Genomic DNA, 72089 nt, shown 5'->3' on the forward strand with positions numbered 1-72089 from the left:
ATCAGCATGACGAGCTGAGTCGATTTAGCCATGTGCCTCTATCCGTCCGGGGTACCTGTATTCGCGAACTACTCCTTCAGTTTTGAGATATCCATCTGATCCCTCAGTTTTTAAGATATCGATTTGAAATTTTTCTCACGTCTTTTTCTCTCCAATAAGCTGCTTATTTGTCAGAATCTCCGTTATCAGACCACTATAGCATATAGCTGCTATACAAACTGAACGATCAAAATCATGCCCTTGTATGGACAGCTTGTTTATTTGACAATATATCTTTACAAAACCGACCGGACCCCTTACTAAAAGGTCGTACGAACAAGATGAACAAAGAACCTACAACAAACACAACAACAACCAACGGAACAAGGCGACAACAACAGTGAACGAACACGGACAAAGATAACAACACAAGCTTGAGTGCCCTTTCGCTAGAGGCTCGGGCGCTGTTCGAGGAGCATGCCAGGGACGACGATGATGATATGCCCTCGTGCAGCAGCGCTCAGCGGGCGAAATCCACTGCGGCCGGCTCGGAAAAAGCGAACCCCACAGAAACTCTCTCGAGGAGGATCAGATCGCCCCGAACTCCCCCCCTCGGGCAGTGGAGGGACAGCGCAGATACGCGGATGTTTTCAAAGGTATTCGCATGGCTGTGCTGCCTCTGAACTACCCGGTGAAGACGCTGGGGTCGGAGGAGTACACCGTGTTCCAAGACCTACTCATGGAAGAGGTGTTCAGAGGGTCTGGATCTCCTTCCATGGCGTATATTTTAAAGGAGGCATGTTGCAGGTTGACTGCAAGGATGAGAGGTCTGCTGGCTGGCTGAGGCAGATCGCACCCAAGCTGGCAGGCTGGAATGACCCCATCTTCTGCGCAAAGTACATATGAGTTTACTCTCGGGCTCATTAGAAACCAAAATGAGGGCCTCAGTACAACGGTCAGGCGAGTTGTGAGCAGCAAGGCCGAGAATTCAGGGTGGAGGCTCAAACCTCTGCATAGACGACGAATCGTATAAATTCGTCCGGAGGGAGAGCGTCCGTCTGAACTATAGGTTCAGCTCGGTGGTCTTGAGGCCATACAAGTCTAAAACGACCACCGAGGGCGATACAGGAGACAAAATGCTGGTGAAGAAAGGCGCACAAGTGGGGCGCTACCCTCCACGCAAGAGCTTCTGGAAGGGCTCACGGACCTAGTGGGTGGACCCAGAACCTGCGTAGTAGTTAGGAACGATATTGATTTCTTTTGTATTTCAGAGTTCCTAACACAGGATCTGGTCGCTGTACAAGCAAAAAACGACGAAAGAGCGGACTTCGTCATGGCAGCGGCCTACTTTCTGGGGAAGACTCCGACTGCACCTCCAGAGGCAGTCGGCAACCTGGTGGATTATTGCAGAAGAAATAAGCTGCCCCTCGTCCTAGGATGTGACGCCAACGCCCACCATACGGAATGGGGCAGCACGGACTGCAACACACGGGGTGAGTCTCTCATTGAATTTATAGTCAGTAAAAACCTAAGCAAAGCAATCGGGGGGTGCGAACCCACCATTGTAACTAGGGTTAGAAGGGAGGTGCTGAGCATCACTTTTAGTAACGAATCTATGGCAGGGCTGATCTCGCAATGGAGTGTCATCAGAACGCTCAATGTCAGATCAGCTAATCATAAAATTCGCACTGGGGATAGAGGTCAAACAACTCCCTCCCAAGCATATCCCTAAGAACACAGACTGGGCCACTTTAAGGGACTCGCTTGAAACAAATGTTGGTAGAAAGGGGCAGCTGGATAGAAGTGCAACGGCTTCTGGATTGGAGAGCAGACTGTCTGCGTTAAACCAATCCATTATAGAGGCATATTACAGCAGCTGTCCCTTAAAGACAACTACCAAAAGCCGCAGCTGCTCCTGGTGGTCTAATAATCTCTCAGAACTAAGGAACACGATACGCAAACTATTTAACAAGGCTAAGCGTACCGGGAACTGGGAGGACTACAGGTGCAGCCTAACTGATGAGGGATAGCCTAGCGCTAGCATATATCCCAGAACAATGGCGCACTGCAACGGTGATCTTCATGCCCAAGGTAGGAAGGAAAGACTACTCATTGGCGAAGTCCTTCAGGCAATTAGTCTTACTTCCTACCTACTTAAGAGTATGGAAAAGATCATCGACCACGAAATACGATTGAAGGTGCTGAAGGCTTCACCGCTTCATGCGAAGCAACATGCTTACAGAGCAGGCAGATCAACAAATACTGCTATGTATCAGCTAACATTGGAGATCCAGAGTTCGTTAGATGGGGTTGAGGTGATGTTATGCGCCTTCCTTGACATCGAAGGTGCTTTTGAGAATACATCTCACTAAAGCATGTCAAGAGCACTGGAGAAAGGGAGTGTGGCAGCACCAGTATGCAGATGGATCACAGCCGTACTGCTCACTAGGGTAGCTGAAACCTCGGTAAGAGATACTAAAATTCATCTTGGCACAACAAAAGGTTGCCCACAGGGTGGAGTGCTATCCCCCCTACTTTGGAGCCTAGTTGTGGACGATCTCCTTGTGCAATGGAATCCGCTGTCAGGGATACATTGTTATCTTTGCTAGGGGTAAATTCGTAGACACACTCTGCGATATCGTACAGAGGGGGCTGGGGCTGGCAAAAGGATGGTGTAGTGGGGTTGGCCTAAACATCAACCCCTCTAAAACTACAATCATTCCCTTCACTAGACAGAGGTCTCGGTCAGGCCTCAGAACTTTATCCCTTGACGGCAGAGTGTTAGAGATGCCCAGCACGGTCAAGTATGGAATGATTCCTCGCTGGACCTGCTGCTAAGGGAAAGCACTATCAAGTGGTACACCGACGGCCCGAAAACGGCGGAGAGGATTGGTGCAGGGGTCGCTGGGCCAAGCACCAAACTCTCCATTCCCATGGGAAGTTTTCCAAGCCGAGGTCTATGCTATAAGTCGGTGTGTAGAGATAAACCTCCAACGCAACTATCGCAATAAAAATATTGCTATACTCAGCGATAGTCAGGCGGCACTAAAATCGATCTCTGCCTATGAGGTCAGATCCCTACTAGTGCAGGAGTGCATAGAACAGCTGAACAGCCTTTCAAACAACCACCGAGTGCACCTTATTTGGGTGCCAGGCCACAGGGTTATAGCCGGGAATGAACTGGCTGACGAGTTGGCCCGCTCTGCAGCCTCCACAAAAATGCTAGGACTAGAACCATGCGTAGCGGTTGGCCCACATACCATTAAAGAAATGCTCCTTAGGGAGGAAAGGGCAGGCAGGGATAGACATTGGCAACAACTTCTAGGCATGCGCTATGTCAGGTTGCTAATGGGGGGTTACGACCGTAAACGGTTTAAAATCGTAATCAATCTCCCGAGGAACAAATTCCGGCTGCTTGTCACGTTTTACACCGGCCATTGCAGGCTCAAGAAGCAGAGAGTCGATATGACTTAGGGGAGGGCACAATAGACCATAGGTTGCGGTGCATACCTCAAAACTAATCTATCTATCTATCTGTAATGTTGCATAATTGACGTGTATTGAAATTACTTTCAACCGAAGATTATGTGATGTCATTCCGACTATATTAATTAATGTTTTCTTTTTCATTAACAAATATTAGCAAATGATTTAAAATAGGCGATTCTAAGCTGTCTCCCCACCAATTTTAAGCCAAATCAGTTAAACCGTTCTTAGGTTATAAATATTTTAACACTACTCTCTTTTATCTACATATAGACTAGTAAGATTACGAATTGTTTGTATGGGAGTATAGAAAAGTGTTGGTTTTAGGCTTTTTCAGACATTTTTTTTAATTTTTCTCTGCTTAAGAACCATTCTCGTACTTCAAGCCATATTCTAAAAATAAAGAATTAGCGATCGGTTCAGCTATTCTCGAGATTTGCGCTTAGCAACACATTCAGTGCATTTTTGTATTATAGATAGTATATTCGGTCATTCGATGCTATGGCAATGATATACATTAAATACTTTTACATATACAATAAACTATTTAATACAGTGAAAATATTATTTACAAATAAAGGCGATCACGTAATTGCCGGTATAAGAATCCAAGAAGTTTAATTTAGAAATTGATTCATACAAATAGTTGTCAAAGGAAAAAAATAATTAATTTTTCTTTTAACATGCTGGGGCTACATGAGTCGATATGACTTAGGGGAGGGCACAATAGACCAGAGGTCGCGGTGCATACCTCTAATCTAATCTATTCGTCGGATGTCGGATAGGATCTAAACTTTCGCAATATATTTCACGAAGTTGCCGTGCCTTCATGCGCATTCACAAATATTTGCATAAATATCCGTCAATATGCCATTTGTACAAAATTAAACATTTGCGCAAGGGACAAAAAAGCACAGACGCACCATCATCGACTATTAATATTCAAGCAAATTCGCTCTATATTTTCTAAATATTTCATATTAAAACAAAAGCAAATTCATTCAGAAAAGAAAAGTGGCCACGTGGCCCATGCCGAATCACAATATTATGTTTTAGCCAAGCGGCCTTGAAGTCTGCTATGGTCTCATTAAAGATAGTGAAAGAATGTCTTGATCTATTAGAGGATCTAACATCCTACTTCACGATAAACCTGCAATGGGTTCCAGGGCATAATGATATCCCTGGTAACTGCGAAGCAGACGAACTAACCGGAACAGGTACCACTTTACAATTAACTTCTGAAAAAGAGGGAATTTTTATGCCTCTGGCAAAACTTTATCAGCGAATATGCTATAAATCCAGCTGAGTCTCGGTTGAGCCAATCAATAACTTACTTAATTAGCATACTAACGTGGCTGGAATGGAGCGTGAGTCGTACAAACCGACTATTAAAACTCAAAAGGAATGACATAAGAACTCTGATAGGAGTACTAACAGGTCAGCAGACATGCCAGCAGGCTAGGCGTACTTTACAACGATTATTGTAGAAGCTGTCAAGAAGTAGAAGAAGAGGAGACTGTAAAGCATCTATGTGAATGTAAAGCTTTATACAGGAAAAGAAACGCAACTATCGGTCGTGGATTCCTTGGCGACATATCGGAAGTTGCTAATATAAAACTATTTGTACTGATGAGATCCGTCAGAAGCACAGATTGGTTCAGAGAGGAGACAATAGAGGGAGAGAACATTATATATCACAATAAAATTATATCACAATGGGCCTCCTATAGGCCTAGGTGCGTCGTTAGACAGCCACTCTACCTAGCTACCTACCTATTTTAATCACAAAGGATTTTCAAAATTAACTTTTAAAGCTCAATGTAAGAAAATATTTAAATATGTCAATACTTACATGAACATAACTTCTTTTTTTATATACTCAATGAACAAATATTTTTTGACAACGTGTTCGGAAGTCAAAGTTCGAATAATATTTGTGGTGAATTCTAACCAAAATATGTATATACGTTGGCAATTGGTACTGCTAGGCAAACCAATACTCTGAGACATAATACCCGCTCTTTCTTAAAAAACAAAACTATATTAAATCACTTTAAGTAAAGATTAGAAACACACGTAAAAGTCACTAAAAAATCTGATCTCGCAATAACCCACTGATTTCTCAATTTATTTTTGCGGGATTCTTAGTGGTAGTTCGTTGTTTGCTTGTCATCTGTTCAGTAGCACATTGACTTTCAGTGCTGCCAAAGTAAACGACGAGATCATGAGCTCGCTCATAACGCAAAGAGAGGAGTTTTGGATCATTTTATCCTTGATTACGCACCAATGAAAACAAAGTGGTGAGCGAAGGTCACCTTTCGATAAAGAGTTAAGGCATTGCTTTTCATCAACGGTATTTCTTTCCATCGGGAGATAGAGTTTAGATCAATTAAATTAAATATCAAGAAAAAATTGATAGTGTTATAGTTAAGGCTAAATTTGCTAGGCATCCGCATCCAATACACCACACTACGCCTTGAGCACATGTTCACACCACGCTATCCTAAAAAAACTGACACACCCTATTACCACCCACCACATCTGAGAACATCATAGACGATCATACCACACAATGACACACCACACATACAATCAACATGAGGCTTGGAATTTCACTGCTATCATTGTATAAACCTACATTCGATTAGACAACGGTCATGCCCGACACAGCTTTTCCCACGCAATGAGATTATCACCGCACCACCCGTGGACATCCTATATTAATTTGTTAAAATTGAAATTTCAGTTGTTTCAATGAAATTGTCACAATAATTCTGAACGAATATACATATGTCCCCCCAAAATTAAACGGGCATTTTTATTTAATATCTTAAATGCGGGACTGAGATCTTAACCTTCAACTAAATTGCTGTGCCCTGCCCAATAAATTGGGTATTAACTCTTTTTCTGCATTTTCTTTCATATCACATTCTAAAATTCTTGTACGCTTTATGTGCGCGGTGTACGTAAATATATTTGATTAAAAATTTCTATTGCATTGTAGACTTATACATTCATCTTTGCATTTTACATACAAAAATAGATAATCAAATTCAAATTTTCAAAAATATTGTATATATTAATCTGAAACGGAGCGCTATTACGGCCATGAAAATAATTCGAAATGAAACGGAATGCCGAATTGCATAGCAACGAACTGGAACGAACAAGAACATAGAGCGTTCTAGTACATCGTTCCGATGAAAGTCGGGTCTATAACCGGAACGGGCCCGGATTTTTATCCGGCCAAGGACTTTCAACTGCAGAATTCTGCCGCTACAACAACAACAACAACAACAACTTCTAGTACCATTCTAGTATCAATAGCGCGGTCCCTCATCTTCTCGCTAAAGAACCATTTTGGGAGACGAAAAGAGTCCTTGTGTGAACATAGTATTACAATTTTTTACCTGTGCGTAATCAGTTGACTTATCGAATTTTTTGAGAGTTTAGTCTAGTATTGTTATAACAATAAACAAAATTGCACGGGTTAAGAGAAACAAGTATTTTTAAAGTTCGTGTTTGAAATATTCTAAAAGGGTCAAGTTATCAGAAATGTCGATTGTAAATATTCTCAAAAGAGCATCAAGTCGTATTTTGGGGGTTGATAAATCCATTGAAAAAGTTGATGTTTATGAGGACAACGAGGTTTTGTTTTGCAAAAATAATGTTTGCATACACCCACCAATTTCTATACGACAAGAATCCGAATTGATTCACTATCCAGGATATTTGACTGTTACATCGAAAACTTTCGTGGATCAATTTAATAAAGCGAGCCGGTCGACGTTGTTACTCACGTGGATCCCTAACTCCTCACTTTGTGAATCGAAGTCAGAAGAAAAAAAGTTCAATCAAAACTTACATTGCGAAGTATTTGATAGGAATGGAACCCAACCAACATACGATATAGGGGTTCCAAATGGATTTGGAAATGAAAGAATTGTTAAGGACGAACAGAAAAGGGAAATATATGGCTCCAATATTGATATTCAGGAGCTTAAAAATGAGCTACAGCCTCTACTAGGTGAAAATTTAAATTCGATACGTGATATTAATGTTTTACTGAATAGAAGTCTTATTACATCAGTTAATATAACAATTTCCAATCCACATATTGAGAATATCAATGTAAAGGATTCCATAAACAGCGTTGTAACCGATATAAATAAGTTATATCTTAATCGTGAATATTATTTATCCGATGATATTGATCTTTATAATGCGCCTTCGAGTTTATTAACGCTACAACACAGGCCAAAGTCATGTCTCGAATATTCAGTTCCTCGAAAAAAAACAAATTGTCGGCGATTTTCCGTCGACCTGAGTCAAATGCGTTCATTGCGTTTGTTTTTCAATGACAATAATTGTACTTCCGGGCAACTGGTAATTTCGTCAAGAGAGTCCCAGTATAAAATACTTCACTTTCATCATGGTGGTTTGGATCATTTAGCGCAGGTAATATCACTTTTAGTTACGAGAAAATTACCGAAAGTTAACACTATTAAAAGTGTTTAAATACACTAGTTTATAACGCATTTGTACGGGATATTCTGAGATACCATACCTATACTTCGGATTAAGAGTGGATACGGACAGTTACACAAATTTCTCAATTGAAAACGAACAGGTCTAATCAGCTGTGACATTTAGTTATTTAGAGATGAAGGGTAAATGTGACGGCACGAGTACAATTTCCGTGGCGCCGCGATTTGACGATGGATTTGGATTAATTAAGCCAGAAAAAACCGAAAATGTCACTCTTAGTTGTTGTTGTTGTAGCGGCAAAATTCTGTAGAATTCAGATCACTTAGCTGTAATTACCAGTTCAGCGTGTTAAACATTTTCTTATGAAAAAAATATACTGAAGAAATGTAACAGTCACAATTTCTTTTGTGCCGCGATCTGATGGTATGGACGATTATCGGAGATCGTCGAACTAGTTTCCAACAACAACAACTAAGTGACTTGAATATGTGATATGTGCAAAGTGTATTAAATAAATTATTGAAATTAGTGAAAAAATTCACTTTCCGCTCACGAATTTGTAATCTACTCGTAAAATAAGACGATTTAAAAAAAATTTCAGTTTTGAGGCCTCCCTAGTTGGGGGACATAAACCATACATTTACCCAAATTTTTCCAAATTCGTATATCGATATCTCGAAAATGAAGCGAGATATCGAAAAATTTTATTCTTCATTTTCGTTTTTTCTGGCTTAATTAAGCCAAATCCATCGTCAAATCGCGGCACCACGGAGATCGTACTCTCCTCAATGTGCCAGTGGACAGACACTTAACAATTTTTTCTACATTATAAATCAGTATGACAGCATGGTATAAGCCTACAAGTAACCAAAGAATCAGCTGTTTTCCTATGTGTATAAAACAGCCGTGATCACCTGATCGAATCTGCTTTTTTGACAGCATGTAAAAAAAAGGAATGTATGTAGGTAACAACTTGTTTGTAAACATGTATTTGTAATGGAGAATATTAATGAAAACTTTCAAGAATTTTTTCGAAACAAAAGATTATTATATATTTATTGCTTTTCCTCACCACCTCTGAGGTGTTCGGTTCCCCAGGAGGCCTATATTCACCCATATAATATATACAGTTCTAAAACAATCTACTTTTCATAACAATTATAAATCGAAAAGATATATACATAAAATCAGGTACATGAATCAGGTATCAATTACATTAACAATATAATATTAACAACATAAGTTGAAATATTCAACTTGATTTGAACAAAAACGAAAATAAATATAAAAAATGAGGTACAATTCAGGAACAATAACAATAATCAAAACAATCTACTAAGTAATAATATATTCAAAATATTCTAAATCACCGTTACACAATAATATATTTGATAAAATTGGAAACATTTAATAATATTTCAATACAATAAATAATAATTTAAATAATACTATGTAAATTTAATCTTTAGGAATTAAAACAACCGAAAAATATTTGACTATGTAATAAAAACATTCTTAAAGTTATAAATTTTAAAACATAATACGCCAACACACTAGCAGATTTGTGTCATTTGGGCATTTTAGTAGCAGAATATTGGTTGTGTGACTTTAGTAGTAGAATATAAGCAGGCAACCAGTAGTAGAATAGCAATTGTAGTAGTAGAATTTTCGTAGCAACCCGTACCAAGTGGGACATTTTTGCGTGTGTATTAGTGAAAATCTTAGGATTGGTTACTTGTAGATTTATACAATGTATGACAGGCATTCAATGATGTGCCAACATTTGATAGCAATTCAGGCCGATTAACTCTACTAAATACATATATCAGTTTTTCATAAACAAGGCAACTTTTTTGTATAATAGGATGTTTTTTAAAAAAGGCCAATCTCTCCAGTATCCAAACATTTTTTCTATTAAACGGACATCAACGATCCAGTGGTCGGACATATACTTTTTTTTAAGAAAACAAAACAGTATTTAAACAAGTAAGGAAGGGCTAAGTTCGGATGTAACCGAACATTTTATACTCTCGCAAAGTCAAATAGTATACTCGTTTGAGATTTCTTTGTGGATTGGCTGATATTTTCGGTAGAAGGTCAACTATAGGCACTGGGGTCCACATATTTAGTACTTAGGGGCTTAAACAGTTTTGGTTCGATTTAGACAATTTTTGGCCACAAGGTGGCATACTTTAATCGCATTATTCACGCAAAGTTTTATCCCGATACAGTCATTGTTGCCTGATTTGCATAGTGGAAAGTGAAATAATCAGATGGAATTTAAAATGGTGTTATATGGAAAGTAGGCGTGGTTGTAGTCCGATTTCGCCCATTTTTGCACTGTGACATAGAAACATGAAAAGAACGTTATGCACCGAATTTGGTTGAAATCAGTTAAGCAGATCTCAAGATATGGGTTTTCACCTAAAAGTGGGCTGTGCCACGCCCACTGTCTAATTTTGAACGCGGTTCCTATAAAGTCATCTCATAGCATCCCAGAGATAAAATTTAATGACTCTGGCGTGTTTAGTGCTTGATTTATCGCGCTTTTAGTAGTTTTTAACAGTACCGTTATATGGGGAGTGGGCGGAGTTGCCACCCGATTTCAACTATTTTCACACCGTCAATAGAAGTGCTAAAAATATTTGCTTCCAGTGAATTTTGTTATTATAACATTAGCGGTTTAGGAGATATGCACATTAAACCTATTAGAGGCGGGACCACGCCCACTTTTTTAAAAAAAATTTTAACTGCAGATGCCCCTCCCTAATGTGATCCTGTGTACCAAATAACAGTCTTGTATCTTATTGCGGAGCTTAGTTATGGCAAGTTATTTGTTTTTGATTAATGGCGTTTTGTGGGCGTGGCAGTGGTCCGATTACGCCCATCTGCAATACCAACCGTCTCACGGTACCATGAAACATGTCTACCAAGTTTCATAAAGATATCTCAATTTTTACTCAAGTTAGAGCTTGCACGGACGGACGGACAGACGGACGGACAGACGGACGGACGGACAGACAGTCACCCGGATTTCAACTCGTCTCTTCATCCTGATCATTTATATATATATAACCCTATATCCAACTCGATTAGTTTTAGGTGATACAAACAACCGTTAGGTGAACAAAACTATTATACTCTGTAGCAACAGGTTGCGAGAGTATAAAAAGAACGTAAAGTTTTATTGATAATTAATAATCCACCATCACCCACCCACTTTTAGTACGGCCTAGAAACCAGCTATCTGGCATGCTGTTTACTATATCTTTTGATGGCCTTAAGTAAGGGAAGATAACCATCACGCGATATATTGCCATTAGCAGATATACAAATTAATACTGTTATGGTATCCTTTTCTGAAGCAGACGGTATTTTGTAGACGTTTTTGTAACCTTTCGGTGCTATAACTTTTCCCATTTTTTGGACATAACGAAAAGCTAGTCCCATCGGCATTCAACATTCGTGATGGGGTTTCTAAAATGTCCTCGTTTTAAGAATTTTTCAGTAAATTAGGCAGCAGGAAATAATTTTGTAATTAGTTCCCCGCTAACTGCAACTCTGCGCCTTTATAATAGATTCAGCTTCTCTCAATAACAACTCAGGATTACGTTTTTAGAATAGCGTAAACCACTTCTTTCCCGGATTTCCATCTTTAAACTGATGGCAGTCCATCGGAGAACGGAGACAGTGATAACTTTGATTATTTTCTGAACTGCATGCCCAACGAACCGCACTTATCTAACACCTCTCTGCTTATGGTCCTACCCCATTGAAACAGCACGTATCCTGGGCGTACCGTTAGATTACTTCGATGACAACCAACTTGAACCTTACCAACCAAGTGAGGACTAGTTAACCACTACAATAGCAACAACAACATTAATTTATTTTCTGGTTCTTGTTCTGAAAATCGTCGTTTTTTAATAAGAAATCTACATTTGCACAATTTTAATATCCAGGAAACAAGGATGTTTTCTTCTTCCTTTGTCAAATATGATTGGGGACCCCATTTGAAGTAGAACTTATGATAATTAATTACGTTTTTTTTTTAAACAAGATTTTTATTACCATTTTTTTTAGATAATTTATGAGCAAAACTTAATAATATTTACTAACACCCTTTTACGCACAATAACTTATAATACTTACATGCAAAAATCTCTATGTTACTAGCAAAAAATTAACTTTATCACACTTGGCACCAACTATTTTATTTTATAAAAAAAAATTTTGTTGGTCATACCGTTATAAACCGATGGATGCTTCGATTAAATTTTTTCTAAAAATTTTTTCATAGCATCCGAGCAGGGGGAGACATTGGCACCATCTCCAAGGCATACGCTATGTCAAGTTGCTAATAGTTGGTTACGACCCAGCGAGTCCCCGCAATCACATACAGTGGCGTCGCCGATCAACACCACAGTTCGACAACCGCCCATGCGGATAGTACAGCTGCAACAACCACCACCTACACGCACCCCACTCACCCCTAGGATCACGACCGGACACCCGCGACAAACGCGACTCCTACAATTCAACTGCAACAGACTCCAGAGCAAGATCGAGGAGATAGTTGCATTCATGAGCCGGGAGCGCATAACGATAGCTGCGGTCCAAGAAACCAAGTTAAACAGCCGCTCAGATCTTCTGAGTTGTGCAGGTTTCAACGTTATACGTAAGGATCGCGAGCGAGATAATGGTGGAGGCCTAGCCTTCATATTGCTCAAACCGTGCAATATTGTCTAATCGATGTTGATATCGACAGCAGGGACACTACCCTTGAATGTGATTGTATAGCTGTCCGGTCAGGCGATGTCGAGCTCGAAATATTTAATATATACATACCCCCCGTTACATGTTGCCCAACAGGATATCACCCGAACATAGATGCGCTACTTCGTGGTGAAAACCGTTTGGTGCTAGGCGACTTACACGCCCATCACGATCTTTGGCATTCCTGCCTGCCAAACCATCGTAGGGGGATGGAGCTGGCGGAACAGATTGACGATTCGACATTTTGCACAATGAATGACGAAGCCCTCACCAGAATTATGGGCACCTGTAATAGCTCGCCAGATATTACCATCGCTAGCGGTGGTCTGATAAATAGTATAACCTAGCGACCTATGCTAACTCTTGCATCAGACCATCTGCCCATAATTATCTCGATCGAGAAACCTCCTGACTTTATTTCTGTGGACAACCGCACCTTTGTTAACTTTAACAAAGCTAACAGGGTCGGCTTCACAGAATTTACCGAGAGCACCTTCAACGCACTACCCATTTTTACGGACGTCATCGTTGTCGAGCGTCAATTCCGCAAGGTGATCGCCGCTGCTGCTGCTCGCTTCATACCGGCTGGAAGAATCACGGAACTCCGCCCTAATTTCCCAGCCGAAGCAGCTGTACTAGCAAACGAGCGCGACACCTTACGCTATGCCGATCCCTGTGATCCCCGAATAAGGGATCTCAATTTGGAGATTCGGCAAATGGTAAACCATCACAAAGGCCAAATCGTCCAAATCCATTGGCCCTGACGGAATAAGCATGCTGATGCTAAAACATCTAGGCTCGACGGGAGTAAACTATCTCACCAAGGTCCTCAACTTGTTGATGGCCACTCTTCAAATACCCGATGTGTAGAAAGTCGAAAGAGTGGTCCCACTACTGAAACCTGGGAAACCCGCCAACAAAGGGGAGTCTTATCGCCCGCTAAACCAGAAGCCACCTTGCAAGAGGACGATCCTCGTAGCGTTGGACTTGTCGAAAGCCTTCGACACAGTCAACTACACAACGCTACTCGAGGACATCGAACAATCTACGCTCCCTTCAGGGCTGAAGCAGTGGACCATGAACTACCTGAGCGGTCGGCAATCATCCGTACTATTTCGAGGTCACAACTCCAAACTGAGAAGAATTAAACAGGGGGTTCCGCAGGGTGGTGTCCTCTCCCCTTTACTGTTTAATTTCTACATCTCGAGACTTCCTCAACTACCAGAGTGAATTTCCGTGACCTCGTACGCTGATGACTGCACGATATTGACGTCGGGCAATCGAATCGATGGCATGTGCTCAACAGTAAACAGCTATCTCTCTGATCTTTCTCGCTTCTTCTCTGCAAGGAGTCTGACACTCTCCCCCACTAAATCCACAGCGACCATATTCACAAACTGGACGAAGGAGTACTGGATCTAAACATTTCAGTCGATGGCACCAAAATTCCAACAACCCTAAAATTTTAGGCGCTACACTAGACAGTCTTTGCTCCTTCACTCCCCACACGACCGCGATAACTGCCAAAGTACAGAGCCGCAGCAAAATCCTCAAATGCTTGCCAGCAGCTCTTGGGGAAAAGACAAAGAAACGTTGCTGGCAGCATACAAGGCAATCGGCCGGCAGGTCCTAAATTATGCAGCCCCAATATGGTCGCAGACGAGGAAGCTTCAGACCTGTCAGAACACTGCACTCCGGACTGTCACGGGATGCCTCTTGATGTCTCCAATCGAACACCTACACAGTGAGGCCCGTATGCTTCCGGTTAAGGAACATAACGAGCTCCTCTCCAAGCAGTTTCTGCTGGGGTGTTTTCGTAGAAACCACCCCTGTAGTCGCCTGCTTGTAGCGGAGCCGCCTCCTAGGAACATCAAGAGGTCTTTCCTTGATTACGTCGACGACATTAGACAGTACGCCGATCGGACTTCGGACGCAACGAACTTCAGACAGGCACTGACCGCCATTCACAGTGCAGCCATCAACATCTTCACCGACTCCCTCTCAGTGAATGGCGTAATACGAGTCAAACCACCACCCATAGCAGACACAGAGCTCGAGTTCCCTCGCGAAACCAGAGTGACCCTCGCGCAACTTCGTTCTGGAAACTGTAGCAGGTTAAACTCCTACTTATCCAGAATAGACCCCGACATACCAAATGCATGTCCTGCGTGCAATGAGTTTCCGCATGACACTAATCACCTCTTTGCATGCCCAACAAACCCCACTCATCTAACACCCTTCTCCCTATGGTCCGACCCCGTCGAAACAGCTCGTTTCCTGTGCCTCCCGTTAGATGATCTCAACGACAACGACTCTGGAATTTATCACCCAAATGGGGACTAGATAATCGTTACAACAACAACAACAACCCAACGGGTTTTAAAATGTTATCAATCTCTCAAGTAATTAGTTCCGGCTACTTTTTGCGTTCTATACCGCCCAAGCCCCAAGCTCAAGAAGTATCTATACAACATGTGCCTAGCCTTTTGCGCAAACTGCCGGTTCTGCGACATGGAGCCGGAAACCCCAGAACACCTGTTAATAGGCTGAACAGCAGTCAGCAGACGTAGAATTAAGTCCGTTGGATCCATGTTTCCGAATAGGGATCACATCGCCTCATTAGTATATTAAAATTCATCAATGCGCTGGAGCTAAGTGAGTCGCTGTGACTTAGGGGAAAGCACAATTGACCCTAGGTCGCGGTGCATACCTCTTTTTCTAATTTAAGCATCCCAGTTTTAACGGTTTTTTTTTATTTTTAAATGCAAAACTTGTGTAGTGTCCGATCACTGGGTGGTGTCCGGTGACTGGCACACTTACCCTATATACAACCTGAATGAAATAAAATGGCGATAACAAATATTAAATTTTCTATAACGCAGTCAAAAAGCACAGTTACCAATAAAAATACAAATAAAATGTTGACTTTGTATTACAAAATTACGAAATTTATTTAAAGCTGATTTTTTTTTAAATTGTTACGTGTTTGAGTTGCTTAAAAAATATAAAAACCGACAATCGATTAATATCTATGATGATCTCTTTAAGTGAAGTGTTAGTATTGTAACGGATTTCTCGAAAAATCGTCAACCTTGTAACTCTCTATTGAGTTCGATTACTGGATTGCAAAATAAAAGTCCCACTTTAATGCTATACACTTATATTTATTTCTAATTTAAACAAATTAACACTTATTACTCGTTATTCGAGTTTACAACTTATTGCTTATATATCTTTACTAAACAGCACTCTAATTAGAACTGTGTCTGCTGCGCAATTCGGCAGCCTTCATATAGTAGATCTTTAACAAAACTTCGCCACTAGAACATTAACTAAACACTACTCTACTTCAAAAATAAAATCAAAAGCAACATAACAAGCTTGAAAATAAGATGTAATAATAACCTGATTCCTAGAGTTGATAAAATTGAAACAAATACACTTTTCGGTTTAGTTACTATTACTCAATAAAGCTTTATGAAATCCATTGAAAGAATATGACCTATTTTAATTTGTAAACTAGTGTTATTAAAAAACTTGCCAACAGTACCTTTTTTAGCCAGACCAGAGTGAGTCGACGCCTTTCAATAACTATCTATTTGGTTACTTAGATGTAGTGGAACGCTGACATATTATAACAGGATGTCTCCCTATGCTTCCGGTTAAGGAACACAATGCACATCCTCCAAGCAGTTTCCGCTGGGATGTTTTCGTAGCAACCATGTTGTTGTAGCGGCAGAAAACATTCCTGAAGTAATTTCGAGGAATGGTGCCGAGGTGACATTGCGTGGCCGGATAAAAATTCGAGTCTGCTCCGGTTACTTAAACCCGACTGTCGTGGGAAGGAAACCATCCCTGATTGAAGCGAAGGCGTCTCCTAGTGATTAAACTCAATAAAGTTTCTAAATGTCTTACCACTGGTGGGGGACAGAGAAAGACTTTTTTGAGCTGAGAATATTTTCATTCTAATTTTATTTTACTAAATTCTTGGCTTATATATTATTTACAAATCTTACTTATCTAATTAAATGTATGTGTATATGTTTGCAGGCACATCACATGGGGTTATTTTTAAGTATACAACTCAATACTAAACATCCTACCGTCATGTACCTTTTCCCCTGGTACAACCGTCAAGTATTCCGCCGGGAGGATGGTTAAGCAGTGCCCATACGTTTGCCCCACCTCTGTTAGTCTTGAACCCGCCCCGTGCAATGTTTGTCGCCAAACCCTTCCCTTATGATTTTTTACTTTTTTTGTTTTAATGCCTTTGTTTGGTCCGCGTTCTAGTGGTCAGTTAAGTTTTGGAGTTCTCTTCTCCGCTGCTGTCGGGCTCTTTGGTTTTTCATGATTTTGGCGGCTATTTGGCACACCGCCTTCCACTTAGCTTTTGATTCAACCATTTGGTCTAATAAGTTTTCGAGGGTTGGGTCTATATCGAATGCACTCTTGAGGAATCGTCTCTCTTGCTTGTATTGCGGGCAATGGAACAACGTATGCGTCCTTTTTGACTGACTTCCCATCGTCTTTGCCAACTTTCCACCATCTCCGCTCGAGCATTTCCTTTTACGGTTCTGGGTGGTAAGTCCGTTACAGGCTTTTTAGTCTCTTTGGCTAAGAGATCTAATGGGTGTAAACCCGCAATTACAAGGGCAGCTTCTTCAGGCACTGTACGAAAAGCTGAGCATACTCTGAGTGCGCAAATGGCATAAATGGAAAAAAGGCCACGTCGGTAAGATTTTGTTTCGAGTGCTTTTCCCCAAACCTCGAAGCCTTATAGAGTGACGGACTTCAGAACTCCAGCCAGGAGTCTTCTCCTATTTTGCTTCGGTCCACGGGTATTGAGCATCATTCGGGTTAAGGCTCTACATGTTTTTGAAGCTTTTTCGCAGGTGTAGGCTAAGTGTTCTTTAAAGGAAAGTCTTGCATCAAGATCAATTCCTAAGTATTTCAGCGCTGTGTAGTTATACACGCACTTTTTATTCTGAATGTAGCAGTCTCTCGGGTTTTTCTACCAGTAATAAGCACGGCTTCCGTTTTGCTTTCTGCTAGGGTAAGTCCATTAGTTTCAAGCCAATCACTAATTAATAATGCAATAACCAGTGCAACAATATCTTCTATGTGCCTAGCTGTCACCACAACAGCAATGTCATCTGCAAATCCTATGATGTGAACATTTTTGGGTACCTTTAGTTGCAGTACTCCGTCGTACATGATGTTCCAAAGTAACGGTCCGAGTACAGATCCTTGTGGTACACCACCGGTGACTTTATATTCCTTATAGCCGTTGCTTGTGTCGTAGCTCAGAATTCTTTCATTAAAGTAGCTTACGATTATGTTTTAAAGGTATGGAGGCACGGAGAAACTTTTTAGGGCAGTGTCTTTACTAGGATCACCGATTTGCTAGCGTCATCGATTTCCTTGTTTAGGCGTTGGTATATAATTCGCTCAAGGTGTTTTCCAGCGGAGTCCAACATGCAGAGTGGCCGGAAATGGGACGGGTCTGTCAAAGGTTTGTTTGGTTTTGGCAGTAATCTGGGGCTACTTCTATAATCGCTTGATGAAGTTGGAAATGCATTGGTCGCGTTGGGAAGAGTACCGATACTATTCTTTCCAGTATTGAGGGGGAGGTCGGCATTTGCCCACGAGAACGGAGTTTTGCCATTACCACCTTATATGCTAGCCCCCAGACATTGCCTTCAACGTCGTCGCAGAGTTTCAGAAAGCATTCTCGTTTGCTTTTCCTAATGGACTGCTTTAATAGCTTCATCTTGTCCTTGAAAAGGCTTTGGAGGGGTATATGCTCAGAGGTGCCACGTAACCTTTGATATGAACGCCTTGCCTGCTGGTATGCTTTTCGCAGTTTGTCAATTGTGTCATTCCACCGATATACTGGAGGGTGATGATTGCGTTGTGTATGTTTGGACATGTGCACTTGTAATCAATTGCCTAAATGTATACTTAGGTCAACAAGTTATCATATGAATACATCTTAACCTAAGTAAACATGTTTGCATATTTAATTGTTGAATGCATGCGTATTCCATATAAATGTATTCGTGCCTCATATAAATGTATGCGTGTTGCATATAACTGCATATATGTTTATATGTTTGTTTATTTGTGTATGTTAAATATATTTGAACATGCATATTTAAGATTAGTGCACTGTATTTGTTCTTACATTTTTCTTATCTTAAATCAATGCATACATTTATTTATGTATGCTTGCTTATTGCAATATAAATGCATATCATTTTATGTTTGTTAATGTCTATACGAGTATGTACGTTTTGTGCTACCTCAGAATGTCAATGATACGCATGTTCAAATATATTTGAACATATTGCCGAGGGTAAATATTTTAGTGGACTGTACTTTTTTTTATAATAATTGGTATTTCATGTTTTTACTAACAATTAAACTAATAAATATTACTTATGCTGCCACGCACCGAGTAAGTGATGTTTCTTGCCCGATCTGCCTTTCAAATCTTGACATCTCACTTAACGGTTCACGATGACTATGCGCCTTTCTATGTTGTATTAACGATGGTTTACTCGTAACTATTTGTTCACACATGTTGTATTAACGATAGTTTACTCGTAACTATTTGTTCACACTCGTCGCAAAGGTATTCTGTCGGTTTTCCTTCACTCTCATCGAACGGCGGTGTACCCTTGATTTTACGAATCTTTATTTGTGATTTACCATACTCCTTTTCATTGCTTGGTCTAATACGTTTCTTCGTTGATTTGAATCTACCTCGTTTACTATCAGCACCACGTTGAGAACGTCTCTTTTTGGTTGTAGTGCCAAACTTAGAATCATCTGAGTCATCTTCATTTGTTATGCCTCCATCGTCGGTGGCTTTAATTTCCACATCGTCATTTTGCTCTTCATCAGGGGGATCAGGATCTAATGTTGAGTCTATGACAACATAACCAGACTCCCTAATTCCTCCAAAGTGAGGATTCTCCGGGGACATAAAATGCCACTTGATGTCTTCTCTTTCTATAGTTGGTGTAATCGATCGTTTCAAAAATCTAGCTCCTTCCACAAAATGTGTGCCTTCGTTAATTATAAAGGTGCTTGCGTTAGCCTCCTCTTTCGTTTTGTCTGCTATTCTTGAGTTTTCTATTAGTTCTTCTGTTTTCTTCGTTTCTTCTATACTTCTTGTTCCCTCTTTGTTTACTATTGCATCATCTTTTTCGTTCTCATCTTCAAGCGCTTCAAAATGTGAAGCTATTGGAGGAGAAAAACGCCATTGGATTTCCTCTCTTGATTCCATTTCTTTTGTGTCTTTTGAGGAAGTAGTAAAGTTTTCCTTTTGTGTTTCTACTTCAAGATTTTCTTCTTCTATTACATCTGTTGTTTCAACCGATTCGGTTGGTTCTTCCTCAGTTTCAGAAGATAGATAGAAAATTGGAACTTTTTTAAATTGTTTTATTCCAAATCATAGAGGTAAAAAATGTCGAGCTGTTCTTTTATAATGTTTCCTTCAAACAGCATATCACATTGAAGAGAACGGTAAGTAATTTCGGGTTCTTTTTGTAATCTTTTTTTACAATTGATAAGCTTCTGGAAGTATTCTCGAGTTATCTCTTCGTACATGTCCTCAACTTCTTCATTAATGAAGTCTGATTTATTGTGAAAATTTTGAATGTCAAGAAACACAGTTTCCATATGCTTTTTGTGATTATTGCTGTTCTATTCTTTCATACATAGATCATCCATTATTCTTCTGAGGTTTTGAATTTTCCTCATGAAAATAGAAGTTTTTTTTTATCTTAGCCGCGGGTTGAACTTGAAATTTTGAATTCTTTTATCTTTTTCAATTAAAGATAAATCCGTTTGGGCTTGAAGAACTTTTTTTCTATTTCTAACCATGTTGGAGTTTTTTTTTTTTTTGCAACACTTCTTGTATGGGTATGTATCTTTATGTGTAACTGTTTTACTTGTATATTCTCCAAAGAAATCGTTGGAGGTATATTGATTTGGTAGCCTGGTTGACCTTGCCTTGATTCACAGCCGTTAAGTATTTCCTTGGATGACCGTTTATAAGGGCACAGCGTTTAATTTCTTACTAATACGGCTTATGTTATCAGTTTAATATGCAAGAATATACACCCGTCTTACAATTTTTATTTTTTTAATTAGCCTGTATTTTTAACAGGGCTGTGAATTACGGGTTTTTTGTTTTTGCCTGTTTTTATACAGGTCTTTTTTTTTTGCCAAGACTTATAATTTTTGGTTTGTAAGACCAATTTATGTATATTGCCTGTTTGCTTCTCAAAAAAGACTTTTAATTTTTGTATTGCCTGCATTTTCTTAATGACAAGGCATATTTTAGCTGAGCTCTTAATTAATGCTCGAAGGACCAATGTATAAACTCAATGAAGATGATCAATTAAAACTGCGGGAATATACACCCGTCTTATTGTTTTTTTTGTTTAAATTTGCCTGTATTTTTAACAGGCCTTTTTTTCAAGTCAAACAGGACTGTTTATTTTTGTATTGCCTGCATTATTTTTAATGACAATGCTTATTTTGGCTGAGCTCTTTATTAATGCTCGAAAGACCAATGTATAAATTCAATACATGTTTTTATTTTTATTTTTTTTTTTGATGATTATAGTATTGACCACTTAGTATTTGGGTTTGATGTCTGGTATCAGTCTGTGGGTCCACCGTCCCTTGTATGAGGTTTGCCACCGTTGCTGCCACAGTGTAATGCTCTTGGTTCTTTCCTCTCTTTTTGTTACTGTAAAGGGTTCCTATAGCTGGTATAAGCGCGCAAATTCATTTCCCTGGATGTCAATGGGCACCATACTGGCTAATACTTCAGCTGCGTCGCTTGATACGCTTCGGGAAGCACTTATCACGCGTATTGCAGAATGCCTATGCACTGTGATTACTGGTCTAGCATATGATTTTTTGTCTAGCGCCTGGATCCATATTGGAGCTGCATACAGTATAACTGATCTCATTGTCTAAGCTATTAAAAATCGTCGGCTGGAACGCACACATCCTCTATTTGCCATCATTATAGATTTTATTTGCTTTACCCGTCGTGTTTTCCAAGTGCTCTTTAAATTTTAGCCTTGAGTCCAATATTACACCAAGATACTTCAGCTGTGGCTCTGAAGTTATCTGACATTCTCCTATGGTGAGCGATATTTTTTCCTTTAATTTTCCTGGAGCTAATAAGCAGTACCTCTGTTTTCTGCTCAGCCAACTCTAGACTCATGGTTGCGAACCACCGTCGTATACCATTTATGCAATCATTGCATTTGACCTGGAGATCATCTAGATGTTTCGCTACTTCTACCACTATGAGGTCATTCGCATAGGCGAACATCAGGTTTCAAAGAAGGAGGCCAAAACCGAACCTTGCAGTACTCCACTCGAAATAGAGTAGCTCTTGGTACCCTCATCTGTCTCCAATAAGAGCCTTCTGTTCTTAAAATAACTCATAGGGCCTTGATGATATTTTCCCATTTCGCAGAATTGAATGCATTCTTCACATCCAGGGTAATTAGCGCGCAAAATTCTTTGGTACCACCATCTTTCCATCTTTTGTCACTTATTGCACATTTAGCAATATCAACGACTTCACTTAGTGCGTCAATAGTGGACCTCTTTTTTAAAAAGCTGTATTGTCTCTCAGATAATCCGCCGGCTTTTTGGATTGCTAACTCCAAGCGGTTTCTTACTATGCTTTCGTAAACTTTACCAATCGTGTCGAGCATGCACAGAGGTCGATATGATGACGGTTCTTCAGGTGGCTTTTTCGGTTTTGGGAGTAGAACCAAACGCTGCACCTTCCACGGGTCGGGAAACACGCCTTTCAGTATACACGCCTTGTACATTTTAACGAACAAGCTAGGTCTCAAAGTCATGGCTTCCTTTAGGGTTCTATTTGGTATACCATCTATGCCAGGCGCTTTGGAGTTGTTAATTTTTTTCGTGATGGCCAGTAGTTCTTCTTGTGTGACTAATAGAGGGGGCTCTGTGACATTGTCTCGCTTAGCATAGGAAATGGGGTCATGTGCTGGAAATGCGTCGAAGACTTTATTCATAAATGATGCGCTCTTAGGTTGCTGCGACATATTTTTGAATTTCAACATACATATTTTGTACGCGGTTCCCCAGGGGTATATGTTTGCTTCTTCACAAAGCTTTTCGAAACAACCTCTTTTGCTACGTGTGATTGCTGACTTCAGGAGCTTTTTTTGGCGTTTTAATGCTTCTGTGAGGCGATTCCTCCCTGGTTACGCTGGAAGGGACGTCTAGCTGAGTGTCAGAGCTTCCTCAGCGTGGCCATTTCTTCGTTCCAAAAGTATACTGGTTTTTGCTTGTTATTGTATCTCGTCCTGCGCATTGTTGCGTCGCATGCTGCAACTAGTTTCTTCTGCACAGCGGATATCAAGTGGGCGGCGTCGACGCCTGATGCCTTTGCCGTACTCCAGACGATCTTAAAAACGTCGGTATCGAACTCCTTTTGTCTCCAACTTCGTTTTCGAGAGGTATTTCTGCTGAGGGGTTCGTTTTCAAAACTTCAGCAATTATGGCCATATGGTCACTATTTGTGTACATGTCTGACACCTCCCAATTCAATACATGTGTGTCCATATGTATGTAGCACATTGGTTATGCAGCATGATATGAGGTTGTTTTCAAGTGCACATGTGCACTTGTAATCAATTGCCTATATGTATATGTAGCGACTAGCATCACTCCTAATTGTAAAAGATTTATATAAAAAACTATTCTTAATATTGTTCTTAATTGCATTATGTTACATCTCCTTATTCCTTCTTTTCGATTGATCATCCAACATGATAAGACGTGTTCTAACGTAAGTTAAGTTTATATTTAAATAAAAGTTAAGTAATGAGTTGAACGTGGTTTTATTATTTACCCCTCAACTCCTACATATACTTAGGTCAACAAGTTATCATATGAATACATCTTAACCTACGTAAACATGTTTGTATTTTTAATTGTTGAATGCATACGTATTGCATATAAATGCATTTGTGCCTCATATAAATGTATGCGTGTTGCATATAACTGCATACATGCTAATATGTTTGTTTATTTATGTATGTCTGTTAAATATATTTGAACATGCATATTTAAGATTAGTGGACTGTATTAGTGAAGTAATGAGTTGAACGTGGTTTTATTATTTACCCCTCAACTCCTACATGGGTGACCCCGACGTTCCAATAATTCGTCCCCACTACATTGGTGACCCCGATAGTCAAAGCTAAATTCAAAAAAATTTGCACGTGCATTTTCAACGCCACGCGGTTTAAGCTTGCAGCAACCCCAAACACGTCACATCACTCCAGCGCCAACTCGGTATCAAGATGATCAACGTAAAGCAGTCACCATCGGAAGACAATTCTGAAGAGAGGAAACCTCCTCAAACATCATCTAACGTCATTCGACCTATCCAGTTTAATCCTGACAAGCCATCGCTCTGGATAGCCCAAATCGGAGCACAGTTCAGGATTCTGGGTGTGGTAAGAGATTTCGACAAATTCTATCATGCAGTTTCAGTCCTTGATGCGCGACATGCGGCAGAAGTGGAAGATATCATTGTCGATTCACCAATATCAGCACCCTTTACAGCACTTAAAATGGCACTTATTAACCGTTTCTCTAAGTCCAAAGAAGCAAAGTTGCAACAACTTCTCGATGGTGAGGAAATCGGTGATCGCACGCCATCACAATTTCTGCGCCACCTGAAAGCACTGGTTTCAGGTCGTCGACTCCTGTACTTAAGGCAAAATGGTTATCCGCTTTACCAAAGGACACTCATGCTATGTTAGCTCTACAAACAAATGCAACGTTAGAAGATTTAGGCCCTAGTGTGGACAAGCTCCACGAGATCTTACAAAGCATGCACGTTTCAACAATATCGAAAAGCTCCAACAACACTACCGATATAGATATTGTACAACAAATTTCAGACCTAACCAAACAGTTAGCAGCATTGTCAGCCATTATTCACAAACGGGAGTCTAGGTCAAACACACGACAGCATAATAAACCGAGGTCACGTAGTCACTCCCAAGTACGCCGACTGAGTCCTAGCGGTTTTTGTTACTACCATGCGAAATTTGGAAAAAACGTTGTACGATGCAAACAAGGTTGCACATTTTCGGGAAATGCACCAGAGAATCGCTAATGACGGGTAGCGAGTCTCAGAAAATTTCTCACCGTTTTTACATCAGATCTTCTGGTACACAATATTTGGTGGACACAGGTTCCGACTCTTTCTCCAAAAGAGTGGTCGAGAAACGAAATACCAAAAATTGGTCACACGCTACAAGCAGCGAATGGTTCTATTATCCAAGCATACGAAAGGTTATTATCACTTAATTTAGGTCCTCACCGCGATTTTTCGTGGCACCTTATTATCGCTGATGTCACCAAACCAATCATCGGGGCCGACTTTCTTAGTCATTTTGACTTACTAGTCGACCTCAAGCGAAAATGTCTACTAGATGGGCGCACTGGTTTAACATCACCTGCAATAATTGCTCCATTAACGGACAGGAATTCCATTCGAGCAATCAAAACTGATACAATATATCACAAATACTAAGAAAATTTCCAGATATAACAAACCCAGATGCCGTAACTGAAGGGAAGAAACATAGTTCGTTCCACCACATTCGTACTTCAGATGGACCCCCAGTAACCAACAAAGCATGTCGTTTACCACCGGATAAACTACAAGCAGCATGTGAAGAATTTGATAAAATGATCAAACTTGGAATCGCTCGACCTTCTAACAGTCCGTGGTCATCACCATTACACTTAACTACTAAAAGCTCTGGAGGATGGCGACCATGTGGAGACTATCGCAGTCTAAACGCTCGCACAGTTCCAGATAAATATCCTGTCCACTACCTCGAAGACCTCAACGCATCATTGCATGGCATGCACATTTTTATACAATAGATTTGGTCCGAGCATTTAACCAAATCCCGGTCGCACCAGAAGACATCTGTATAACGGCCATTATAACGCCTTTTGGACTATTTGAATTTCCTTTTATGACCTTTGGTCTAAGAAACGCTGCTCAAACGTTTCAAAGGTTTATTGATGATGTAACACGGGATCTCCCATTCTTATTTGTGTATATCCATGATATCCTGGTAGCTTCAGCCGACGAGCACGAACATTTGCAACATCTTGAGATTCTATTGAACCGATTTCAAGATTTCGGACTAGTGATTAATCAAACAAAATCACATTTTGGTCTAACTGAGGTACAATTCTTGGGCCACACAGTCAACAATAATGTTATAATGCCTTTAAAGGATAAGGTTAACGCTATCCTAAGTATTGAATTTCCTACTACTATCAAGAGTTTACGAAGATTTCTTGGTACTATAAATTTTTACAGGAAATTCATCAAGAAAGCGGCCGAAAAAGCTACCACCGTCAATACAGAAACTGTCCACTTACGATCGTGAGTTACATGCAATATTCGAAGCCGTGAAGTATTTTCGGCACATTTTCGAAAGACGCAACGTAATCATCTTTACAGACCATAAGCCACTACAACACGCTTTTCACCAACGTACAGAACGAGCCTCCCCTTGTCAGTTCCGTTGTTTGGATTTCATTTTTCAATTTACTTCGGATATCAGACACATTTCTGGACACCAGAACATCGTTGCAGATACGCGTCGACGCGATTTCTGAATCAGTCACTACACAAAATCTTGCAACAGCACAGCAAAACGACACAGAATTACAAGAATTGCTCAGCAATCCGTCAACATCACTGCTACTGCAGAGAATACAGGTTGACACTAAGGAACCACCCTTGTACTGTGATATAACTAATGGTTTTATACGTCCATACGTCCCAGTACTACTCAGGAAACGCATATTCGATTCTCCACACTCTTTGGCACATCCCGGAATCAAGGCATCGCAAAAGCTAGTAAGCAAAGTATTCGTGTGGCCGTCGATAAATAAAGATTGTCGCACATGGGCAAAAGCCTGCATAGACTGTCAACCTAACAAAATTTAACGACACGTATCAACGCCTATTGCAACTTTTCAGGCACCTTCACAACGATTCGAGCACATACACATCGACTTAGTTTCTCTACCAACATCTAAATGCTTTAATCAATGTTTAACAATAATTGATCGTTTTACGCGCTTTCCGGAAGCAATACCTTTGGAAAACGGTACAGCAGATACAGTAGCTCGAGCACTAGTAAACCACTGGATAGCTCGATACGGAGTACCAAAACGAATTACATCTGACCAAGGACGACAATTTGAGTCAAAACTTTTTAACTCACTGTCACAGATTCTCGGCATCAAACATCTAAGAACTTCTCCATATCATCCGCAGTCAAACGGGTTAGTCGAACGCTTTCATCGCCAATTAAAATCAGCACTTCTTTGTCACCGCGAAACTTGGCTGGACGCACTACCAGTTGTACTACTCGGCCTACGAGCAGCAGGGAAGGAAGACATGGGCACAACGCCAGCCGAACTTGTTTATGGAGAGCCAATACGTTTACCTGGAGAATTCATCGCTCCTTCAAACAAAATAATAACCACCGCCGAACTTTTGGGGAATTTAAAAAATCATTTTAAAAATCTAGCTCCTGTAGAAATGTCACGACATGGAAAGAGATCTATTTTTTTATTATAAGGACCTCAATACCTGTTAACACGTTTTCGTACGAAATGACCATATCGAAATTTCATTCTCATCACCCTATGAAGGACCGTGCAAAGTTATCGCACGCCATGGAAAATATTTCTTCATAGATTACAGAGGCAACGCAACTTCTATTTCAGTAGACAGACTCAAACCTGTCTACGTATCTGACAGTGACGTAAATGAACCAGAATATTGCACAGCAGAAATGGAAGCGCATCATATAACTTTTAAAGTAAGATTTAATGATAAGATCCCTTATATTCCATTTTAACTTTTAAAATCAAACTTCTTCTTAAAAACTTTAAAAAAATTTTTGAGGAGGGGAGTATTGTAGCGATTAGCATCACTCCTAATTGTAAAAGATTTATATAAAAAACTATTCTTAATGTTGTTCTTAATTATTTTAATCTGGTAACACCGAATTCAGCAACTAAATTATTGTACTTATTAGTTTGAACATGGCAATACCGCATTCAGCAACTAAATTATATTATCCCGTTACAATATTAATTGCATTATGTTACATCTCCTTATTCCTTCTTTTCGATTGATCATCCAACGTGATAAGACGTGTTCTAACGTAAGTTAAGTTTATATTTAAATAAAAGTTAAGTAATGAGTTGAACGTGGTTTTGTTATTTACCCCTCAACTCCTACATATACTTAGGTCAACAAGTTATCATATGAATACATCTTAACCTAAGTAAACATGTTTGTATTTTTAATTGTTGAATGCATACGTATTGCATATAAATGCATTCGTGCCTCATATAAATGTATCCGTGTTGCATATAACTGCATACATGCTAATATGTTTTTTTATTTATGTATGTCTGTTAAATATATTTGAACATGCATATTTAAGATTAGTGGACTGTATTTGTTCTTACATTATTCTTAACTTAAAACAATGCAACATTTATTTATGTATGCATGCTTATTGCAATATAAATGTATATAATTTTATGTTTGTTAATGTCTATACGAGTATGTACGAGGGAAAATATTTTAGTGGACTGTACTTTTTTTTATAATAATTGGTATTTCATGTTTTTACTAACACTTAAACTAATAAATATTACTTATGCTGCAACGCACCGAGTAACTGATGTCCCTTGGCAGCAACGCACATGTTCACCTAGGAACGTTTAGGAATCATTCCTTGATTACGTCGACGGCAAAGAATAATACGCAGACCAGACCTCGGACGGAACTAATTTCAGACACGCACTGAACGCCATTCACAGTATAGCTATCAACTTCTTTACTAACTCCACCCTAGTGATTGGCGTACTTGGAGTCAAACCACCAACCATAGCAGATGAAGAGTTCGAGTAGCCCCGAGAATTTAGAGTGAGCATTACGCAACCTCTTTCTGGATATTGTAGCAAGCTGAACTCATACTTATCCCGATATACCAACTATATGTTCTGCGTGCAATTAGCACCCGCATGACTCTAACCACCACTTTCCATGCCAATGAATCCCACTCATCTAACATCTCTCTCCTTGTGGTCAGACCCCGTCGAAACAGCACGTTTCCTGTGCTTTCAGTCAAATGATTTTGATGAGAACTAACTTCGGCCTTGCCATTTAAACTGAGCCGAGATAACCACAACAACAATAAACAGGCCTACGTAACCGGAAAGAACGCCAATTTATATCCATCCATACTATTTACTTTTGAAGACATCCCAGATACGCAGAGAGTTCATAGTCCTCAACTATTGCGAACTAAGGAGCCGAATACGAGAGGTTGCATAATATATGGCATCGATCTCTGATCAATTGGGTTACTAGTTGGCGCAGAGAAATGACGAATCGCAGACGCCTGTCTTGTGTGTTTCTATTGATATCTTAATATGAATTCATTAAGATTGAAAATTGTAATAATTTGTTAGATTCTTTAAAATGGACATATTAATCACGGTTTAAGTTTTCAATGAACTCCGTTTCTTTCTGCTTTTTCTTATTATTGTGCATATTGAATCAATGCTACCTATTACGTTTAAAAGTGTTCTAAAAATGTAAAATTAGAAAATATTGCGCTTTCATTATACTAAAATTGGTAGTATTATCTTGCACTATACGCCCGTTACCTTATGTAATAAGGTAATTCTTTTGGTATTATCCGCTGATGGTTACAGTAACTGGAGGAAAATATATCTGAAAGACTAGCGTGGGCGTCATTACTGGCTAAATAAATTTATCAAATTTATGTATAAATTTTTTTTTTCAAACATAAGTAAACGTGGATAATTCTAAATTCTACGTAACATTAGGCTGGAGTATCTTTGGTGTTTCTCACACTGCAAAACAAAAAACATACTTCATTATTGTTATACTCTCGCAACTTGTTGCTACAGAGCATAATAGTTTTGTTCACCTAACGGTTGTTTGTATCACCTAAAACTCATCGAGTTAGATATAGGGTTATATATATATATAAATGATCAGGATGAAGAGACGAGTTGAAATCCGGGTGACTGTCTGTCCGTCCGTCCGTCCGTGCAAGCTCTAACTTGAGTAAAAATTGAGATATCTTCATGAAACTTGGTACACATGTTTCTTGGTAAATTAGTCAGTGGGCGTGGCACCGTCCACTTTTAGGTGAAAACCCATATCTTGGGATCTGCTTAACCGATTTCAACCAAATGCATAACGTTCTTTTCATATTTCTATGTTATAGTGCGAAAATGGACGAAATCGGACTACAACCACGCCTATTTCCCATATAACACCATTTTCAATTCCATCTGATTCTTTCACTTTCCACTATGCATATCAAGCAACAATGATTATATCTGGGTAAAACTTTGCGTGAATAATACGTTTAAGGTAGGCCACCTTGTGACCAAAAATTGTCTAAATCGAACCAAAACTGTTCAAGCCCCTAAGTACTAAATATGTGGACTCCAGTGCCTATGTTGACCTACTACCGAAAATATCAGTCAATCCACAAAGAAATCTCAAATGAGTATACCATTTGACTTTGCGAGAGTATAAAATGTTCGGTTACATCCGAACTCAGCCCTTCCTTACTCATTATGCATATTTATATTTTTTTTGTACTTAAATGAGCATTTATATTTATTAGAAGACAAATGCTTTCACATTCATTCACTCGGCCAATTATGAGCATGTAGGGGAATTCTCTAAAGCGTTTTATTTTCTCAATGAAAATGTTGCCTCGTTAAATGCCATTATTATATAAATCTTTCATTTTTCACATGACAAAAGAGCAAAATAATACCAATCAACTCATTTGCAATATCTATTATTGAGCGTAACAAAACTGATCGACTCATTATAATTAGTAGAAAAACTTTATTTAAAAAAAAATAACCATCAAAAACAAAAAATAAACATAGCCTGGGCAACTCTCACTCTTACGTTTTGAGAACGGCAGAAAAGGTTGCACTCTTCTCAGGTTAGAGTACCACATTCTGAGAAAAGAACGCTCAACTTTGACAACCCGGGCAGAGGGCAGAATAAAGACGCTATAAATCTTGTAAAACCCTTGCGCAGTGCACACATTGTAATGACACAACAACAAACACAAAAAAAAATTTGTGCAATAGCTATAGCAAAACCCTAGTTAATTTTGATAAGTCAGTGAAGTAAAGCAAAATTAGTGCAGCCCTGTTCCAACTATCATATTACATTTGTATATTTTGTTGACATTTAACCTAACTGCATATTGGTTGAAGTTTTGAAATTCAACCCGTCCAAAATTTCGGTTGAAGTGGTCATCTTATTTGGTATCACGGTTTTTAACTCTGCGCCTGTGGGGTTGACTAGAGTATCAAAAAATTTTAAGCAGATTTAGTTAAACATTTATAAATATATTTAGGAAAAATATTAATAGAAAAATTTATAAATAATTTTAATCAGTTATTATGTACAAATCCATAGAAAGGTGAAAAATTTGTTGAGTTCGTGGAGTAAAATCCCGAAACTGGACGAGACAAGCTACAATCTGGAAATATTAAAATAAAATTAAGGGACCGTGTTTCAAACATAAAGAGTCGATACAATCTACTATTTCTAGGAGTAAACTTTTTGAGTAAAATTAAAGTTTTGAAGCGTTTTGCTGCTCCTCAGTCATTGGTGTTTTATCCCCATCGCACAAATATGGTGTTCATAATATTTAAAAGCAGTTTATGTAACAACCATAAAACTTTGGCTTCCTTGATGTAAGGAAGTTTGAATGGATTTGAATGATCACGAAAGCTTTTTCTTATGCACATCACGTCAGTTTTTGCTCCAACATTTTTGTCATCGTAATATTATATAAATCAAAACTTATTTTCATTTTTAAAAATTATTCAGCTTTTCATGAGCAATAACTAAACTAAATTGTTTTGATTTTTCGTTTAAAAAATTTTTGCTGTTAAATTAGCTGTCGAATCTTCATTTTTTAGGCAGGCAACATCAATCAAACTGCGAATGAAAATATTTGAAAATCGTAATACCAAAAAAAAGTTGATTTGATTTTATTGCTTTAACTTGAATTCAACCGAGTTGAGTTGAAAACTGTAATAGGGGTACACGTTTTGTACAATTTCCTATATTTTTATTAGTTATTAAAGCTTTATGTATTAAAGACTGAAGAAAGTATGTTGAAGCTGCTTTTTCAATCATGATTCAATTATATAAGGTTGTGTTACTTAAGAGCGTACTTACGAAAATATTTTTTAATTCATAATGCAAACGTTTTTTTATGTCTTTCTCAACTCTTGTTTGCATTTTGACAATTTGTCGAATCTTCATTTTTTAGGCAGGCAACATCAATCAAACTGCGAATGAAAATATTTGAAAATCGTAATACCAAAAAAAAGTTGATTTGATTTTATTGCTTTAACTTGAATTCAACCGAGTTGAGTTGAAAACTGTAATAGGGGTACACGTTTTGTACAATTTCCTATATTTTTATTAGTTATTAAAGCTTTATGTATTAAAGACTGAAGAAAGTATGTTGAAGCTGCTTTTTCAATCATGATTCAATTATATAAGGTTGTGTTACTTAAGAGCGTACTTACGAAAATATTTTTTAATTCATAATGCAAACGTTTTTTTTATGTCTTTCTCAACTCTTGTTTGCATTTTGACAATTTGGAGATTTTTATAAACTCTTTGTAAACAGCTGAAAACATTTCTTATAAATTGTTTTTTAAGCTATCAATACAACCTTATATAATTGAATCATGTTCTTTAAACATAAAATTAACGATTTTTTGTTTTTCCGAACTACGTGACTAAGAAAAACGAGTTAAGTTTTGTTATATTATTTTGTTTTATTGTTTATTAAACATTTTTATACTCTCGCAACATATTGCTACAGAGTGTAATAGTTTTGTTCACCTAACGGTTGTTTGTATCACCTAAAACTAATCGAGTTAGATATAGGGTTATATACAATATATAAATGCTCAGGATGAAGAGACGAGTTGAAATCCGGGTGACTGTCTGTCCGTCCGTCCGTGCAAGCTCTAACTTGAGTAAAAATTAAGATATGTTTATGAAACTTGGTACACATGTTTATTGATACCGTAAGACGGTTGGATCGGACCACTGCCACGCCCACAAAACGCCATTAATCAAAAACAAATAAGTGACTATAACAAAGCTCCGCCATAAGATACAAAACTATTATGGTATACAGGATCACATTAGGGAGGGGAATCTGCAGTTAAAATTTTTTTTTTAAAAGTGAGCGTGATCTCGCCCCCTAATAGGCTTAATGTGCATATCTCCTAAGCCGCTAAAGCTATAATAACAAAGTTCACTGAGAACAAATAGTTTTAGCACTTCTATCACAGTGACAATGTGAAAATGGATGAAATCGGGTGACAAGCCCGCCCACTCCCCACATAGCGGTACTGTTAAAAACTACTAAAGGCGCGATAAAACAAGCACTATGCACGCCAGAGACATTAAATTTTATCTCTGGGATGGTATAAGATGAGTTTATAGGAAGCGCGTTCAAAATTAGACAGTAGGTGTGGCACCGCAAACTTTTATATGAAAACCCATATCTTAACCCAATTCGGTGCATAACATTCCTCTCATATTTCTATGTTATAGTGCGAAAATGGGAAATGGAAATCGGATTACAACCACGACTATTTTCCATATAACACCATTTTAAATTCCATCTGACTCTTTCACTTTCCACTATGCAAATCAAGCAACAATGTTTGTATCGGGGTAAAACTTTGCTTGAATAATACGTTTAAAGTCATATACTAAAATAAATAAATGAAATTCCCGATAATAGTATGTTTTTGTGTCAAAAATTGGTTGAATCGAATCAATACTTCCTTTAATATAAAATTTTGCCAACACCTGAAGTAATTTCCCGGGCTTTGATCCTTGCAAGTTGCGAGAGTTTAAAATGTTCGGTTACATCCGAACTTAGAACTTCCTTACTTGTAAATATTCAATTTTGTTCTTAATTAAGTTTTCTACATTTCTGCAATTGAATTTTCTCGAACTTATGCATATTTTATAAGAGATTTTTTACATGTTGTGTAATCTTACAAGATGTAGAGAATTCCTCTCTTATTTCCTGTATGTGTAATTAGTAATTTTCTGTAGGTTCTTCATCAATGGCACGGTTTTCTGCACAACATTGCATTTACACATGGACAACACCAACAGAACTTACCGTATCGTCAATTCATGGTATGCCGCCCAGAGATAAAGAAGCGTGAATTGCATCCGGACGAAGGCAGCGTAAGAAAAATAACTACCAATTTCTTTTATGGAACTTTAATTAATATAAAAGGACAAATCGAAGATGATTTGCTTCTTCGCAAATGTGTTTTTTTTGGCGGTTTGGAGAAAGGCTTACGAAGAACTATATGGCCTTTCTTATTAAAATGTTACTCGTTCTCATCAACATTTGACGACCGGGCTGTTCTTATGGATATTAGAAAGCAAGAATATGAAGAAATAACTCGTAAGCGCTTATATTCGATGTCGCCAGAAGAACAAATTCATTTCTGGAAGTCGGTGCAATGTGTTCTAGAAAAAGATTTAGCAAGAATAGATCGCTCCAATGCATTTTTTTATGGAGACGATAATCCAAACAGAGAAATTATGGAGAACATTTTGTTGAACTATGCATTTCATAATGCAGGAAACAGTTATTCGCAGGTAAATTCAACTTGAAGCTTATTTTTTCTTTGGGTTTTAAAGCAAATCTTTTCATTTCATTATATAGGGAATGAGCGAATTATTAGCTCCAGTATTATGTGAAATACAAAGTGAATCGGAGACGTTTTGGAGCTTTGTAGGGTTACTACAACGTTCTCTGTTTGTCTGTTCACCTACCGACGCAGATATTGACAAAAACTTAAACTATTTGAGGGAACTAATCCGCATTATGCTGCCTCGGCTCTATGAACATTTGCAATGTCATAGCAGTTCAATGGAGCTACTGTTTTGCCACCGATGGCTAATTTTATGTTTCAAACGCGAGTTCACCGAATCAGTAGTTATCCGAATGTGGGAAGCGTGTTGGTCCAATTATCTTACCGATTATTTTCATTTATTTTTGTGTCTGGCAATTATTGCCGTTTATGCCGACGATGTAGTGGCTCAGGATTTGCGGGCAGATGAAATGTTATTTTATTTTAGTTCACTCGCTATGTATATGGATGGAGAATTAATTCTACAAAAAGCCCGTGGTCTGTTATATCAATATCGCCAATTGTCAAAAATACCTTGTACTTTAAGTGGCTTATGCAAAAGATGTGGTCCTGGTATGTGGGATTCCGAACACTGTCCAGCTTTGGAATGTGTCGGTCATTCGCACAATGACAAGTGTCCATTGGATATTGATTGAACTAAATGCTTACAATGCATTCCAAAAATTCTAAGATTCTAATACTAGATATTCTGCTTGCGTTTTTAGTTAGAGATTAGTGTTACCAGGAATTTAACGCCTATGACGTCTGTTTGTTATTATTTATATATTAGGTCAAGTAAAAAGTTCGTTCGGTTTTTATCTAAGAGATGGCGTTATTGTCTATAGTACTAGTGTTACGTGTCGCGTCATGTCATACTATACGGCGCTGAAAACGTGTTTATTCGCGCTAAAAGTTTATTTTTGACAGTTTTTCGATTGCTTGACTTAGTACGTTGTGAGCATTCGTCGAAATGGACACCAGCAAAGAAAAAATTCGCGTTATTTTACAATTTTTCTTTGATCAAGGCCAAAAAACAGCCAAAGCGGCTGAAAAAATTAATTTAGTTTATGGGCCCGATACTGTAAACGAACGTGTAGCACAAAAGTGGTTTGCTAGGTTCCGTTCCGGTAATTTCGATGTCAAAGATGCACCACGCGTCGGGAGGCCTGTCGTCGAAAATTGCGATAAAATTATGGAAATAGTGGAAACAGACCGTCATGTGAGCACTTATTTAATTGCTGAGAGACTAAAGATAAGCTCGATGTTTGGGTGCCACCGAACTAACACAAAAAAACATGATGGACCGAATTTCCATCTGCGAATCGCTGCTGAATCGCAACAAAATCGACCCGTTTCTGAAGCGGATTGTGACTGGCGATGAAAAATGGGTCACTTACGACAACATCGAGTGCAAACGGTCGTGGTCAAAGCTCGGGCAAGCGGCCCATCGGTGGCCAAAACCGGATTGACGGCCATAAAGGTTTTGCTGTGTGTTTGGCGGGATTGGCAAGGAATCATCTACTACGAGCTGCTGCCCTATGGCCAAACGCTCAATTCGGTCCTCTACTGCCAACAACTGGACCGCTTGAAGGCAGCACTCATCCAGAAGAGGCCATCTTTGATCAACAGAGGCCGACTTGTGTTCCATCAGGACAACGCCAGGCCACACACGTCTTTGGTGACGCGCTAGAAGCTCCGGGAGCTTAGATGGGAGGTCCTAATGCACCCACTTTATAGTCCGGACCTGGCACCAAGTGATTACCATTTTTTCCTGTCCATGGCGAACGCGCTTAATGGTGAGAAGTTGGCCTCAAGAGAGGCCTGTGAAAATTGGCTCTCCGAGTTTTTTTGCCAATAGGGACGCAGCCTTCTACGAGAGGGGTATAATGAAGTTGGCATCTCGTTAGCAACAAATTCACGATCAAAACAGCACATACTTGACTTAAATTGGACAATTGTACACAAAGTTATAATCTTGTGAAAAATCAATAAAAACCCGAACGAACTTTTTACTAATATAACATAGCCTTAATTAGTTATACCCTTAACAGGGTCTATTAAGTTTGCGATGAAGTTTGTAACACCCAGGAGAAAACATGGAAATCCTATATTATATGTATGTATATAAATGAGTGTCCGTTTGTCTGTATATATGCAAACAAGTCCCTCGGTTTCTGGGATATGGATCTGAAAATTTGTACTCGAAATTTTCTCCCCGAACTACTATAGCATATAGCTGCTATCTTCGCGAAATTTGGCATGTATTATTGTCTAAGCCAATTTACAATCTCTGAAGAAATCGTTCAGATCGGAGCACTTTACCATATAGCTGCCATACAAACTGAACGATCACTCTCAAGTCCCTGTATGTAAAACTTTTTTTAACAAAGAATTTTCACGAAATTTATCATATATGTACATATATAGCTGCCATACAAACTAATCGATCAGAATCAAGTTCTTGTAAGGAAAACTTGAACCCGTTAAGAGTGCAGCCGAAGTTAATGTTTATCTTACTTTGTTTTAAATTTAAGGAAGCAAATATTTGTTAATTAAGAATATATATTATTTATTAATATTATTATAAAGAAAGGACAGATTTTGAAAAAAAACTCTGTACAAGCAAATAAAATGTACACGGCGTGGAGTATGCAGAGTATTCCAAAATTAACCATAATTGATAAAAAAAATATGCTTTGTCTTGTACTAGGATAGCGTCATATTATATAATCCAACTTGGGAAAATATCAGAATAAGTGAAGAACCTATGGAAGATGATTTTCGTAACTTCCTTAGTAAAGAAATTATATGTAAATTGTATGTTGTGTTATAACTTTTTTTCTTTGACTGTTCACTTGTTTTTATAGTAGATTCATATTATAAAATATGGTTATTATTTACTGTTATTCGATTCCTTCTTATTTAATTCGTTGCAGCGTTTGTGACTATTTCTTCGAATTTAGTTAAAAGTAATTATAAGTGCAAAAGAATATAAGTTGATTCTTCTTTTTTAGAGACGCGTCTAGAATTGAGTATACACCTCAAAGTAAATAAATAATTTAAAATAAAAATAAAAATTTTGTTAATAGTTTGAATCTGTAGTCAGACAAGCCGAGTGGAACAAGTCTTTTAGAGATTGAGCAGGGACAAGAATTGCATGAAAATGGTATGGAGGTAAAAAAAAGTTGCACAGTACTAACCTGTCCTAGAACAATTAGTAATTTCCTCAAAAACCCTTTAAGGTATGGTACTAAGAATGAGAATATGTCAAATTATACATCAAAATCATAGCAAAAACCCCTTTCTATGGTATTATAACCCCACATCTTATGCCTAGACTTATAAGTGCTTCTTTAGCGTTTGCAGATAAGTACCAATTTTGGCAGAAAGATTGGCGAAGCTTGATATTCAGTGACGTAAAAAGTTCAATTTCGGTGGATCTGATGGTCATATGAATTATTTTCACCAAACACAAAATCCTCGGCGCACATGTCTCCGTGGAGTACCCGGCGAAGGTTCTAAAATGATGTAGGATGCCTTTTATTATGAAGAAAAAACTCTAATATGGACACCCATATTCGGAACTTGCTCGATAGTGAATTGGCAGAATTTGCAATTCAACTTTACAAAGACAATCGGACTTTCCACAATGTAACACTTACTAAAAGGTTTTTTTGAGTCCAGAAAAATTCCGCTTTTGGATTTTTCAGTAAAAAGGCCGGATTTAAACTTTATCAAAGATCTGTGGGGAATATTATCGATTGATTTTTTAAACATGGACGCAGTTTTAATACCGCAAAATTATTAAAAATGGCAATACAGCGAGAATGGGCTTCAATCGGTATGCAAAATCTAAAATCTTTGGTTGAATCGATGCCGTCTCGACTCAACCAAGTCAACACTAATAAACGAAAACATATTAATTATTGACATGACATTGATTCATCAAATTATTTGAAAAAAATTAAATATTTCTTTAACATGCACATATGTATGTATATGTAAAAAATTTGTATAAAGGATATATTTACTATGGAAATTAATAATTAAACAAAAGCCAAAACTTTGATAACGCCCTTTGTATTAAAAATTGTATGGCTTAAAGTCGTGCACATATGATTTACCAAGGTACTCTGCTATAATAAATCCATGGAACGTTTGAGGAAGATTATATTCGAAACTACTTCTTGTTGCTAGGTAAGTGCACGCCTTTATAACAATCAAAGATTTAACTGAAAAATGTATACCCTTGACATGACTAGTTTATATCTGCCAGAGTATTGTCCATAGTTACTATAACAATATTTGCACAGTACTAAACCGTCCGCTAGAAGGCGGGGTGACTAAACGTACCTATAACGAACAACTCTGTCTAAGTTAATTAAATTAATTATTGTTTATTTAATCAGCTATGAGCAAAATTGTGTTAAGCGTAAAAAGAAAATTTTATTGCTCAAAATAAGTATATCCATCACCCGAGCTCTCGTTTATTGCAAGAAATATTAAGTAAGCATCATACCTCCTCGCAACAACACAGGTATAATCAAACTTAACTCTCTCACGTGTAATGAGCACATTAAAGGAAATACATCTATTGTAGTATCCAATGTAGTATTTGTGAAAAATAAAATCACGCTAAATGTCTAAATATTACAAAAGGTGAATTTTCCAAGCTAGTCAGTGAAATAAGAAGCGGAGTACTGAAATGGAAGTGTATACGTGGCCAAAAGCAAAACAACTCGCTAACCAATGTCATTTTGTTGGGGATCACTGACTCCAACAAGACTACTGGACAGGAGCGTTTGGAGGATGATCGTGCTGCACTGTCAACGATATTACCTCTAGATCTCTCAGCCAAGATCCCGAACTACAAAATGCGTCGTCTAGGGCGTCCAAATGCTGGTCGCAGCCATCCACTGTTGGTCGAAACAACATCAGTAGGTGAAGCTAGGACCATCTTGAAAACAAAGGTACCAGATAACTCACGCATAGCCTTCAAATCCGACTTTACTCCATCAAAGCTTTCTCATCTCAAGAATCTTCGCTCTAAATTAGATTCACTGGTAGAAGACGGCACGTCTAATAAAGCAATTTAAAATGTACGCGTTCCGCGAGAAAAAAACAACCCGTAACTCTACAGTTCTACTATCAGAATACGAGAGATCTCAGAACCAAATTAAGTTAAATTTAATAGCCTTAGCCAGTAGTTAATCAGATGTCTTCTGCATAACGGAAACATGGCTCCAAACGTCAATAGCTGATGGTGAAGTTGTCGACAGGTCTTACAAGTATTCATTAAAATTAAAGAGATAAGATATGATTGTAAAACATTAAGTGCCAGATGTTATCGAAATTACGTGGCCCAGGTAGAAGACTCTGTCAAGACGCACACCCGTCCTTCTGAAAATTGATGAAGAATAAGAGAAAAAACAACACTGATATATCGGTGGAAGTGCGATGGAACAAATCAATAGCAATCACTGGAGAAGGATTTAGCAACTTATTTGCATCGTTTTCGAGAACACCTATACACCCAATGATGCTGGATATACGCAAGACTCAATGGCCGTACCTGCTGCTTCAACTTATCATGATGACAATTCTGGAGTAAATTGCAACTTATCTGACATAGATGCCAGTTTTGATGACGTTTTCAAACAGCTAGCATCGCTAGATATAAATAAAGGTGCAGGCCCCGATGGACTACCAAATATATTTCTACGCGGTTGGGCGGTAGGACTCTGTGAGCCAATACCTCATATTTTTAGTAAATCGCTATCACAAGGGACATTCCCAACGTGTTGGAAAAAGTTATACGTCTGGACATGGATCTGATGTCAAAAACTACCATCCAATCTGCACCCAATCATCACTAGCGAAGCTCTTTGAAAAAGTATTCCTATCACAACTGGCAGCGTCCTTCAAGGATATTATCATCACGCGTCAGCATGGATTTGTTGGCGGACGACCCATCTATCTATATTAACTACAATACATACTTGAGTCCATGAATGCTGGCACAAAAGTTCATGCAGTATACACAGACTTCAGTAAAGCGTTCGACAAAGTTGATCATGAAACATTACTAATGAAACTCCAAAACTATGGTATAAATGGCACAGCTCTCAAATTGTTCCACTCTTACCTAGTTGACCGACGTCTACAAGTCAAAGTAGACAGTCATCTGTCAAAAGAATATGAAGTGATATCTGGAGTCCCTCAAGGCTCACATCTAGTTCCTTTATTATTCAATATGTTTGTTAATGATATTGGTAAACATTTTAAATCTGAATACTTGCTGTACGCGGATGACCTTAAAATCTTCAGGATAATACGAGAAGAACAAGATAAAATCTGTCTGTAGCAAGACTTGGATTCCCTAAGCACCTGGTGTACTGCCAATAAATTATATTTAAATATCACTTAATGCGCTGCATGCTCACTTGAAGTCATGAACTACAAAATAAATGACCAGAAACTTCAGGATGTCGTCGAACTAAAAGATCTTGGAATAATCATAGACAACAGGTTGACTTTCAATAAGCACACTGAAAAAATCGCCTTACAAGCATACAAAGTGCTTGCACTCATCACTAGAGCAGCAAAAGACTTCAGTAATGCGTCCACCTTGGTTAAACTCTTTACTACATTAATACTCCCCATTTTAGAATATGGGACGGTAATATGGTCACCATTTATTGATATTCAAGTCAATAGACTTGAAAAAATTTAGTATAAGTTCTGCAAGTCACTGTAATTTTTCTTACAGGGCAAACATCAACAGCAGCAATGGAGGAAGTAAAGAAAAAATTGTACAAGCAAATAAAATGTACACGGCGTGGAGTATGCAGAGTATTCCAAAATTAACCATAATTGATAAAAAAAAATATGCTCTCTTTTGTACTAGGATAGCGTCATATTATATAATCCAACTTGGGAAAATATCAGAATAAGTGTAGAGCCTATGGAAGATGACTTTCGTAACTTCCTTAGTAAAGAAATTATATGTGAATTGTATGTTGTGTTATAACTTTTTTTCTTTGACTGTTCATTTGTTTTAATAGTATATTCATATTATAAAATATGGTTATTATTTACTGTTATTCGATTCCTTCTTGTTTAATTCGTTGCAGCGTTTGTCACTATTTCTTCGAATTTAGTTAAAAATAATTATAAGTGCAAGAGAATATAAGTTGATTCTTCTTTTTTAGAGACGCGTCTAGAATTGAGTATTTATAATATACACCTTAAAGTAAATAAATAATTTAAAATAAAATACAAATGTGATTAATAGTTTGAATCTGTAGTCAGACAAGCCGAGTGGAACAAGTCTTTTAGAGATTGAGCAGGGACAAGAATTGCATGAAAATGGTATGGAGGTAAAAGAAAGTTGCACAGTACTAAACTCTCCTAGAACAATTAGTAATTTCCTCAAAAACCCTTTAAGGTATGGTACTAAGAATGAGAATATGTCAAATTATACATCAAAATCATAGCAAAAACCCCTTTCTATGGTATCATAACCCCACATCTTATGCCTAGACTTATAAGCGCTTCTTTAGCGTTTGCAGATAAGTACCAATTTTGGGAGAAAGATTGGCAAGCTTGATATTCAGTGACGTAAAAAGTTCAATTTCGGTGGATCTGATGGTCATATGAATTATTGGCACCAAACACAAAATCCTCGGCGCACATGTCTCCGTGGAGTACCCGGCGAAGGTTCTAAAATGATGTAGGATGCCTTTTATTATGAAGGAAAAACTCTAATATGGACACCCATATTCGGAACTTGCTCGATAGTGAATTGGCAGAATTTGCAATTCAACTTTACGAGGACAATCGGACTTTCCACAATGTAACTCTTACTAAAAGGTTTTTTTGAGTCCAGAAAAATTCCGCTTTTGGGTTGTTCAGTAAAAAGGCCGGATTTAAACGTTATCAAAGATCTGTGGGAAATATTATCGATTGATTTTTTAAACATGGACGCCAGTTTAATACCGCAAAATTATTAAAAATGGCAATACAGCGATAATGGGCTTCAATCGGCATGCAAAATCTAAAATCTTTGGTTGAATCGATGCCGTCTCGACTCAACCAAGTCAAAACTAATAAACGAAAACATATTAATTATTGACATGACATTGATTCATCAAATTATTTGAAAAAAATTAAATATTTCTTTAACATGCACATATGTATGTATATGTAAAAAATTTTTATAAAGGATATATTTACTATGGAAATTAATAATTAAACAAAAGACAAAACTTTGATAACGCCCTTTGTATTAAAAATTGTATGGCTTAAAGTCGTGCATATATGATTTACCAAGGTACTCTGCTATAATAAATCCATGGAACGTTTGCGGAAGATTATATTCGAAACTACTTCTTGTTGCTAGGTAAGTGCACGCCTTTATAACAATCAAAGATTTAACTGAAAAATGTATACCCTTGACATGACTAGTTTATATCTGCCAGAGTATTGTCCATAGTTACTATAACAATATTTGCACAGTACTAAACCGTCCGCTAGAAGGCGGGGTGACTAAACGTACCTATAACGAACAACTCTGTCTAAGTTAATTAAATTAATTATTGTTTATTTAATCAGCTATGAGCAAAATTGTGTTAAGCGTAAAAAGAAAATTTTATTGCTCAAAATAAGTATATCCATCACCCGAGCTCTCGTTTATTGCAAGAAATATTAAGTAAGCATCATGCCTCCTCGCAACAACACAGGTATAATCAAACTTAACTCTCTCACGTGTAATGAGCACATTAAAGGAAATACATCTATTGTAGTATCCAATGTAGTATTTGTGAAAAATAAAATCACGCTAAATGTCTGAATATTACAAAAGGTGAATTTTTAAAGCTAGTCAATGAAATAAGAAGTGGAGTACTGAAATGGAAGTGTATACGTAGCCAAAATTTCAAAGCAAAACAACTTGCTAACCAATCACTGTTCGTCATTGGACAAGAAAATTACTCAAGTCGAGAAATGCTTAAAAAATACAACATCAGAGCCTCTTATGACCGAAGACGTCATAGCTGAGATAAATGAGCGTAAAAGGCGCGAAGCAAATGTCATTTTGTTGGGGATCACTGAGTCCAACAAGGCTACTGGACAGGAGCGTTTGGAGGATGATCGTGCTGCACTGTCAACGATATTACCTCCAGATCTCTCAGCCAAGATCCCGAACTACAAAATGCGTCGTCTAGGGCGTCCAAATGCTGGTCGCAACCGTCCACTGTTGATCGAAACGACATCAGTGGGTGAAGCTAGGACCATATTGAAAACAAAGGTACCAGATAACTCACGCATAGCCTTCAAATCCTACTTAACTCCATCACAGCTTTCTCATCTCAAGAATCTTCGCTCTAAATTAGATTCACTGGTAGAAGACGGCACGTCTAATAAAACAATTTGCAGGCGCCGATGGACTACCAAATATATTTCTACGCGGTTGTGCGGTAGGACTCTGTGAGCCAATACCTCATATTTTTAGTAAATCGCTATCACAAGGGACATTCCCAACGTGTTGGAAAAAGTCATACGTCTGGACATAGATCTGATGTCAAAAACTAATATCCAATCTGCACTCAATCATCACTAGCGAAGCTCTTTGAAAAAGTGGTCCTATCCCAACTGGCAGCGACCTTCAAGGATATTATCATCACGCGTCAGCATGGATTTGTTGGCGGACAACCCACAACAACTAATTTGTTTATCTATATTAACTACAATACATACTTGAGTCCATGAATGCTGGCACAAAAGTTCATGCAGTATACACAGACTTCAGTAAGGCGTTCGACAAAGTTGATCATGAAACATTACTAATGAAACTCCAAAACTATGGTATAAATGGCACAGCTCTCAAATTGTTCCACTCTTACCTAGTTGACCGACGTCTACAAGTCAAAGTAGACAGTCATCTGTCAAAAGAATACGAAGTGATATCTGGAGTCCCTCAAATCTCACATCTAGGTCCTTTATTATTCAATATGTTTGTTAATGATATTGGTAAACATTTTAAATCTGAATACTTGCTGTACGCGGATGACCTTAAAATCTTCAGGATAATACGAGAAGAACAAGATAAAATCTGTCTGTAGCAAGACTTGGATTCCCTAAGCACCTGGTGTTCTGCCAATAAATTATATTTAAATATCACTTAATGCGCTGCACGCTCACTTGAAGCCATGAACTACAAAATAAATGACCAGAAAGTTCAGGAAGTCGTTGAACTTAAAGATCTTGGAATAATCATAGACAACAGGTTGACTTTCAATAAGCACACTGAAAAAATCGCCTTACAAGCATACAAAGTGCTTGCACTCATCACTAGAGCAGCAAAAGACTTCAGTAATGCGTCCACCTTGGTTAAACTCTTTACTACATTAATACTCCCCATTTTAGAATATGGGACGGTAATATGGTCACCATTTATTGATATTCAAGTCAATAGACTTGAAAAAATTTAGTATAAGTTCTGCAAGTCACTGTAATTTTTCTTACAGGGCAAACATCAACAGCAGCAATGGAGGAAGTAAAGAAAAAATTGTACAAGCAAATAAAATGTACACGGCGTGGAGTATGCAGAGTATTCCAAAATTAACCATAATTGATAAAAAAAAATATGCTCTCTTTTGTACTAGGATAGCGTCATATTATATAATCCAACTTGGGAAAATATCAGAATAAGTGTAGAGCCTATGGAAGATGACTTTCGTAACTTCCTTAGTAAAGAAATTATATGTGAATTGTATGTTGTGTTATAACTTTTTTTCTTTGACTGTTCATTTGTTTTAATAGTATATTCATATTATAAAATATGGTTATTATTTACTGTTATTCGATTCCTTCTTGTTTAATTCGTTGCAGCGTTTGTCACTATTTCTTCGAATTTAGTTAAAAATAATTATAAGTGCAAGAGAATATAAGTTGATTCTTCTTTTTTAGAGACGCGTATAGAATTGAGTATTTATAATATACACCTTAAAGTAAATAAATAATTTAAAATAAAATACAAATGTGATTAATAGTTTGAATCTGTAGTCAGACAAGCCGAGTGGAACAAGTCTTTTAGAGATTGAGCAGGGACAAGAATTGCATGAAAATGGTATGGAGGTAAAAGAAAGTTGCACAGTACTAAACTCTCCTAGAACAATTAGTAATTTCCTCAAAAACCCTTTAAGGTATGGTACTAAGAATGAGAATATGTCAAATTATACATCAAAATCATAGCAAAAACCCCTTTCTATGGTATCATAACCCCACATCTTATGCCTAGACTTATAAGCGCTTCTTTAGCGTTTGCAGATAAGTACCAATTTTGGGAGAAAGATTGGCAAGCTTGATATTCAGTGACGTAAAAAGTTCAATTTCGGTGGATCTGATGGTCATATGAATTATTGGCACCAAACACAAAATCCTCGGCGCACATGTCTCCGTGGAGTACCCGGCGAAGGTTCTAAAATGATGTAGGATGCCTTTTATTATGAAGGAAAAACTCTAATATGGACACCCATATTCGGAACTTGCTCGATAGTGAATTGGCAGAATTTGCAATTCAACTTTACGAGGACAATCGGACTTTCCACAATGTAACTCTTACTAAAAGGTTTTTTTGAGTCCAGAAAAATTCCGCTTTTGGGTTGTTCAGTAAAAAGGCCGGATTTAAACGTTATCAAAGATCTGTGGGAAATATTATCGATTGATTTTTTAAACATGGACGCCAGTTTAATACCGCAAAATTATTAAAAATGGCAATACAGCGATAATGGGCTTCAATCGGCATGCAAAATCTAAAATCTTTGGTTGAATCGATGCCGTCTCGACTCAACCAAGTCAAAACTAATAAACGAAAACATATTAATTATTGACATGACATTGATTCATCAAATTATTTGAAAAAAATTAAATATTTCTTTAACATGCACATATGTATGTATATGTAAAAAATTTTTATAAAGGATATATTTACTATGGAAATTAATAATTAAACAAAAGACAAAACTTTGATAACGCCCTTTGTATTAAAAATTGTATGGCTTAAAGTCGTGCATATATGATTTACCAAGGTACTCTGCTATAATAAATCCATGGAACGTTTGCGGAAGATTATATTCGAAACTACTTCTTGTTGCTAGGTAAGTGCACGCCTTTATAACAATCAAAGATTTAACTGAAAAATGTATACCCTTGACATGACTAGTTTATATCTGCCAGAGTATTGTCCATAGTTACTATAACAATATTTGCACAGTACTAAACCGTCCGCTAGAAGGCGGGGTGACTAAACGTACCTATAACGAACAACTCTGTCTAAGTTAATTAAATTAATTATTGTTTATTTAATCAGCTATGAGCAAAATTGTGTTAAGCGTAAAAAGAAAATTTTATTGCTCAAAATAAGTATATCCATCACCCGAGCTCTCGTTTATTGCAAGAAATATTAAGTAAGCATCATGCCTCCTCGCAACAACACAGGTATAATCAAACTTAACTCTCTCACGTGTAATGAGCACATTAAAGGAAATACATCTATTGTAGTATCCAATGTAGTATTTGTGAAAAATAAAATCACGCTAAATGTCTGAATATTACAAAAGGTGAATTTTTAAAGCTAGTCAATGAAATAAGAAGTGGAGTACTGAAATGGAAGTGTATACGTAGCCAAAATTTCAAAGCAAAACAACTTGCTAACCAATCACTGTTCGTCATTGGACAAGAAAATTACTCAAGTCGAGAAATGCTTAAAAAATACAACATCAGAGCCTCTTATGACCGAAGACGTCATAGCTGAGATAAATGAGCGTAAAAGGCGCGAAGCAAATGTCATTTTGTTGGGGATCACTGAGTCCAACAAGGCTACTGGACAGGAGCGTTTGGAGGATGATCGTGCTGCACTGTCAACGATATTACCTCCAGATCTCTCAGCCAAGATCCCGAACTACAAAATGCGTCGTCTAGGGCGTCCAAATGCTGGTCGCAACCGTCCACTGTTGATCGAAACGACATCAGTGGGTGAAGCTAGGACCATATTGAAAACAAAGGTACCAGATAACTCACGCATAGCCTTCAAATCCTACTTAACTCCATCACAGCTTTCTCATCTCAAGAATCTTCGCTCTAAATTAGATTCACTGGTAGAAGACGGCACGTCTAATAAAACAATTTGCAGGCGCCGATGGACTACCAAATATATTTCTACGCGGTTGTGCGGTAGGACTCTGTGAGCCAATACCTCATATTTTTAGTAAATCGCTATCACAAGGGACATTCCCAACGTGTTGGAAAAAGTCATACGTCTGGACATAGATCTGATGTCAAAAACTAATATCCAATCTGCACTCAATCATCACTAGCGAAGCTCTTTGAAAAAGTGGTCCTATCCCAACTGGCAGCGTCCTTCAAGGATATTATCATCACGCGTCAGCATGGATTTGTTGGCGGACAACCCACAACAACTAATTTGTTTATCTATATTAACTACAATACATACTTGAGTCCATGAATGCTGGCACAAAAGTTCATGCAGTATACACAGACTTCAGTAAGGCGTTCGACAAAGTTGATCATGAAACATTACTAATGAAACTCCAAAACTATGGTATAAATGGCACAGCTCTCAAATTGTTCCACTCTTACCTAGTTGACCGACGTCTACAAGTCAAAGTAGACAGTCATCTGTCAAAAGAATACGAAGTGATATCTGGAGTCCCTCAAATCTCACATCTAGGTCCTTTATTATTCAATATGTTTGTTAATGATATTGGTAAACATTTTAAATCTGAATACTTGCTGTACGCGGATGACCTTAAAATCTTCAGGATAATACGAGAAGAACAAGATAAAATCTGTCTGTAGCAAGACTTGGATTCCCTAAGCACCTGGTGTTCTGCCAATAAATTATATTTAAATATCACTTAATGCGCTGCACGCTCACTTGAAGCCATGAACTACAAAATAAATGACCAGAAAGTTCAGGAAGTCGTTGAACTTAAAGATCTTGGAATAATCATAGACAACAGGTTGACTTTCAATAAGCACACTGAAAAAATCGCCTTACAAGCATACAAAGTGCTTGCACTCATCACTAGAGCAGCAAAAGACTTCAGTAATGCGTCCACCTTGGTTAAACTCTTTACTACATTAATACTCCCCATTTTAGAATATGGGACGGTAATATGGTCACCATTTATTGATATTCAAGTCAATAGACTTGAAAAAATTTAGTATAAGTTCTGCAAGTCACTGTAATTTTTCTTACAGGGCAAACATCAACAGCAGCAATGGAGGAAGTAAAGAAAAAATTGTACAAGCAAATAAAATGTACACGGCGTGGAGTATGCAGAGTATTCCAAAATTAACCATAATTGATAAAAAAAAATATGCTCTCTTTTGTACTAGGATAGCGTCATATTATATAATCCAACTTGGGAAAATATCAGAATAAGTGTAGAGCCTATGGAAGATGACTTTCGTAACTTCCTTAGTAAAGAAATTATATGTGAATTGTATGTTGTGTTATAACTTTTTTTCTTTGACTGTTCATTTGTTTTAATAGTATATTCATATTATAAAATATGGTTATTATTTACTGTTATTCGATTCCTTCTTGTTTAATTCGTTGCAGCGTTTGTCACTATTTCTTCGAATTTAGTTAAAAATAATTATAAGTGCAAGAGAATATAAGTTGATTCTTCTTTTTTAGAGACGCGTATAGAATTGAGTATTTATAATATACACCTTAAAGTAAATAAATAATTTAAAATAAAATACAAATGTGATTAATAGTTTGAATCTGTAGTCAGACAAGCCGAGTGGAACAAGTCTTTTAGAGATTGAGCAGGGACAAGAATTGCATGAAAATGGTATGGAGGTAAAAGAAAGTTGCACAGTACTAAACTCTCCTAGAACAATTAGTAATTTCCTCAAAAACCCTTTAAGGTATGGTACTAAGAATGAGAATATGTCAAATTATACATCAAAATCATAGCAAAAACCCCTTTCTATGGTATCATAACCCCACATCTTATGCCTAGACTTATAAGCGCTTCTTTAGCGTTTGCAGATAAGTACCAATTTTGGGAGAAAGATTGGCAAGCTTGATATTCAGTGACGTAAAAAGTTCAATTTCGGTGGATCTGATGGTCATATGAATTATTGGCACCAAACACAAAATCCTCGGCGCACATGTCTCCGTGGAGTACCCGGCGAAGGTTCTAAAATGATGTAGGATGCCTTTTATTATGAAGGAAAAACTCTAATATGGACACCCATATTCGGAACTTGCTCGATAGTGAATTGGCAGAATTTGCAATTCAACTTTACGAGGACAATCGGACTTTCCACAATGTAACTCTTACTAAAAGGTTTTTTTGAGTCCAGAAAAATTCCGCTTTTGGGTTGTTCAGTAAAAAGGCCGGATTTAAACGTTATCAAAGATCTGTGGGAAATATTATCGATTGATTTTTTAAACATGGACGCCAGTTTAATACCGCAAAATTATTAAAAATGGCAATACAGCGATAATGGGCTTCAATCGGCATGCAAAATCTAAAATCTTTGGTTGAATCGATGCCGTCTCGACTCAACCAAGTCAAAACTAATAAACGAAAACATATTAATTATTGACATGACATTGATTCATCAAATTATTTGAAAAAAATTAAATATTTCTTTAACATGCACATATGTATGTATATGTAAAAAATTTTTATAAAGGATATATTTACTATGGAAATTAATAATTAAACAAAAGACAAAACTTTGATAACGCCCTTTGTATTAAAAATTGTATGGCTTAAAGTCGTGCACATATGAGTTACCAAGGTACTCTGCTATAATAAATCCATGGAACGTTTGCGGAAGATTATATTCGAAACTACTTCTTGTTGCTAGGTAAGTGCACGCCTTTATAACAATCAAAGATTTAACTGAAAAATGTATACCCTTGACATGACTAGTTTATATCTGCCAGAGTATTGTCCATAGTTACTATAACAATATTTGCACAGTACTAAACCGTCCGCTAGAAGGCGGGGTGACTAAACGTACCTATAACTCTGTCTAAGTTAATTAAATTAATTATTGTTTATTTAATCAGCTATGAGCAAAATTGTGTTAAGCGTAAAAAGAAAATTTTATTGCTCAAAATAAGTATATCCATCACCCGAGCTCTCGTTTATTGCAAAAAATATTAAGTAAGCATCATGCCTCCTCGCAACAACACAGGTATAATCAAACTTAACTCTCTCACGTGTAATGAGCACATTAAAGGAAATACATCTATTGTAGTATCCAGTGTAGTATTTGTGAAAAATAAAATCACGCTAAATGTCTGAATATTACAAAAGGTGAATTTTTAAAGCTAGTCAATGAAATAAGAAGTGGAGTACTGAAATGGAAGTGTATACGTAGCCAAAATTTCAAAGCAAAACAACTTGCTAACCAATCACTGTTCGTCATTGGACAAGAAAATTACTCAAGTCGAGAAATGCTTAAAAAATACAACATCAGAGCCTCTTATGACCGAAGACGTCATAGCTGAGATAAATGAGCGTAAAAGGCGCGAAGCAAATGTCATTTTGTTGGGGATCACTGAGTCCAACAAGGCTACTGGACAGGAGCGTTTGGAGGATGATCGTGCTGCACTGTCAACGATATTACCTCCAGATCTCTCAGCCAAGATCCCGAACTACAAAATGCGTCGTCTAGGGCGTCCAAATGCTGGTCGCAACCGTCCACTGTTGGTCGAAACGACATCAGTGGGTGAAGCTAGGACCATATTGAAAACAAAGGTACCAGATAACTCACGCATAGCCTTCAAATCCTACTTAACTCCATCACAGCTTTCTCATCTCAAGAATCTTCGCTCTAAATTAGATTCACTGGTAGAAGACGGCACGTCTAATAAAACAATTTGCAGGCGCCGATGGACTACCAAATATATTTCTACGCGGTTGTGCGGTAGGACTCTGTGAGCCAATACCTCATATTTTTAGTAAATCGCTATCACAAGGGACATTCCCAACGTGTTGGAAAAAGTCATACGTCTGGACATAGATCTGATGTCAAAAACTAATATCCAATCTGCACTCAATCATCACTAGCGAAGCTCTTTGAAAAAGTGGTCCTATCCCAACTGGCAGCGTCCTTCAAGGATATTATCATCACGCGTCAGCATGGATTTGTTGGCGGACAACCCACAACAACTAATTTGTTTATCTATATTAACTACAATACATACTTGAGTCCATGAATGCTGGCACAAAAGTTCATGCAGTATACACAGACTTCAGTAAGGCGTTCGACAAAGTTGATCATGAAACATTACTAATGAAACTCCAAAACTATGGTATAAATGGCACAGCTCTCAAATTGTTCCACTCTTACCTAGTTGACCGACGTCTACAAGTCAAAGTAGACAGTCATCTGTCAAAAGAATACGAAGTGATATCTGGAGTCCCTCAAATCTCACATCTAGGTCCTTTATTATTCAATATGTTTGTTAATGATATTGGTAAACATTTTAAATCTGAATACTTGCTGTACGCGGATGACCTTAAAATCTTCAGGATAATACGAGAAGAACAAGATAAAATCTGTCTGTAGCAAGACTTGGATTCCCTAAGCACCTGGTGTTCTGCCAATAAATTATATTTAAATATCACTTAATGCGCTGCACGCTCACTTGAAGCCATGAACTACAAAATAAATGACCAGAAAGTTCAGGAAGTCGTTGAACTTAAAGATCTTGGAATAATCATAGACAACAGGTTGACTTTCAATAAGCACACTGAAAAAATCGCCTTACAAGCATACAAAGTGCTTGCACTCATCACTAGAGCAGCAAAAGACTTCAGTAATGCGTCCACCTTGGTTAAACTCTTTACTACATTAATACTCCCCATTTTAGAATATGGGACGGTAATATGGTCACCATTTATTGATATTCAAGTCAATAGACTTGAAAAAATTTAGTATAAGTTCTGCAAGTCACTGTAATTTTTCTTACAGGGCAAACATCAACAGCAGCAATGGAGGAAGTAAAGAAAAAATTGTACAAGCAAATAAAATGTACACGGCGTGGAGTATGCAGAGTATTCCAAAATTAACCATAATTGATAAAAAAAAATATGTTCTCTTTTGTACTAGGATAGCGTCATATTATATAATCCAACTTGGGAAAATATCAGAATAAGTGTAGAGCCTATGGAAGATGACTTTCGTAACTTCCTTAGTAAAGAAATTATATGTGAATTGTATGTTGTGTTATAACTTTTTTTCTTTGACTGTTCATTTGTTTTAATAGTATATTCATATTATAAAATATGGTTATTATTTACTGTTATTCGATTCCTTCTTGTTTAATTCGTTGCAGCGTTTGTCACTATTTCTTCGAATTTAGTTAAAAATAATTATAAGTGCAAGAGAATATAAGTTGATTCTTCTTTTTTAGAGATGCGTCTAGAATTGAGTATTTATAATATACACCTTAAAGTAAATAAATAATTTAAAATAAAATACAAATGTGATTAATAGTTTGAATCTGTAGTCAGACAAGCCGAGTGGAACAAGTCTTTTAGAGATTGAGCAGGGACAAGAATTGCATGAAAATGGTATGGAGGTAAAAGAAAGTTGCACAGTACTAAACTCTCCTAGAACAATTAGTAATTTCCTCAAAAACCGTTTAAGGTATGGTACTAAGAATGAGAATATGTCAAATTATACATCAAAATCATAGCAAAAACCCCTTTCTATGGTATCATAATCCCACATCTTATGCCTAGACTTATAAGCGCTTCTTTAGCGTTTGCAGATAAGTACCAATTTTGGGAGAAAGATTGGCAAGCTTGATATTCAGTGACGTAAAAAGTTCAATTTCGGTGGATCTGATGGTCATATGAATTATTGGCACCAAACACAAAATCCTCGGCGCACATGTCTCCGTGGAGTACCCGGCGAAGGTTCTAAAATGATGTAGGATGCCTTTTATTATGAAGGAAAAACTCTAATATGGACACCCATATTCGGAACTTGCTCGATAGTGAATTGGCAGAATTTGCAATTCAACTTTACGAGGACAATCGGACTTTCCACAATGTAACTCTTACTAAAAGGTTTTTTTGAGTCCAGAAAAATTCCGCTTTTGGATTTTTCAGTAAAAAGGCCGGATTTAAACGTTATCAAAGATCTGTGGGAAATATTATCGATTGATTTTTTAAACATGGACGCCAGTTTAATACCGCAAAATTATTAAAAATGGCAATACAGCGATAATGGGCTTCAATCGGCATGCAAAATCTAAAATCTTTGGTTGAATCGATGCCGTCTCGACTCAACCAAGTCAAAACTAATAAACGAAAACATATTAATTATTGACATGACATTGATTCATCAAATTATTTGAAAAAAATTAAATATTTCTTTAACATGCACATATGTATGTATATGTAAAAAATTTTTATAAAGGATATATTTACTATGGAAATTAATAATTAAACAAAAGACAAAACTTTGATAACGCCCTTTGTATTAAAAATTGTATGGCTTAAAGTCGTGCACATATGAGTTACCAAGGTACTCTGCTATAATAAATCCATGGAACGTTTGCGGAAGATTATATTCGAAACTACTTCTTGTTGCTAGGTAAGTGCACGCCTTTATAACAATCAAAGATTTAACTGAAAAATGTATACCCTTGACATGACTAGTTTATATCTGCCAGAGTATTGTCCATAGTTACTATAACAATATTTGCACAGTACTAAACCGTCCGCTAGAAGGCGGGGTGACTAAACGTACCTATAACGAACAACTCTGTCTAAGTTAATTAAATTAATTATTGTTTATTTAATCAGCTATGAGCAAAATTGTGTTAAGCGTAAAAAGAAAATTTTATTGCTCAAAATAAGTATATCCATCACCCGAGCTCTCGTTTATTGCAAAAAATATTAAGTAAGCATCATGCCTCCTCGCAACAACACAGGTATAATCAAACTTAACTCTCTCACGTGTAATGAGCACATTAAAGGAAATACATCTATTGTAGTATCCAATGTAGTATTTGTGAAAAATAAAATCACGCTAAATGTCTGAATATTACAAAAGGTGAATTTTTAAAGCTAGTCAATGAAATAAGAAGTGGAGTACTGAAATGGAAGTGTATACGTAGCCAAAATTTCAAAGCAAAACAACTTGCTAACCAATCACTGTTCGTCATTGGACAAGAAAATTACTCAAGTCGAGAAATGCTTAAAAAATACAACATCAGAGCCTCTTATGACCGAAGACGTCATAGCTGAGATAAATGAGCGTAAAAGGCGCGAAGCAAATGTCATTTTGTTGGGGATCACTGAGTCCAACAAGGCTACTGGACAGGAGCGTTTGGAGGATGATCGTGCTGCACTGTCAACGATATTACCTCCAGATCTCTCAGCCAAGATCCCGAACTACAAAATGCGTCGTCTAGGGCGTCCAAATGCTGGTCGCAACCGTCCACTGTTGGTCGAAACGACATCAGTGGGTGAAGCTAGGACCATATTGAAAACAAAGGTACCAGATAACTCACGCATAGCCTTCAAATCCTACTTAACTCCATCACAGCTTTCTCATCTCAAGAATCTTCGCTCTAAATTAAATTCACTGGTAGAAGACGGCACGTCTAATAAAACAATTTGCAGGCGCCGATGGACTACCAAATATATTTCTACGCGGTTGTGCGGTAGGACTCTGTGAGCCAATACCTCATATTTTTAGTAAATCGCTATCACAAGGGACATTCCCAACGTCTTGGAAAAAGTCATACGTCTGGACATAGATCTGATGTCAAAAACTAATATCCAATCTGCACTCAATCATCACTAGCGAAGCTCTTTGAAAAAGTGGTCCTATCCCAACTGGCAGCGTCCTTCAAGGATATTATCATCACGCGTCAGCATGGATTTGTTGGCGGACAACCCACAACAACTAATTTGTTTATCTATATTAACTACAATACATACTTGAGTCCATGAATGCTGGCACAAAAGTTCATGCAGTATACACAGACTTCAGTAAGGCGTTCGACAAAGTTGATCATGAAACATTACTAATGAAACTCCAAAACTATGGTATAAATGGCACAGCTCTCAAATTGTTCCACTCTTACCTAGTTGACCGACGTCTACAAGTCAAAGTAGACAGTCATCTGTCAAAAGAATACGAAGTGATATCTGGAGTCCCTCAAATCTCACATCTAGGTCCTTTATTATTCAATATGTTTGTTAATGATATTGGTAAACATTTTAAATCTGAATACTTGCTGTACGCGGATGACCTTAAAATCTTCAGGATAATACGAGAAGAACAAGATAAAATCTGTCTGTAGCAAGACTTGGATTCCCTAAGCACCTGGTGTTCTGCCAATAAATTATATTTAAATATCACTTAATGCGCTGCACGCTCACTTGAAGCCATGAACTACAAAATAAATGACCAGAAAGTTCAGGAAGTCGTTGAACTTAAAGATCTTGGAATAATCATAGACAACAGGTTGACTTTCAATAAGCACGCCTTACAAGCATACAAAGTGCTTGCACTCATCACTAGAGCAGCAAAAGACTTCAGTAATGCGTCCACCTTGGTTAAACTCTTTACTACATTAATACTCCCCATTTTAGAATATGGGACGGTAATATGGTCACCATTTATTGATATTCAAGTCAATAGACTTGAAAAAATTTAGTATAATTTCTGCAAGTCACTGTAATTTTTCTTACACGGCAAACATCAACAGCAGCAGTGGAGGAAGTAAAGAAAAATTTCCAGATTTACTTTCTACCAGCTCGACGAAATGTTCTTTTATAAAGACTTAATGTTCTTTTATAAAGTCTTGAATGGTTTTATGGAGGCTCCTGAGGTACAGGACAGCTTTGAAATAATCACAGATGGGCCAAGTCTCAGACGCAATCGCTTTATTAAAACAACCAAATCAACTAAAAGCTATGTATGTCATACACGGTCCTAGAAACAGGATAGGTAATTATGTTAATGACATGACTCCTCAGATCCAGTTCTTCGGAGATTCCATCCATTCCTGAATATTAGTAATAACATTATTATTCCCTTTTACTGTATATTTCCGATTGATGTTTACGAATAAATAAATAAATAAATAAATATTTTGTACTGCTCAAGACTACTGATTTCATACTTGGAAACGCTAACAACATTCACGTTTTTTTACATTTTTGAGAACAGGGTTGCGACTCTTCCGATTTTTGTAATTAAAAATTAAAAACTTAATTTTTTTAATATTAATGTGTAAGTTGCTGGGGTATTGAAGATGATGGCCCTGTGCGAGCTCTAGTTTAATATAGTAGAACACAAAGTACACTAACACAAACAAATGTTAATTCTAAACAAATTTTTATTAATGGGGGAAACTTAAGTGTACTATCCAATGATTTCACGGTTGAAATGGGTATGGTTGGATAGAGAAGATTCCCCAGATAAAGAATATGTATAATTAGTTTATATCAATTATTTTACTATTTGTTTTAAATAAGCACTTTAGTTTTTTACAAAATTTTCGTTATATGCACTGTTCAAATATCTTTGAACATGTTTATTTTTAGCATCGGCAATGCCAAGGCCGTGAAAGACACTTATACATAAAAAACACATAAAATGCAATACACATGAAATACGCATGCAATATGTATGTTTAAGATAAGATCATGCACATGTTTATATGTACACATTGTACCCAATTGGTTCTAAAAATACATTTAGGCAATTGCTTGTGTGCATAGACAACAACCCTTATCACGTAACATATACAATGAGTAATATACAAATTCACATACACACATACACATATATTTAAGTTTTTAGTTAAGATAGTTTTAAAAATTGTATATAAAGCCTTCAAAAATTAAATAAAAATCAGAATGCATTTATTCTCACTGAATGCAAGACTATCATTGCCCCGCACCAGTGGTAAGGAATTTTAGCATTTACATACAGTTTATCATTGGTCCTTCGAGTAAAAATAAAGAGCTCAGCCAAAGTAATAAGCCCTGCTATTTTTAAAAATACAGGCAAATTTAAAAAAAAGGGAAGAAATCCTTAATAAAAAAAAATTGTAAGACGGGTGTATATTCCCGCATATTAAACTGATCACATAAGCCGTATTAGTAAGAAACTAAACGCTGTGTCATCATAAACTGTCATCCAAAGAAATACTCAACGGCTGTGAATCGAGGCACAGCAAGGTCAACAAGGCGACCAAATCAATATACCTCCAACGATTTCTTTGGAGAATATAAAACAGTTATACACAAAAATACATACACATACATGAAGTGTAATAATAAAAAAAAAAATCCAACATGGGAATAAATAGAAAAAAAGTTCTTGAAGCCCAAGCGGATTTATCTGAAAAAGTGTTGCACACATACAACACTATTTCACTAAAGCCATTGAGGAAACATAAAGTTGAAGATATCATCAAAACTCTTGGAAAATACCAAAAAGAGTTCGATGCGAATCACGAAAAACTAATGGCAGATGGCATTGGAGAAGAAGACTAGTGACTAATATAAGACAGCCGATCAAACAGATGTGTATCTACTGTAAAATGTTAGGTCACACTTTACAACAATGCAGGAGATTCAAAAATATATCCATTGATGACAGGCGTAAATATGTAAAGGATAACAAAGTCTGCTACAAGTGCCTAAATCATTATTGGGGAGAAATTTGCAACAGCAACATCAAGTGCAATAATTGTTATAAAAATCATCATGAAATATTACATTTCGATTTCGAAGAGAAAAATAAAGCTATGTCCACAAAAAATAGTTCAAAAGGCGTTATTCTAGCTACTGCTCAAATAAGAGCAAAGACAGCAGGTGGAGACTATATATTACTACGGGCACTCATAGATCAAGGATCGGAAATAACCACAATATCCGAAGAAGCAGCGCAGATATTAAAGCTGCCGAGGATTAAAAAAAATACAAAACTCTATGGTTTAAGTGATGCTGTAGTAGGATAATCAAAATCTACAATTCAAGTAGAAATTAAACCAAGATTTCTAAGCACACATACCGAAAACATAAATGCCGTAGTTTTATCAACGCTAACCAGCGCACAACCGGATCTATCCTTTAATTACAATTTTAAAATATGGGAAAATTATACACTGGCTGATCCGCTTTTCAATAAATCTGACAGAATCGATATGGTACTTGGAGCAGATGTCTTTAGTAGTATCATTGAAAACGGAATAAAAAAAGATCGCGGTGTCCTTGGGCAAGCGACAAAATTCGGCTGGATATTATCCGGCATAATAAAACAAAAAGTTGCCGGAAAAATAACGACAGCAGTATATCAATTAATGAAGATATACAAGATGATGACACCACATTAAAGCAGTTTGAAGCAACTACCAAGCGAGATGAAGATGGCAGAATTTGTGGAAATTCCGTTCAAAAAAGATAAGGAATTAGGAGAATCGCGCAGGCAAGCAGTAGCGTGTCTACTTTCTATGGAGAACAAATTCAAAACTAATCTTAAATTAAAAGAAGAATATCATAAATTCATCAGAGAATATATAGACCTTGGTCATATGACAAAAGCAGATGATAAAGAAAAAGGCAAATATCATTTACCACATCAAGCTGTTATCCGTGAAAATAATTTAACAACAAAACTTAGAGTGGTATTTGATGCATCAGCAAAAACGTCCAATGGTAGAAGTCTAAATGACATTATGTGTACAGGACCTAAACTACAAAGAGACATATTCGATATCATACTCAAATGGAGGCTATGGCAAGTGGTTATCACCGCTGACGTAGAGAAAATGTTCAGACAAATTAAAATATCAAAAAAAGATCAGCCATATCACAGAATCTTATGGCGTGAAAATCAAAAAGAAAAAATAGATGAATATGAGCTAACAACAGTGACGTACGGAACTGCATCAGCACCATATCTAGCTGTGCGTACATTAATTGAAATAGCAAATAAGTGTCCAATTGAAAAATTGCAAACAATAATAAAAGAAGCCTTCTACATGGATGACCTTATGACAGGCGCAGATTCAGTAGAAGAATGTGAATACATCCAACGAAACATCAGCAAACACCTTGAAGAATTTGGATTTCATCTTAGGAAGTGGTTATCAAATCACAACAGCATCACTAATAACATTTCTAACAATGGAGACAATGAAATCATACAAATAAAGGAAAATGAAGCTGTAAAAACACTTGGACTGCATTGGGACCCACAAAAAGATCAATTTCAATTTAAGATAAATTTTAAAAATTCAAAAAGTGTCACAAAAAGGAGTGGTCTTTCTCAACTTGCACAAATATTTGACCCACTGGGTTGGCTTTCACCAATAATTATAGTTGCAAAGTTATATATTCAAAAACTTTGGTCTCTGCAATTCAACTGGGATAACCAACTCACAGAAGATCTACAGAAGGAATGGATGCACTTCATTGAAAAATTGTGTTTAATAGAAAACGTCCGGATTCCAAGATGGATAGGAACTTGTATGGTTTCTCAGATTCAAATACATGGGTTCTGTGATGCTTCAGAAAGGGCTTATGCAGCAGCAATATACATAAAAAAAGGTAACAGTGTTCAACTTTTAACAGCAAAAACAAAAGTAAACCCGCTAAAAAATCGGAAAACAATTTCGAAATTAGAACTCTGCGCAGCACACTTATTAGCTAAATTGATCAGTAAAGAGACAAAAACCATTACTATTAATCATACAATCTATGCATGGAGTGATTCTACTATAACCTTGGGTTGGATTGAAAATTCAAAGAACAAGGACAAATTTATACGAAATCGTGTTGAAGATATCAAACAACTTACTTCTCAAGTAAAATGGAAACATGTAAGCTCTAAAGACAACCCAGCAGATATCGCATCAAGAGGAATTTCCGCATACAAAATACTGAATGTAGACATTTGGTGGTATGGTCCAAAATGGCTTCAATTATCTGAAAATCAATGGCCAACAATCAAAACAAACGACGCAGCAAGAACATTGTTAACGACAAATAATGGAACATCGGAATTTATGGAGAATTTAATTAACAGATATTCTAATTGGTTGAAGCTACAAAGAGTTGTAGCGTATATACTACGATTTGGGAAAAAACAAAGAAATCATCAAACCGTAAATTTATCTGCAGAAGAACTTCAATCAGCAAGAAACGTAATCATTAGAGAAACTCAAAAGCAGTTATTCAAAGACGAAATGAATAAATTAGTGAATGACAAACACATAAGCAATGCAACTCAAATCATCAACCTCAATCCATTTTTAGATAAAAATGGCATTATCAGAGTTGGAGGAAGACTAAAAAACGCAGAGTTATCGTATTGCAAGAAGCATCCTGTAATTCTAAGCAAATCCTATTTGAGTTCGCTAATAATAAAAGATGCTCATCATTCCACTCTACATGGTGCAAACAGATTAACAGAAGCAGTAATAAGGAGACAATATTGGATTATAGGATTAAAAAATGCAATCAAAAGTTGTATACGGAAATGTTGCAAGTGCATACGATACAACCACGTCACAGCAACACAAATGATGGGCGACTTACCAGACTTCAGAGTATCACCATCAAGTCCTTTTACCTACACCGGGGTTGACTATGCTGGGCCGTTCCAGATGCGATGTTCCAAAGGCCGCGGACAAAAAACATTCAAAGGATATGTTGCAGTTTTTGTATGTCTTTCAACAAAAGCAATACATCTAGAAGCTGTAAGTGATTTGTCAACAAAAGCCTTTTTAGCAGCGTTAAGACGATTTTTTGCCAGAAGAGGAAAAAAGTCTTCACATTTACTCTGACAACGGAACAAATTTTGTGGGAGCCAATAGATGGATTGATAAGGAATTTAAAGATGCAGTTAAAAAAAAACAACGAAGTATCATCTATTTTGGTTAATGAACAAATAACTTGGCATTTTTCGCCCCCGGCAGGCCCACATTTTGTGGGAATGTGGGAAGCAGGAGTTTAAGGGATGAAGTACCACTCAAAAAGAGCAGTTGGAGACACTAAGCTAACTTTTGAAGAAATGTCAACAGTTCTAGCTCAAATAGAAGCTTCGTTAAATTCGCGTCCATTATATGCGTTAAACGATGATAATGGAACAGACGCGTTAACACCAGTACATTTCTTGATAAGAAAACCAATAATATCTACCCCGTCTTCGGGAACAGATGTGAACGTTTCCACGTTAAATAAATGGAAATTAACACAAAAAATTCATCGTGATTTTTGGAATCGGTGGAAAAATGAGTATTTGCACACACTCCAACAAAGAAATAAATGGAAAATTCCAACAAATAATATAAAAGAAGGAGATGTTGTAATTATAAAAGATGAAAATACACAGCCTACCAGGTGGCCTCTTGGAAAAGTCATAAAAACACATCCAGGAAGTGACGGTCGTGCTCGAGTGGTAACGTTAAAGCTTTCCAATAACAAATTGAAAAGACCAATTCACAAATTACGTCCTCTTATCAAACAGACAGACAATAACGAAGAGAGTAAAGATGTAAAAACTTCAACAACCACAATCAACCCTAAAAAGAAGCAACATATAAATACATTTGGATTTTTAAGAAAGAAGTGCAACAGTCAGTAAACTTCCTGAAAATACAACAATTTACCTGGACTCACTAAGAAAAATGGATGTAATTACATCTACCTGGGATTTGCTCATATATTATGATCTCAATGCATATTTCGAGCAATATAATATGTTGCCAAATTGCATTGTTAGAATAAAAGATCATTGCCAGCTTTTATCTCAGTTTGAAGAGGCATGCAAAGTCATATCCTTATCTCTAGGAAAGCGCTATGAAGACTTAAATCACAATCATAATTTGATTGTAGACAATAAAAGGCATAAAAGAGCCCCATTAGAATGTGTTGGATCTATTTATAATATGCTATTTGGATTAATGGATAACGACGACCAAGAAGTAATAGAAAGTAATTTCAAAACGTTACTTTCTAATCAACATCAGATCAACAATAACAAATCACGATATTAATAAACGAATGCGAAAAAATACAAAAAGCAGTAATAGAATTACTGATAGATTTAAATCACGGAAGAATAAATCCAACGTTGTTGACTCCAACGCAGTTACAAACAGAACTGATGTTAATAAAAGACAAATTGCCAGTAAAGCTCTTAATACCTGGACAACAAACCAACACACAACTAAAGGATGTATATAATTTAATGAGAACACGTGGATTAATTGTGGACAAAAAATTAGTCATAAAGGCGGAACTACCTTTAATACAAAGTGAATCATCAGAAATATACAAATTAATAGTAATTCCATATGAATACAATGGAAGAATATTAAAAGCAAGAATAGGAAAAGAATTTTTAGTCTACAACTTTGGACTTAATTCATACTTTTTAATATCACAAGCAGAAGTAAACAGGTGTTCAAAAAGTCTTAACAACCATTTAATATGCAAAGGAAAATCACCATGGCAACCTGCTTTAGATCAAACATGCGAACTTTCAGCATTATTAAAAAGCGGACATAGCAATTGCAAATATGAGGAAGTAAATAAATCAATATTCTGGACAGAACTCTTTGAAGAAAATACATGGATCTTTAAGGTGTTTAAAAATTCCACCATCCATTTAGACCGTCAAAAAGGCAAAACTCAGATATTGAATATTCCACCACAAGGGATTCTTTCAATCAAAGCGGGCTGTACAGCAAGATATGAAGGTATCACCATATTCGGCATGCAAATATTTAAGATGCAGAGAGACATAAATCCGAAGCGGGACCCGATTGTGACAACTATAAAGGAAATAGCAGAAGACCACATAACAACTCTTCAAATAAGCAGTATAATCAACAAAGAAGATCAAAGAAAGCTACGGGAAGACATTGCGAAGATCACCAACGACGAACTAAATTTAAGGGAATTAAATTTAAGAAATCATAGCGGACACCTCTCTTTAGTGTTAATAATAATTACAATATTATGCCTTTTAATAGTATATTGCCGTTATAAATGTAAAGCGAATCATGCTGACAGAATAATTGTAAATATTCCTAATCCCTAGTAGAATATTCATAACAAACACATACAGTCCACTAAATTTAAATAATTAATTTCTTTCGCTCGGCAATATGTTCAAATATCTTTGAACATGTTTATTTTTAGCATCGGCAATGCCAAGGCCGTGAAAGACACTTATACATAAAAAACACATAAAATGCAATACACATGAAATACGCATGCAATATGTATGTTTAAGATAAGATCATGCACATGTTTATATGTACACATTGTACCCAATTGGTTCTAAAAATACATTTAGGCAATTGCTTGTGTGCATAGACAACAACCCTTATCACGTAACATATACAATGAGTAATATACATATTCACATACACACATACACATATATTTAAGTTTTTAGTTAAGATAGTTTTAAAAATTGTATATAAAGCCTTCAAAAATTAAATAAAAATCAGAATGCATTTATTCTCACTGAATGTAAGACTATCATTGCCCCCCACCAGTAATAAGGAATTTTAGCATTTACATACAGTTTACCATGCACAATACAAAAAAGGTTCTATCTTGAAAAATAATAAATATTAAAATAATTGATATAAATTAAATATATATAGAAACAATGTAGTGAATAATAAGTGCATAATATAAATTAAATTTTACCAAAACTCGAGAAATTGCAAGATAAAGTTTGTCAAAATTTCAACTTAAAATGCAAATATCTCGAAAACTATAAATTTCCGGCGGCTATAATTCTTAATTTGGAGAATCTCCTTTATCCAGCAATACCTCTTTTAACTTAATAAAAACTTAAACTATTTGAGGGAACTAACCCGTATTATGTTGCCTCGTCTCTATGAATATTTGCAATGTCATAGCAGTTCAATGGAGCTACTGTTTTGTCACCGATGGCTAATTTTATGTTTCAAACACGAGTCCACCGAATCAGTAGTTATCCGAATGTGGGAAGCATGTTGGTCCAATTATCTTACCGATTATTTTCATTTATTTTTGTTTCTGAGAATTATTTACCGTTTATGCCGACGATGTAGTGGCTCAGGATTTGCGGGCAGATGAAATGTTATTTTATTTTAGTTCACTCGCTATGTATATGTATGGAGAATTAATTCCACAAAAAGCCCGCGGTCTATTATATCAATATCGGAAATTGTCAAAAATACCTTGTACTTTAAGTGGCTAATGCAAAAGATGTGGTCCTAGTATGTGGGATTCCGAACACTGTCCAGCTTTGGAATGTGTCGGTCATTCGCACAATGACATGTGTCCATTGGATATTGATTGAACAATGCTTACAATGCATTACAAAAATTCTAAGATTTTAATATTAGATACTCTGCTTGCGTTCTTAGTTCGATATTTGTGTTACCAGGAATTTTACGCCTATGACGTTTGTTTGTTATTATTTATATACTTGTATAACATAGCATAAATTAGTTATACCCTTAACAGGGTCTATTAGGTTTGCGATGAAGTTTGTAACACCCAGGAGGAAACATGGAAATCCTATATTATATGTATGTATATAAATGATTGTCCGTTTGTCTGTATATATGCAAACAAGTCCCTCGGTTTCTGGGATATGGATCTGAAAATTTGTACTCGACCTTTTCTCCCCGAACTACTTTAGCATATAACTGCCATACAAACTGAACAATAAAAGACAAGATATCTTCACGAAATTTGGCATGTATTATTGTCTAAGCCAATTTACAATCTCTGAAGAAATCGTTCAGATCGGAGCACTATACCATATAGCTGCCATACAAACTGAACGATCACTCTCAAGTTCCTGTATGTAAAACTTTTTTTAACAAAGAATTTTCACGAAATTTAGCATATATGTACATATGTAGCTGCCATACAAACTGATGGATCAGAATCAAGTTCTTGTAAGGAAAACTTGAACCCGTTAAGAGTGCAGCCGAAGTTAATGTTTATCTTATTTTGCTTTAAATTTAAGTATGCAAATATTTGTTAACAAAGAATATATTGTTGTATTATTAAATAATTGTAACAGTTTTTTATATTAATATTATTATAAAGAAAGGACAGATTTTGAAAAAAAACTCCATACATGCAGAGTATTCCAAAATTAACCATAATTGATAAAAAAAATATGCTTTGTTTTGTACTAGGATAGCGTCATATTATATAATCCAACTTGGGAAAATATCAGAATAAGTGTAGAGCCTATGGAAGATGACTTTCGTAACTTCCTTAGTAAAGAAATTATATGTGAATTGTATGTTGTGTTATAACTTTTTTTCTTTGACTGTTCACTTGTTTTTATAGTAGATTCATATTATAAAATATGGTTATTATTTACTGTTATTCGATTCCTTTTTATTTAATTCGTTGCAGCGTTTGTGACTATTTCTTCGAATTTAGTTAAAAGTAATTATAAGTGCAAAAGAATATAAGTTGATTCTTCTTTTTTAGAGACGCGTCTAGAATTGAGTATTTATAATATACACCTCAAAGTAAATAAATAATTTAAAATAAAAATAAAAATTTTGTTAATAGTTTGAATCTGTAGTCAGACAAGCCGAGCGGAACAAGTCTTTTAGACATTGAGCAGGGACAATAATTGCATGAAAATGGTATGGGATTAAAAGAAAGTTGCACAGTACTAAACCGTCCTAGAACAATTAGTAATTTCCTCAAAAACCCTTTAAGGTATGGTACTAAGAATGAGAATATGTCAAATTATACATCAAAATCATAGCAAAAACCCCTTTCTATGGTATTATAACCCCACATCTTATGCCTAGACTTATAAGTGCTTCTTTAGCGTTTGCAGATAAGTACCAATTTTGGCAGAAAGATTGGCGAAGCTTGATATTCAGTGACGTAAAAAGTTCAATTTCGGTGGATCTGATGGTCATATGAATTATTTTCACCAAACACAAAATCCTCGGCGCACATGTCTCCGTGGAGTACCCGGCGAAGGTTCTAAAATGATGTAGGATGCCTTTTATTATGAAGAAAAAACTCTAATATGGACACCCATATTCGGAACTTGCTCGATAGTGAATTGGCAGAATTTGCAATTCAACTTTACGAGGACAATCGGACTTTCCACAATGTAACTCTTACTAAAAGGTTTTTTTGAGTCCAGAAAAATTCCGCTTTTGGGTTGTTCAGTAAAAAGGCCGGATTTAAACGTTATCAAAGATCTGTGGGAAATATTATCGATTGATTTTTTAAACATGGACGCCAGTTTAATACCGCAAAATTATTAAAAATGGCAATACAGCGATAATGGGCTTCAATCGGCATGCAAAATCTAAAATCTTTGGTTGAATCGATGCCGTCTCGACTCAACCAAGTCAACACTAATAAACGAAAGCATATTAATTATTGACATGACATTGATTCATCAAATTATTTGAAAAAAATTAAATATTTCTTTAACATGCACATATGTATGTATATGTAAAAAATTTTTATAAAGGATATATTTACTATGGAAATTAATAATTAAACAAAAGCCAAAACTTTGATAACGCCCTTTGTATTAAAAATTGTATGGCTTAAAGTCGTGCACATATGATTTACCAAGGTACTCTGCTATAATAAATCCATGGAACGTTTGAAGAAGATTATATTCGAAACTACTTCTTGTTGCGAGGTAAGTGCACGCCTTTATAACAATCAAAGATTTAACTGAAAAATGTATACCCTTGACACGACTAGTTTATATCTGCCAGAGTATTGTCCATAGTTACTATAACAATATTTGCACAGTACTAAACCGTCCGCTAGAGGGCGGGGTGACTAAACGTATAATGAACACCTCTGTCTAAGTTAATTAAATTAATTATTGTTTATTTAATCAGCTATGCGCAAAATTGTGTTAAGCGTAAAAAGAAAATTTTATTGCTCAAAATAAGTATATCCATCACCCGAGCTCTCGTTTATTGCAAGAAATATTAAGTAAGCATCATACCTCCTCGCAACAACACAGGTATAATCAAACTTAACTCTCTCACGTGTAATGAGCACATTAAAGGAAATACATCTATTGTAGTATCCAATGTAGTATTTGTGAAAAATAAAATCACGCTAAATGTCTAAATATTACAAAAGGTGAATTTTCCATGCTAGTCAATGAAATAAGAAGTGGAGTACTGAAATGGAAGTGTATACGTGGCCAAAATTTCAAAGCAAAACAACTCGCTAACCAATCACTGTTCGTCATTGGACAAAAAAATTACTCAAGTCGAGAAATGCTTAAAAAATACAACATCAGAGCCTCTTATGACCGAAGACGTCATAGCTGAGATAAATGAGCGTAAAAGGCGCGAAGCAAATGTCATTTTGTTGGGGATCACTGAGTCCAACAAGACTACTGGACAGGAGCGTTTGGATGATGATCGTGCTGCACTGTCAACGATATTACCTCCAGATCTCTCAGCCAAGATCCCGAACTACAAAATGCGTCGTCTAGGGCGTCCAAATGCTGGTCGCAACCATCCACTGTTGGTCGAAACAACATCAGTAGGTGAAGCTAGGACCATCTTGAAAACAAAGGTACCAGATAACTCACGCATAGCCTTCAAATCCGATTTTACTTCATCAAAGCTTTCTCATCTCAAGAATCTTCGTTCTAAATTAGATTCACTGGTAAAAGACGGCACGTCTAATAAAACAATTTAAAATGTACGCGTTCCGCGAGAAAAAAACAACCCGTAACTCTACAGTTCTACTATCAGAATACGAGAGATCTCAGAACCAAATTAAGTTAAATTTAACAGCCTTAGCCAGTAGTTAATCAGATGTCTTATGCATAACGGAAACATGGCTCCAAACGTCAATAGCTGATGGTGAAGTTGTCGACAGGTCTTACAAGTATTCATTAAAATTAAAGAGATAAGATATGATTGTAAAACATTAAGTGCCAGATGTTATCGAAATTACGTGGCCCAGGTAGAAGACTCCTTCAAGACGGACACCCGAGCCTTCTGAAAATTGATGAAGAATAAGAGAAAAAACAACACTGATATATCGCCGGAAGTTCGATGGAACAATTCAATAGCAAACACTGGAGAAGAAATCAGCAACTTATTTTCTTGTTTTTCGAGAACACCTATACACCCAATGATGCTCGATATACGCAAGACTCAATGGCCGTACCTGCTGCTTCAACTTATCATGATGACAATTCTGGAGTAAATTGCAACTTATCTGACATGGATGCCAGTTTTGATGACGTTTTCAAACAGCTAGCATCGCTAGATATAAATAAAGGTGCAGGCCCCGATGGACTACCAAATATATTTCTACGCGGTTGTGCGGTAGGACTCTGTTAGCCAATACCTCATATTTTTAGTAAATCGCTATCACAAGGGACATTCCCAACGTGTTGGAAAAAGTCATACGTCTGGACATAGATCTGATGTCAAAAACTACCATCCAATCTGCATCCAATCATCACTAGCGAAGCTCTTTGAAAAAGCGATCCTATCACAACTGGCAGCGTCCTTCAAGGATATTATCATCACGCGTCAGCATGGATTTGTTGGCGGACGACCCACAACAACTAATTTGTTTATCTATATTAACTACAATACATACTTGAGTCCATGAATGCTGGCACAAAAGTTCATGCAGTATACACAGACTTCAGTAAGGCGTTCGACAAAGTTGATCATGAAACATTACTAATGAAACTCCAAAACTATGGTATAAATGGCACTGCTCTCAAATTGTTCCACTCTTACCTAGTTGACCGACGTCTACAAGTCAAAGTAGACAGTCATCTGTCAAAAGAATACGAAGTGCTATCTGGAGTCCCTCAAGGCTCACATCTAGTTCCTTTATTATTCAGTATACTTGTTAATGATATTGGTAAACATTTTAAATCTGAATACTTGCTGTACGCGGATGACCTTAAAATCTTCAGGATAATACGAGAAGAACAAGATAAAATCTGTCTGCAGCAAGACTTGGATTCCCTAAGCACCTGGTGTCAATAGACTTGAGAAAATTCAACTGAAATAATCACAGAGGGGCCAAGTCTCAGACGCAATCGCTTTATTAAAACAACCAAATCAACTAAAAGCTATGTCATACACGGTCCTAGAAACAGGATAGCTAATTATGTTAATGACATGACTCCTCAGATCCAGTTCTTCGGAGATTCCATCCATTCCTGAATATTAGTAATAACATTATTATTCCCTTTCACTGTATATTTCCGATTGATGTTTACGAATAAATAAATAAATAAATATTTTGTACTGCTCAAGACTACTGATTTCATACTTAGAAACGCTAACAACATTCACGTTTTTTTACATTTTTGAGAACAGGGTTGTGACTTTTCCGATTTTTGTAATTAAAAATTAAAAACTTAATTTTTTTAATGTTAATGTGTAAGTTGCTGGGGTATTGAAGATGATGGCCCTGTGCGAGCTCTGGTTTAAAATAGTAGAACACAAAGTACACTAACGCAAACAAATGTTAATTCTAAACAAATTTTTATTAATGGGGGAAACTTAAGTATACTATCCAATGATTTCACGGTTGAAATGGGTGTGGTTGGATAGTGAAGATTCCCCAGATAAAGAATATATATAATTATATATATTTAGTTTATATCAATTATTTTTTGTTTTAAATAAGCACTTTAGTTTTTTACAAAATTTTCGTTATATGCATATTACAAAAAGGGTTCTATCTTGAAAAATATTGTAATAAATATTAAAATAATTGATATAAATTAAATATATATAGAAACAATGTAGTGAATAATAAGTGCATAACATAAATTAAATTTTACCAAAAATCGAAAAATTGCAAGATAAAGTTTGTCAAAATTTCAACTTAAAATGCAAATATCTCGAAAACTATAAATTTCCGGCGGCTATAATTCTTAATTTGGAGAATCTCCTTTATCCAACAATACCCCTTTTAACTTAATAAAAACTTAAACTATTTGAGGGAACTAACCCGTATTATGTTGCCTCGGCTCTATGAACATTTGCAATGTAAAAGCAGTTCAATGGAGCTACTGTTTTGCCACCGATGGCTAATTTTATGTTTCAAACGCGAGTTCACCGAATCAGTAGTTATCCGAATTTAAGAGGCGTGTTTCTGGAGAGTTCCAGCTTTGGAATGTGTCGGTCATTCGCACAATGACAAGTGTCCATTGGATATTGATTGAACTATATGCTTAAAATGTATTCCAAAAATTCTAAGATTCTAATACTAGATACTCTGCTTACGTTTTTAGTTCGATATTAGTGTTACCAGGAATTATTTATATATTAGGTCAAGTAAAAAGTTCGTTCGGTTTTTATCTAAGAGATGGCGTTATTGTCCATAGTACTAGTGTTACGAGTCGCGTCATGTCATACTATACGGCGCTGAAAACGTGTTTATTCGCGCTAAAAGTTTACTTTTGACAGTTTTTCGATTGCTTGGCTCAGTACGTTGTGAGCACTCGTCAAAATGGACACCAGCAAAGAGAAAATTCGCGTTATTTTACAATTTTTCTTTGATCAAGGCCAAAAAACAGCCAAAGGGGCTGAAAAAATTAATTTAGTTTATGGGCCCGATACTGTAAACGAACGTGTAGCACAAAAGTGGTTTGCTAGGTTCCGTTCCGGTAATTTCGATGTCAAAGATGCACCACGCGTCGGGAGGCTAGTCGTCGAAAATTGCGATAAAATTATGGAAATAGTGGAAACAGACCGTCATGTGAGCACTTATTTAATTGCTGAGAAACTAAAGATAAGCCAGAAAATCGTTTGGAACCGTTTGTATAACCTTGAATTCAAAAAGAAGCTCGATGTTTGGGTGCCACTGAACTAACGCAAAAAAACATGATAGACCGAATTTGCATCTGCGAGTCGCTGCTGAATCGCAACAAAATCGAACCGTTTCTGAAGCGGATTGTGACTGGCGATGAAAAATGGGTCACTTACGACAACATCGAGTGCAAACGGTCGTGGTCAAAGCTCGGGCAAGCGGCCCATCGGTGGCCAAGACCAGATTGACGGCCAGGAAGGTTTTGCTGTGTGTATGGTGGGATCGGCAATTAATCGTCTACTACGAGCTGCTGCCCTATGGCCAAACGCTCAATTCGGTCCTCTACTGCCAACAACTGGACCGCTTGAAGGCAGCACTCATCCAGAAGAGGCCATCTTTGATCAACAGAGGCCGAATTGTGTTCCATCAGGACAACGCCAGGCCACACACGTCTTTGATGACGCGCTAGAAGCTCTGGGAGCTCGGATGGGAAGTCCTAATGCACCCACCTTATAGTCCGGACCTGGCAACAAGTGATTACCATTTTTTCCTGTCCATGGCGAACGC

At 36.9% G+C, this 72089-nt stretch overlaps 1 protein-coding gene and 1 long non-coding RNA gene across 2 annotated transcripts; one reads left to right on the forward strand and one right to left on the reverse strand.

Moving 5' to 3' along the window:
- The first annotated feature begins 6886 nt into the window (after window positions 1-6886).
- On the forward strand, window positions 6887-36508 carry TBC1D16 (TBC1 domain family member 16). The gene is made up of 3 exons (XM_014241562.3): window positions 6887-7923; window positions 34046-34606; window positions 34674-36508. Exons 1-3 carry the CDS (start codon window positions 7021-7023, stop codon window positions 35295-35297), a joined length of 2088 nt encoding a protein of 695 aa, XP_014097037.2. The 5' UTR covers window positions 6887-7020; the 3' UTR covers window positions 35298-36508.
- Window positions 31270-32180, reverse strand: LOC138856241 (uncharacterized). Its single transcript, XR_011395366.1, has 2 exons — window positions 31488-32180; window positions 31270-31424 (listed from the first exon to the last, which is right to left on the reverse strand). It is a non-coding gene; the product is annotated as an uncharacterized lncRNA (long non-coding RNA).
- Window positions 36509-72089: the final 35581 nt, after the last annotated feature.

This window comes from Bactrocera oleae, chromosome 3 (assembly GCF_042242935.1).
Source record: "Bactrocera oleae isolate idBacOlea1 chromosome 3, idBacOlea1, whole genome shotgun sequence".
Lineage (NCBI taxonomy): Eukaryota > Metazoa > Arthropoda > Insecta > Diptera > Tephritidae > Bactrocera > Bactrocera oleae.

Excerpts from the sequence above, each read along its gene's own strand:
- TBC1D16 (XM_014241562.3), top strand. The coding sequence starts at position 7,021 with ATGTCGATTGTAAATATTCTCAAAAGAGCATCAAGTCGTATTTTGGGG. Across the intron at positions 7,924-34,045 it reads GTTTGGATCATTTAGCGCAG|GTTCTTCATCAATGGCACGG; the intron begins GTAATATCACTT and ends AATTTTCTGTAG. Across the intron at positions 34,607-34,673 it reads CAGGAAACAGTTATTCGCAG|GGAATGAGCGAATTATTAGC; the intron begins GTAAATTCAACT and ends TTCATTATATAG.